The 72089-nt window shown below is 46.6% G+C and overlaps 1 long non-coding RNA gene across 1 annotated transcript; it reads left to right on the top strand.

Annotated features, from left to right (window-relative positions):
* The first annotated feature begins 41603 nt into the window (after positions 1–41603).
* On the top strand, positions 41604–70189 carry LOC120095893 (uncharacterized). The gene is made up of 4 exons (XR_005491817.2): positions 41604–41679; positions 43184–43330; positions 69261–69325; positions 69953–70189. It is a non-coding gene; the product is annotated as an uncharacterized LOC120095893 (long non-coding RNA).
* The last annotated feature ends 1900 nt before the right edge of the window (positions 70190–72089 follow it).

Raw genomic sequence — 72089 nt, 5'->3', positions numbered from 1 at the left:
GCAGAGCTGAGCTAGAAAGCTTCAAAGGTTTGCCTTGTAATAACCTACCTTCGCCAGCCATGCCTTGCAGCTCAAAGATCCTGCACCTCCCAAAACAGCACCACCATCTAGAGACCAAGTGTTCAAACATCTGAGCCTGAAGCAGAGGGCAGGGATCACATTCAAAGTACGACAGCATGAACACAGAGCACATGGGAGATCCATGGTAGGATTGTCTGTAATACTGAGCTGATGAGACACACAAGTGTCAACATAGGAATTGTGCTGACCTCGAACTCATGATCCTCCTGTCTCAGCTGAGTGCTGGGGGACATGCATGCCTGGCTTTACCTTTTTCATCTTGCTAGATCATTACCGGATTATAACTTCTTCCAGAGCAGAGCTCTATGGCTTTCTCACTGTGACCAGTCTTGGTCTCACAAGTGACCAGCTGTTGGGGATCCTCCATTTATTTACACAACTTACTGTTTCCAATGCTTCTTGTCTTTCGTGGGAGATACTGTGGAAAGAGGGAACGCCTGTTCCTTTTGGAGGTCGCAGTGTCATGCAGTCACTTAGTATCCTGCAAACTTGCAAATGGTCAAGAAATGGATTGTAAGGAGGCAAAACTTTTAAGTTCTTTTAACTCTGAGCAGAGAGTTTGAACCAATATGATAGTGAAATTCTAGTATCTGAAAAGGACTCCAATTTAAAAAAAAAAGCTAGGGAAATCTGGAGAGGGTGAGTTAATATATTTCCAGTGGGGCATCTTGTAGTCCAAACTGACCTTGAACTCATTATGTAACTGAAGATAACCTTGCACTTCTGATCCTCCTGCCCCTACTTCCTAAGTGCTGGGGCTATAAGCATGTGTCACCACAGTCTGGTTGATACCTTACGGATAGAACCCAGGCTTTTGTGAATACTAGATGAGCTCTACTTACTGAGATATATCCTTGGCCCCAGATATTTTAAGAGGAGCTTTTCTGTCCATGCCTATGTGTGCATGCATATGTGAATGTATGGACACATGTGCATCTGTGTGCACAAGTATGTGGAGGACAAAGACAACCTCAGCTGTTGATATCCTTGGGGTTTTTTGAGACAGAGCCTCTCACTTGCCTAGAACTTAGTGGCTTGGCTAACCTGGCTGGCCAGTGAGCACTCAGACATCCTCCAGCCTCTGCCTTCACCTCAGCGGGAGTATATGCATGTGCAACCTGCCTAGCTCTTTTCTTTTTTAAATACAGGCGCTGAGGATCAAACCCAGGTTCTCATGCTTGCAATGCAAGCACTTCACCAACTGACCTATCTTTGAAACTCTTAAAAAGGAGGTTGTAAATCTCCCTTTATTTATACAACTCAATGGGCTCTAAAACTTTCCAAAAAACAAAACAAAACAAAACAAAACAACAACAACAAAAAACTGCATCTAATGGCCACATCCTCAGAAACTATTGTCTCTGTTTTAGTGTTCTCTTTATAGTGGATTTATGACTTGGCGACAAGAACTCCTATGAGATGACCCTTTGACTTTGAACTTCCAGTTTCAGACCCAAGAGGTCACGGTAAATCTTGCTCTCCTCCCAGGAGCATGGCTGGGCACAGAGCACATGTGCAGAATAGAATCCTGGTGAATCCCCACAATGCATTCCTCATGATGCCCCAGCCCTACATAGGCACACTGTCACAAATAATCTATTAATCTATTAAATGATCCTAACGACAAATTATTCCAGTGCTGAGTTTTGTTAAAGCATTGAAGGAGATAAAATTAAGTGTCAGCTTTTTGTCACTGTGACAAAAAAAATATCTGAGAAAGTCAACTTAAACAAGCCTTAAGAGAGAGATGGCTTATTTGACAGACTGCTTGTTTGCAAGCATAAGAACCTGAGTTCAACCCTCAGAGTCCATGTGAAAAACTAGGAGTGGTGGTGTCCGTTTGTAACCCCAGTGCGTGGGATGCAGAGACGGGAGGGTCCCTGGCCTCACTGCCAGCCACGTAGCCTACTTAGGGAATTCTGAGCTAGTGAAAAACACTATCCCAACAACCAAGGGAGGTGGTATTTTGGGAAAGGAGAGCAAAGTCTCTGGCCTATATATGTGGTGGGATCTTCCTCTAATACATAAACATTACAAGGGACCAATCACTGGGTGAATAGGTGGGACTTCCAGGTGAATAGGCGGGATTTCCAGGTTGGAAAGAGGAAGAGAAGGAGGGAGAAAGAAACTTGGGGTTTGGATGGGCAAGAGCAAGGAGGAAGACAGAATGCAGGAAGCCAGAGACTGTTGTTCCGAGTGGCAGATCCCGGCAGATCCGGAGGATCTCTAACATAGAATAGTTTGTAAAATTAAGATGCTAGATCCTGCGTCCAGTGATCGTGTTACCTGTTGATTCTAAATTAAGATTGGGTGGTGTTTTCCTTCACGTGGGGACTCAGCTGGGTTCCAAAGAGAAAAGTACGGCAGAAGGTGGTGTGCTAGGGTGCATCCCAGCCAGCCACAGGAATTTGGAAGCCTGAGGCGTGGGTGGCGACAGCCAGCAACGGGAATTTAGTGAGACAGGAGGAAAGAGCGCTGGTTAAAAAGGCAAGAATGACGTCTCGGCCGCTCCTCTGGGCTGGAGGCAGATCTGGGCCATTTGCTAGTGCTAGCCGGCATTAGCATGGATGCTTCTTGTAATATTTCATGCAACATATATACATATGTACACAAACCTGGACACATACATGCAACTACATATATGAACACCCACATATACAAGTAAAGGCCAGAGCAGGGTGTCAGGTGACTTTATCTTTTGCTCTCCACCTTATATATAGTCCACTGCAGAGTTTCTCACTGAACCAGACTGGCCAGCCAGTGAACTGTCTAGATCTGCCTGTATCTGTCTTTCACTGATGGGGTTACTGGCCCACACAAACATGTCTGGCTTTTGATGTGGTTGCTAGAGATCAAAACTCCAGTTCTCATTTGTACAGAGTAAGCACTCTTGTCCACTGAGCGACCTTCTCATTCCCTCCCAGCTCTTTAAATAGTCAAAACATGAAACTTTGCACTTTCCATATGAAAAGGCATCTTTTGCTTCATATCCCTGTGTACATGCATATGTATACCTGAGTGTATTTTTATGCATGCACACCTATGCCTGTGTATATATGTGTGAATGCATGCACATGTGTCTCTTTATGTGCATGCCTGGGCATGTGTGCCTCTGTGTACACATATGTGCCTATGTGTGTTTATGTGCATGGCTGCCCATGTGTGCTCTTTGTGTTTGTGTATACATATATGTGTTTCTGTGTGCAACCTGTGCCTGTGCGTGCATGTACGTATGTATATGTGTGCCTCTGTGAGTGCATGCATGCACGTGTGTGCTTGTGAGTGCCTGCATGTACATGTGTGCTTGTGTGTCTGTTTATGCATACATGCATCCCTGTGTGTGTCTGTGTGCAAACATATGCCTGCGTGTGTACATGTGTGCACATATGTACCTGTATGTGTATATATGCATATGTATTTGTATGTATGTGTATATGTGTATGTGTACATATATACCTGTGTGTTTGTGTGTATATTTGTACATGTGTACCTGTATGCATGTATATGTACCTGTGTGCATGTGTGCATTTGTACTCATATGTGCCTTCAGAGGACAACTTAGGGTGTCATTCCGTAGGGCTTTGTCTTAGTTACTTCATTGGCCCTAAGCTTCATTAAGTAGGCTAGGCTCCTGGCCAGCAAGTTCCAAGGATGTGGCTGTCTCTGCTTCCCATCTCTTCACCCCTGGTACTGCAAACATCTGGCCCTGTGCTTAGCTTTATGCACTGGTGTGGGGGCTTGAATTCAGATCCTTACACTGACAAGGAGCCCCGAGTCTCCTGTTTTCTTACCTCCTGGCTCAATTTTTACCCCCAGACTCCCCTGAATACTACATACCCCTCCCATTAGCAATGGCAACAGTTGTCTTAGGCCAGACTGGGCCACTCTAGGAAGGCTGGAAGACTCTATGGTCCATGCTCCTCCCTTCCATCCTCTGCGGGAGTCCTGGGAAGGGTCTTTTTCTCACCATTCTGACCTCTAGACTCTTCTCAGGTTGCCCCTTTGAAATCCTAATTGGAAATCTCTGGCTAGCAAACAAAATTCTTCATCCTGGAACATCTATCACATGCTGCCTATGGGCCCTGATAGCGTCGGCTGTTTCGGATTAACCGTGAACACCCAGCTGTAAATTCTGATCAGGGATTTTTTTTTTTCTTTTTTTAATCATGGAGGGAGCCATGTATTTGTACACTGACACCCTGCTTCTGGAGCGTCCTTTGGAAGATTTTCACTAGGCTTGCCGCCTGTTTAGCTGTTGCTTTCCAGCCTCCAGCTGCTCCCCGTGGGAAATTGACTGGGAGACTGCAGTCCATAAATTAGGAATTGAGACCAACCTGTTTTCTTTGCTCTGCTTAAACTGACATTTTACCCAGCCCCTCCCAGCCCAAACTCACCCCACTCTCCCCCCTACTGAGGCTGGTCTTTAAATAGCATTTAAATGGGGGCAAAGCACTGAGGCGCCTCGTGATGGGGTGGGATAATTGGATGAAGTAGATGTGGAAATGTCTAGAACAGACATCCCCTGCCCATTATGCGTTCCATCAATGGGACCCAGGGGTGTTCTGCATCTCTGTAGCACCCCAAAGAAGGGGCTGCTGTTTCCTGCTTTGATATTTGCTCAGTTCACAGCTGTCATCTGTCTAGATGACATACGGGTGGAAACTGGGAAGGTCCCAGCAGCTCAGTGCCTCCGGTGGCCCCTGGCTGTCACGGTTCAAGACCCACACATGCTTCATCAAGGGGCAAGTGGCCTGCAGAAGGGCTTTCTGCCCGCATTGACAGAAAATGCAAAAGGGGCTGGAGAGGCTGCTGGGAGGATCAGGGCCATTCTCTAATGTCCCTGGAGTCACTGTCACCTAGGATGGGGCCATTCATCTTGCTGGCAGACCACAGCAAGGGACACTGTGTAGGCTGAGCCTGACACCCTGGGAAATTGACAATTTTGTGTTTGTTCATTTGCAAGCTCCATGGAAAGGAAGAAAAAAAATGCTAGGGTGGGAGAGAGGAAGCCGGATCTGCCTGGTTATTTAACCAGGTTCTGACTGTGTGCTGAATTGGGTTGCCTTCCATCTCACGAATGTCTGTAGTCACACTGTGTGAGCACACCTGTTGTGTAAGTTCCTGCCGGAGGAGCAGCCGGGCTGAAGCAGAATTCAGGTGCCCATGGGCTTTTCTTGAATGGAGAATCTCCCCTAAGTACAGCAGAAGCACGTCCTGTATCCTAACACATCCACGTGGGTAGGGAAGGGGTCGCACAGAGACCCCCAAGTGCCATCACTCCTGGAAAGCGTGAGCCAAGAAGCAAAGATAGACAAAAGAAATCAATTGTTGGCTTTGAACTTCTAAAGGTCCTTTTCGAGCACAATATTGACTCTGTGAATTTTACTTTGCAGGACTTTGGAGTCTAAGCTTCAAGGAAACGGGATACCAATATCTGTGATACCAACCACTGATGTTCGCCTCAAGTGCCGTGGTGTTATAATGTAGGCTACTAGTGAGACTCCATCTCAGGAAAACCAAACTGGGGGAGAAAAGGCTCAGTTGCAACACAAACATGAGGGCCTGAGTTCAGATCCCCAGCAACCCGCGTAAAAAGGCAGCTACACCTATAAACCTAGCACTAGAGGGTTGTAACATGGACGATCTCTGCTTGCTGGCCAGCTAGACAAACTAAATCAGTGAGCACGAGGTTGGCGAGAGCCCCAGGTGTTAGTTTAACTTCTCATTGCTGCGATAAAAATACGCAAATAAGAAGCAATTTAAGAAAAGGAAGGGTATGTTTTGGCTCCCAGTTCTAGGAAGCTATTGACCCTTTTTGGTGTTTTTCTTGTTTCTGTGGTAAAACGCCATGACCAAGGCAGTTTATAGAAGGAATTGTTGATTGGGCTTATTATTCCAGAGGGAGACTATGACGTCAGGGGAGGAGGCGTGGCGGCAGGAGGCTGGAGCAGGAAGCTGCAAACAGGAAGTAAAGAAAGGGAACTGAAAGTAGGGGAAAGGGTATAAATTCTCAAAGGCTATCTTCAGTGAGAAAATTCCACTTCCTAAAGGGTTCATAACCACCCACACAGCACTGCCAACCTGGGACCACGTGTTCACACAGCTGAGCCTACGGGGTCATTTCTCATCCAAACCGCCGCAGGGGCCATGGCGGCAGGAACCATAAGGGACTGGTCATTATGCAGCTGTAGTAAGGAAGAAGAGAGACCCTCCTCTTTGTGACCATCTTTCTCCAGCAAAGCTCCACTTTGGAACAGTTCCACAACCTCCCTCAAATAGCAACATCACCATCTGGGGTCCGAGTGTTCAAACATGTGAGCTTCTGGGAGGCATTTCACATTCAAACCACAGTACCGCAACAACAAGCAACTTAGGGGAGAAAGTGTTGGCTCACAGTTCTAGGTTGGTCTATCACTGAAGGGAATCAATCTGGAACATGAAGCAGCTGGGTCACGTTACATCTGCGGTTGAGACCAGAGGAGAATGAAGGAATTGCATGCGTGCTTGTGCTCAGTCCGTCTCTGTACTCATAGAGTTTAGAGCCCAAACAAAGGGAATGATACCACCCACAGTGGGCTGGGACTTTTTATAGCAATTAAGGCAACCCCAAGCACACCCACAGACCTTCTTGATTTAAATAATCCCTCACTAAGAGATTCCCTTCCCAGGTGATCTCAGATGATGCCACATTGGTAATTAAAACTAACCATCATACCCTGCCATAAAAAATAAGGTAGAGAGTTATACATAGGGGTTTTGCAGGTATGAGTACACACACACACACACACACACACACACACACACATCATTTGCATAACAGAAGAGCATGTACAGACACCACTCTCAGGAGGATGCACAAGTTTTATCAACAGTTTCTGGGTATCTGAGGAGGAGGCCAGAGGTCAGGAGAGTGTGGCAACTTCCTCCTACCCGATGTGACCCCCTCCTTGTGCTGTTTGAAAGTTTTACCCCATGCAAGCCCAATTAAACATTTTCTTTTGTTCCACGGGTGGCAAGGTTATTCTCGGCTCGTGAGCTGATTTTCAGTTTGTACAACTGGAGGATGGATTTGATGATTATTAAATGAAAAGGAAAAAAAAGCAATTTCTTGCAAATTGCTAGCTGCAGGGAGTGGGGGGCTTTTATGCTGGTTCAGGAGGGGGCATTCTGTGGTGAGAACAGAAGCCAACTTTCTCTTTTCAGTGGGCTGGCACAGGCTTCGCATGGGTTTCTGAAACTGCCTCCTGTTGGGCGCTGTTGGGTGCCGCAACACCGGCGATGAAGAGCAGCAGGCGTACATGTTGAGTGGGTGGATGTTCGCTTCTGAGGGCAAGCACACGTCACACCTTGCTCGGGATTGAATGATGGACACGGGCTCAGAAGTGGTAGCTTCAACCCCAGAATTTCACTCAGGAAAACGAGGAACATATTCCTTGGTAATGTTTGCGTCTCTGCCACCTCATCTCAGTGCCACTGAGACGGGGGAGTTCCGTCACCATGTCCTCCTTGGATGGAAGGGGGGAAATTAGTTTGGTTTGTCAAGGGGTCATGGGCTCTTGATGGTGGAATGAGCGCCACCCCCACCCCTCCAGGTTTTTCACTGTGTCTTTGCATTTCCATTATGGAGGTAGAGAGGTACCACTTGATTGTTGCCTTGAAGCAAAGAATTCGGTCAAGAAACGCACTGGTTATTCCTGTCAACTTGAAACAGCCTACAGTCACATGGGAAGAGACAGCCTGTATGGAAGACTTTCCTCCATCAGATTGGCTCTGCAGGTACGTATGGAGGCCATTTTACTGGTTAATGATTTGACATGAAAGGGCTCAGTCCACTGTGGGTCTTACTATCCCAAGCAGGTAGTCGTGGGTGGTATGAGAATTCAAGCTGACAAACCAGGGGAACCAGCTAGCCAGCGGCTTCCCCCCACCCTTATCCTCACCACCACCCCCACTCCCGTTCCTGTCTCTCTTCCTGCTTGAGATCTGCCTTGATTCCTTCAATGACGGATCACAATCAGGGTGTAGAAGCCAAATAAACCCTTTCATCCCTAGGTTGCTCTTGGTCGTGGTGTTTATTGCAACAGAAAGGAAAACTGAAGCAGGAGATGTAGGTAGTTTGAGATGTTGGTAGGTTGAGTTTGGTTTATTTGGCAAAAGGTAAGCAAATCAAGACTTTGGAGAACAAGGCTGGAGTCAGTTACCCAAGACGGAGAGCAGCACAGGGGGTTCTGCACGGTGGATTCCGAAGATGCTTTCACAAATGTTTTCGAAGCAGAAGCAGATGACATATTTCAAGGATAAAAGTGACCCTTTCTGGGTCCTCAGTTTATGACATTTCTTCCCATGATCCCAACAGAACTGTGTGTGTGTGTGTGTGTGTGTGTGTGTGTGTGTGTGTGTGTGTGTAGAAACCACAACACAAGTGACGTAACACCAGCATCAGGCGTCTTGAGGGTGTGAACCCATCCTCAGTGCATGTATAGAACAAAGCTCTGGTGCCTCAGCTTCTGCTGTATCTGGTACAACCTCACCACAGCTTCAAGGATGCTTAACCACAGAGGGGAATCCTGCTACCACAGACAGGAGACACTGCTACCAAAGTGGGGCTCCTCACTGAGCTCTTGCAAGCCAGTACCACTTCCTCTACATGGCCCTCAGTGGAGCTGGGAAGCAGACTAGAGCGAGGAGTCATGGATATGGATATTTATTATTGTTGTTGTTGTTATTATTATTATTATTATTATTATTATTATTATTATCATTTTACAGTGCTTGGATTCAGACCCAGGGGCTTTAGCGCACTGGGGTAAGAACTCGACCACAAGTTTCTTAGACACCATCTTCCCATGTATCTCAGGATGTGCTTGCTACGCCTGCAGGGAGGGTGGACATCTTTCCCCCACACAGCAACTTTGCACTCTGTGCCTCACACGTGCCATTCTCATCTTCTTCTATAAATTTTTGTCTCAACAGGGACTCATTGCATAGCCTAGGCTGCCTTGAGTTCTTGATCCTCCTGCCTCAGCTTCCCAAGTACTGGGATCACTAGACCTAGTTTTCAATGCGGGTTCAACGCATGTTCGGACACAGTTACTCCTCAAGGAGCACCCACGGGGCTCTCTTCAATGGGGCTCACATTCTGCTGTACTGCTTGGGGGTCCCCAAACCGCTCCTCACTGCACATCAAATCAAACCCCGGGTCCTCACACACTGAATTCATGTTCCCTGTCCCCGCAGGGTGGGCTAACTCATGGCCCCTCTCTGAACCTCTGTGTCTCCTGTCTCCCTGTCCCCTCAGCATGTCTTCGCCTTCTTGGCTCCCAGGAACCTCACCTTGGCTTTCTCATTCCCCATCACCTGTGGTTTTGCTCGTTTCAGAGGTTGCCTCACAATGGAGCCTTCTCAGCTGTACATGAATTCTGCAAATGTAGACGGCTCAAAGGTTAAAGGTGCTTGATGTGGAGGCTGACGACCTGAACTCAGTTCCTGGCATCAGCAGGGAAAGAGACAGCAGAAAGCTACCCTCTGACCAACACGTGAACAAAAAGGCACACACACACATAGACAAACACACACACAGACACACACACAGACACACACACAGACACAGACACACATACACACAGACACAGACACACAGACACACACACAGACACACACAGAGACACACACACAGACACACACACAGACACACACACAGACACACACACAGACACACATACACACAGACACACACAGACACACATACACACATACACACAGACACAGACACACCGACACACACACACAGAGACACACACACAGAGACACACAGACACATACACAGAGACACACACACACAGACACAGACACACAGACACACACACAGACACACAGACAGACACACAGACACACAGACACAGACACACAGACACACACACAGACACACACACAGACACACAGACACACACATAGACACACACACACACAGAGACACACACACAGACACACAGACACACACACACAGACACACACACACACGTATACACATGCATATACACACACTATGAAATAAATTAACACACAAATCCAGCTTGCAGCCCTCACCCTAGGGTAGCCCCTTTCTTCATGACGAATAAGCTGGTCCTTTGGCTGATCTGCTATAGGTAGGGATGTCCTCATTTTTTTTTTTAAGTTTTGTAGTTAGTCACCAGCAATGCTCAGAAAAAATGTCTAGATGCTAGTCCTGGTAAGCCTCATGTCCATTATCCAGCTGCTCTGGAGACTGCCGCAGGAGAATTGCAATTTCAACACCATCCTAGGCAACTTAGACTGCCTGAAGATAAAAAGTAAAAAGAGGGCATGAGTCCATGGCTCAAGTGCTAGAGCCCCTGCCTAGAATCCCCAGGGAGGGGCTGGCATTCTCAGGTAGAGCACCTGCCTAGAATCCCCCAGTGAGGGGCTGGGGGCGTGGCTCAGTGGTAGAGCCCCTGCCTAGAATCCCCTGGGGAAGGTCTGGGGGCGTGGTTCAGTGGTAGAGCCCCTGCCTAGAATCCCCCAGTGAGGAGCTGGGGCGTGGCTTAGTGGTAGAGCACCTACCTAGAATCCCCCAGTGAGGGGCTGGGGTGTGGCTCAAGTGCTAGAGCCCCTGCCTAGAATCCCCCAGTGAGGGGCTGGGGGTGTGGCTCAGTGGTAGAGCCCCTGTCTAGAATCCCCCAGTGAGGGGCTGGGGGCGTGGCTCAGTGGTAGAGCCCCTGCCTAGAATCCCCCAGTGAGGGGCTGGGGTGTGGCTCAGTGGTAGAGCCCCTGCCTAGAAGCTCCTTGAGAGCATGGCTTAGAAGTAATGTGTTTTGTTTGCCTATTATGTACAATACCCCGAGTTCTATCACTACTCTCCCCACCCCACACTCATACCCAGAGGAAAGAGTAGGGAGAAGAACAACAGAGGGAGGAGGAGGGGAGGAAGGATGCGGAAGAGGAGGAGAGATTTGTAGATGCATAGTGAATGGTCTGACATCACAGAAAAGCCACCTAAGGTTTCTTAGTATGTTTGCACCATGGAGGGAGGAGGCACAGACGGCTGCTGACAGCCTGCTACCCTCTTCTGCTTCCTTCTCTGAGCAGTATTAGTGAGCATGGCCTATGACTGTCACCCAATTTAAGGATTTATTTCTGAGCTCCCAGCATTGGGGTCTGTATTTAAGAGGGAATGCAAAGCTCTGTGTCACCACTTGTGACCAACAACAGCTTAAGTCTTCTGAGGCAAAGCTGCCGGAGGGGGTCATTTGCTCCACATCTGTTTCTGGTTTCTGGGACTATACCCTGTGTCCCTACCAATGACTCCGTTTTAATCCCCAGCCAGCCCTGGAGGAAGCGAACAGCTCACACTTGCCCCACCCCCAATCCCAGACTCCCACTCCCACACCCCAACAGGTCCAGATATCAGACAGTGCAGGTCACAATTCCATGTGATCCCAGATTGCACCGCACCATGTACTACCTATGCTTGGTGCCTTTCACAAACCAAGACACGCACCATCTGCCTGCTGATTGGAGGTCTGGGGTTCTGTACACATCAGTGGCGTTCACACACGGAAGGAGGTGTGATTGTTGCCGCCACCCGGAACTGCCTGTCCTTGTATCAGGGCCTCCTCGGTCCTTCTCCGCCACATCCAGCAGGCACAGATGGTGTTGACGGTGTCAGAATTCTAGACACATGGCATATGTCCTGGGAGCAGACAAGGCGCTAAATTAATTCTAAACGTCAGTTGTAAGTTTCTTGCCAAAACACTCCCTCGCTGTATAAATAGTGTCTGCACTCTGTATTTTCCCCAGCAGGCTCTGCAGTGCCCAGGTATGCTGCTCTTAGCATCATTTTATCGCACTGAACCTTCTGCAAAACAGCCCCAGCTCAGGGAAAGGCAATCGGAATATAGTGGGTGAGAGCTGAGCTAAGACTGGGTGGGGGCAAACCTTCTGATGCTGCAATGGAGAGCATCTGGACCCTCTGACAGGTGACATCCCAACACTCAGGAAGCAGAGGCAGGTGGATCGAAGTTCAAGACCCGCCTGGGCTATAGAGGGAGTTGAAAGCCAGTGTAGGCAATTTAGTGTGATAGTGTCCCTAAACAGAGAGCAAGAAAAGGGTTGAGCATGTAGCTCGGCAGAAGAGTGTGTGCTTAGAGTTCTCCAGTATCTTCATGGGGGATGGCTGAACAGTAGAGGGCTGAGTATATCTGGGGGATTCTAGGCAGGAGCTCTACCACTGAGTCACACCCCAGCCCCTCACTGGAGGATTCTAGGCAGAGGCTCTACCACTGAGCCACGCCCCCAGCCCCTCACTGGGGGATTCTAGGCAGGGGCTCTACCACTGAGCCACGCCCCCAGCCCCTCACTGGGGGATTCTAGGCAGGGGCTCTACCACTGAACCACACTCCCATCCCCTCACTGGGGGATTCTAGACAGGGGCTCTACCACTGAGCCACGCCCCCAGCCCTTCACTGGGGGATTCTAGGCAGGGGCTCTACCACTGAGCCACGCCCCCAGCCCCTCATTGGGAGATTAAGGCAGGGGCTCTACCACTGAACCACGCCCCAGCCCCTCACTGGGGGATTCTAGGCAGGGGCTCTACCACTGAGCCATGCCCCCAGCCCCTCACTGGGGGATTCTAGGCAGGGGCTCTACCACTGAGCCATGATTCTAGTCCCTCCGTGTCACCATTTATGCATGAATTTTACCACTGAGCTGCATCTCCAGCTCTCTTTTCATCCCCCACCCCACTAAGAAAGAATCTCACTAGGTTGCCCAGAACGGCCTTGGAGTAACCATTTAGTCCAGACTGACTTCTGGTCTTTCATTTCCCTGCTCAGTCCTAAGTAGCTAGAGATGCTAGTCTAGACCCAGCAGTTCACTGACCGTACCCGGAGTTGCCAGAGGGGAGGCCATCCTGTTCAGACTCATCAAGGTAGTGATAGGAACAACCTGAGGATGCTGGTGGAACTCCGTCTGATGGTGCTCTCCTTGGTCACCTCAGCTGTGCATTAGTTGGGCAAGGGACCATGAGGGGCTAAGATGGCCTCTTCACTCAACATCGCCTGCCATTTGAGGTTTCAGGAGTCTTGGACTGCTCCTTCTGCCGCACCGAGCACTCCACACAAAGTACCCATCGTGCCTATGTGGCTCCCAAGCACCCCGCCCTCTGTGAGGTGTGTTCCTGCTTTTGAACCCCACCCAGGCTGTCAGCATCGCTGTTTAAAGAACTGCATTGTGGACTGCATCCAGCTTCAGCTCTGGCAGTCTAGAGCCCCAGTCATAAACAATCTTGAGATTGGATGGGGAGGTCTTTCCCACAAGCAGGAACTTTCCCCAGGTAGGTAAGTGTCTGTTCACTCCCAGTAGAGCAGCAGTGACCGATCCAACAATGATTCCATCCAGCTTCGGCTTGGTCAAACAATGGGTTTAATGGCGGTTTCCTTACAAGGGCTTAGATAATGTAGGGGCCACTACACCACTGAGGGAACTGCCATCTCTCTGTTTCTCTCAGCAATTAACTGTTTATCATTGGGGTCAGAGGATGAGTCATGTAGATCGTTAACTGTCAACCAATCCTTGAGGAGGAGGAGGAGGGACTCATGAGGCCCTCTGGCTTCCATGATGGGAAGTTAATGGAGATTTTTCTGTGGGTAACAGCAGATAATGCAGGAGAGAAGCCCCGTCCTGCTGGGACAGGACACTATAAGAAAGGCAACTACACCTCAGAGGACATGAGGAATAAGCAATCCCAGAGCCCAATGTTGCCCTCTGACTTTCACCACATGCACAGGTACATGAACATGTGTGAACACACATGAACATTCAACTGCTTCATCTGTGATAAAGACATAGACACCAAACCCATACACAAGAGAAATTCCTTATTGTCTGAAGTTGAGTCATTGTTTTCTTTGTCTCTTCTTCCCACATTGTCCTAATTCACGTGGAGAGGCTCTTTTATAGGTTAGATGTGATTGGCTAAAGAGCGTGAAAATGTGCTCAGCCTGTGTAGCTAAACAATGAAGTTTGCAGTAACAGTGCCATATCCTGCCCTTGGATTGGCACTGCTTTTAGACCTGGAGTCTCTCAAATGCCCAGGCTCTAGGGATGTGGTCCACAAGGTGGTGTGGTTGGGCGAGTGAGACCTTCAGGAAGCTGGGGCCCAGATGAAAGACTTTAGGTCACTAAAGAAGTGCCTTTGAAAGGGACTGTGGTTCCCCAGCCACTCTTTCCTAGTAAGTAAACTTCCCACACACCCTATCACAGGCCAAAAGCAACAGAGCTAACCAATCGTGGCCAGAAACCTCCCCAGTCTTGAGAACAAACAAACCTTGTTTCTTTATAAGCTGGTCATCTGTGGTGGTGTTTGTTACAGTAGCGGAAAGCTGAGGGATAGAACTAGGAAGATATAAAGACGGATAACATGCTAACATGCTGTGCTTGAAAGGCTGGACACTGGGGAGCTCAACCACAGCTGGAGCATGTTTGTAACGCAGCATTGTAACCGGACAGTGTCTACAAAGACACAAATGTGCACGTCCTGAGTTGTGAGCCTGCTGATGCCAGTTTGCAGAAACACCTGCACATCTACACAAAGGAATAAGTAGAAGGAAACATCAATCTGGAGCAACAGCAATTGCAGAAAAGCTGGACACAGTCCAAATTGCTTCCAAGAAGGACTCAGTTAAATAAATCATGATGTAGCCACACCGTGTAAGGCTACAGAGCTGTCAAATGCAAGAACTTTTGAAGAAACTTCTAAGACAACTAATACATGCTGAAGCTAGATACTATCCTTCCTGTGTGCACAACAATCTGAATGGTAGTTTTCTGAAGGGCCGCATTGAGAAGGTCTCTGAGGTTCACTCCGCTCATGGATGCAAAAGATGTTGATTGATTGGTGATGTCTGCCACAGGTATCGTAAAGGTGGAAAGAAGGTACTGTTTTTGACTGGTGTCAAATTCACCACACAGTTGGGGGTGACCTTGAACCTTTGATCTGTTTGTCTCCATGTCCTGGAATTGCTAGTGTAGGCCAATGTTGTCTGTCTGTCTGTCCTTCTGTCTGTCTCTGTCTCTGTCTTTGTGTGTGTGCGTGTGCAGGTGTTATATGTGAACATGTGTACATGTATGCATGCCCACGTGCAAACGCGGACACCAGAGAAGGATGCCAGGTGTCCTGTCTGCCATTTCCCACCCTTTTCCCTTTTTTTCCATTTAGACAATCTCTCACTGAGCTTGGAACCATGCTGGTAGCCGGCCTTCTCCTGTCTGCCCTTCATAACACAGAGGTCTTAAGCATATGAGGTCACCCTGACTTTTTACGTGGGGGTTGAGCATTTAAACTCAGGCCTTCGTGCCCAGCAAGTGGTTTACCCTCCGAGCCATCTCCGCAAACCCCTACCTTATTATTTTGAGACAGGGTCTCGCTCTGTGTGGAGATAGACCACTGTCTTGGGCTGAGTGCTGCATCAAACCCCTAAGATTCCTTTATCTCTGCCCATGCCTCCCAGTGCTTGCCCATGCTGCCCATGCTTGTGCTGTAGACATGTGCCACCACACCTGGCTTTCATGTGCTGGGGATGTGAACCTAGGCCCTCATGCTTGCACGGCAAGCATTTGTACCCTTTAAGCCATCTTTGCCTGCCCCTGGTGATTCATTTTAACTGAAGGAGTTTGAGGATTGCTCGCAGAAGGGCATTTGAAGTTGTTTCTTTGAGAATCTATTCCTCTCCCAATGCCTTCATCTCCCATCTGAATTGAGAATGAACCCCTGGGGCCGGAGAGATGGTTCTGTAGATAAAGTATTTGCCAAACAACTGTGAGGGTCTGTGTTCAAATGCCCAGAACCCAGAGTTGGATGTGGTAGTCCACATCCATGATCCTGTGGCAAGTAGGAGGTGGAGACAGGAGACTCTTAGAAGCTCGGCCCAGCTAGCCTGGCACTCAAGAAGATGAATAACAGACAATACCAACTTAAACAAGTTGGAGGGCAAAGACCATACCCAAGGTTATCCTCTGACCTTCCCATAGGTACCCCATGGTGCACACGTCTGCATTTCCACACAGTGACCAGCCTCAAGAAAACGGAGATATTTGAAAGAGACGCTTGTATCTCTCAATCTGATAACCAGACTATTAGAACAATGGACCCTAAAGAAATGTAAATCTTTTCAGGAATCTCACGCTGGAGGAAGGAAAATCCACCAGTCAGCCAGAGAACTTGTCTCCTAGGAAGAGGTCTCACACCTTTCTCAACAACTGAAGATAAGCCGGAAACCAGAGAGTGATGGGGTAACAGTGGAAAGGACTGTGCTAGGGCCTCTCAGATGTGCACACCTTGGTCCTCTGTTTAAACTTCAGGACCCTGAGGGTGGACTTGGGGGTTTACTGATCTCTGTGTCACCCCTCCCCAATATGGCCACATCAAATAAGTCTCTTTCTCTTGCTTTCCACCATGGACAGGTGACTGGGCTTGTGATGGAGTACAGGTTGCCACTTCCCAATTTAATAACTATATGAACACACACATACACACACACACACACACACACACACACACACACAGAGAGAGAGAGAGAGAGAGAGAGGGAGAGACAGAAACAGAAAGACAGAGACAGAGAGAGTTAGAGAGACAGAGAGAGAACTATAAAAAGGAGGATGGTTAATACATAGTGAACATGATATTGCTATGACAGGGTATGGTTTTCAAGTCCCCATTTCTGTGCACACAATCTCTGTGTCACCAGAAAATGCAGAATCCAACTGCTAGCAAAGCAGAGACTCCAAGGCAAAAGGGAGCTAGGACTGATTGCCCATGAGCATTCTTCAGCCTGGGGCCAGGAGGGAGATGAATGAGTCCAAGGCTAGGCAGCTCCCCTCCCCCCCCCTCCACAGGCTAGAGCAATGGGAATCATTCAGAGACGGTCGGTGTGCCTCAGGAAATGTGTGGTGGGGGAGCTGAGCTTGTTGCCTCCCTGTCTTGGGATACCTTCCCTGACTGAGGTACTCTGGAGCCTGGGAGACATTTTCTCTCAGGTTTAATGGAGCAGCCCAAGCATCTTCAGTCTCTTAGTTGTTCCCAGATTGGGAGGAACCAGCACGGGCTAAGGACTTCTGTAATATTTGAAAGCACGGACTCTGAAGAACTGGGAGCCCATGCTTCCATTTCCCAGATAGGAACCATCTATCGAATCGAATAGTGGCTCGAGATTGTAAGTGAAGGGAGGTTTCTTCCCCTAGACGTCTGGGAATATGAATAGTAGTGATGTGGACCAGAAAGGGGTATGCAGAGGCCTGATGGCTGACACTGACCGTCAACTTGAAGAGCCTAGAGCCACCTAGGAGACAAATCTCACGGCATAGCTGTGAGGGACTGTCTCAATTAGAGTAGCCTCTGAGCCTATGAGGAATTATCTACCTTAGGTTATTGAGGTGGGAAGATGCACCCTAACTGTGGGCAGCACCATTCCCTAGGCTGGAGCTCTGACATAAATAGAAAGTAGAAAGCGATCTAAGGACCAGCATCCATCTCTCTCTCGGCTTCCTGACTGTGGATACAGTGTAAGCAGCCGCCTCACACCACTGCCGCCTTGCCCTCCCCAACCATGATGAACTTTGAACTGTGAGCCAAGACAAATCCTTCCTCAGGTAAGTTATTTTTGTTCTGTCTTTTGACACAGCAAAGGCTTAGAGATGACATCTGGTCTCGGGATCTGAAATGGGAAAGAGGAGGGATGTGTCAGAAGCAGGTGTGTGAGGAACTGGGCAGGTGCTTTCCTTTACTTCTTATCCAAGGAGAGGAAGGGTCTTGTGTCTAGCTTCCTTTCAGATGAGGAGGTGGTATTAGAGAGGAGTAGGGATTATGCTCCCCATGTCTCCCACAGGACCATGTGCAGTAACGCTTGATTTCCAGCAGGTGGCGCTGTCAGGGAGAGGTTGTGGACCCTTTGGAACATGAAGCCTAGTCAGCCAATGTAGAACTATGGAGGCGGTGCTGTGGCTTGTAGACTGGCTCTATTTAAGCCCGAGCCCTCTGCTTCCAGGTCCACAGGGATGTGAGGAGTTCCAGCAACGTGCTCCCAGCACCATGAACTCAGGCACACCTTCCCTGTCACGACGGAATGTGACAATTAACTAGACTATGGTGACATAGACACCAAACTGTTTCGTTCCTAATTTGTGTTATTTATTTGTCTATTTTGTATGCATGGCGCGGTCCACATGTGGGAGTTATGTGATATATCGCAGGACTTGGTTCTTTCCTTCTACCGTTCTATAACTCAGAATAGAATCCACATAGTCAGGCTTCATGGCGGGCACCTTTGCCTACTGAGTGTATATGGTGTCTACATGTATGTATGTATGTGTCTGTGAGTGGTTCTGCTTGTGTAGGACAGTGTGGTGACCAGAGGTCAACTTAAGTGTCATCCCCAATCACCCTCTCCCTTATTTTTTCATTCAGGGTTTCCCTTAGACCCTGGAGCTTCCTGACTGGGCAAGCCTTTGAGCTCTAGAAACCATCCTGTCTCTACCCACCAGCCTTAGAGTTACAGCCAGGCCCAGTTTTTATATGGGTGCTCAGACTTAGTCTGAGCCTCCGTGTTGGTGAGGCAAAAACTTTACCCACTAAACCTAGACATTTCTTTGACTTAAAAAGTTTCTAGTCAGAGAGGCAAAATGTAACTAAAAGCTTTTATCTCACGGGGAAGGGACATGGGCCCCTCGGCTTGCCCTGGTCTCATGGACTCAGATACCAAAGGATTGCCCCTCCTTCGCACTTTTTTGATGTTGCCAGAGATATTTCTGTTGCTATTTTCCAGGCTAAGCGAGACACTGAGGACAGAGAAGTCACCCCGACAGTGGGCTCCCCCAATTCATCTCTCTCTTCCTCCCCCAACAAAGCCCACCATTTCACAGACCTGGAACAGACACTCAATAAATGTCTATTGATTGCATCTAAATTACAATTTTCTAGCACCCTTGGGAAAGCTAACTAGAAACCAAGTTTACCCCTGTAGATCGCTGAAGTACATCGATTACCAACCCACAAATGGGTGTTGTTTGTCCGAAAACTCTGGTGTAGTGTGAGTTTTCCAAAGCTATATAAATCATTCACTCAGAGACTTACATACTGGTCCAGTTGTTGTCAATGTTAGACTGAGAGGTCAGTAACTTGGTTATTTTATGTGTTTGTGTGTGTGTGTGTGTGTGTGTGTCTGTCTGTCTGTCTGTCTATCTGCCTGTTTCTGTGTCTATATATTTGTGTGTGTCTGCATATCTGTGTGCTTGTGTGTGTGTGTGTCTGTGTCTGTATATCTCTGTGTGTATTTGTGTGTGTGTCTGTGTATCTGTCTATATATATCTGTGTATCTGTGTGTTTGCATATGTTTGTCTGTTTGTGTCAGTATATTTGTGTGTGTGTGTGTCTGTCTGTATCTGTGTATCTGTGTATTTGTATGTGTCTGTTTGCCTTGTCTGTATATTTGTGTGTGTGTGTGTGTGTGTGTGTGTGTGTATGTGCCTTTTCGTATATATGGAACTTGGTCTTGTGTATGCCATAGCACATGTGTGGAGGTCAGAGGGCAATTTGGTTTTCAGTTCTCTTCAGTCTTGCCTGAGGAAGGATCTCTTGTTTTCTGCATGTGTGCCCAGCTTCTGGAATCCTTCTGTCTCCCTGCCTTCAAGATACTCATAGGCCTGTTGGGATTACAGACCTTACAGGGTCTCGATCTCACAGTGCTTCGGGAGCTGGAACTCCAGTCCTCCACTTTCATAGCAAATGTTTTACCACTCAACTATCTGCCCAACCAGGCCTGCTTATTTTTGTTGAAGAAGCCACTCAGCTCCTCCTGGAACACCTGCTGCTTCAGGCTATGCTTGTGAATAACAAGCAAAGGACACACTGTCCCAACACCTCAGGGAGTACAGCAGAAGTTCCTCCACTTCTGCCCAGCTTCATCTGGAAGGAGGTAAACAAGGCACAGAAAACATGGCCCTGGTCTAGAAGAGCGTACAATGGTATGGCTCATCTGTCCCTATCTGGTAAGAGTCTGGGTCAGCCTGAGATGCACATTTGAGAGGAAAAAGGAGGGCAACCAGAAGGACGGAGGGTAGGGACCACTGAGTGACTGCCGTGTGTTGGTAACCACTTAGGGAGACCAGGAACAATGGAGGGAGCAGGAGATAGACCTTGGTTAAGGTGAGGGATGGGCATGCCAGTAACACCGTTTGTCTTAGGAACAACGGTGGAAACCCTAAAGGAGAGAAGGCTACCTTGGGTGTGGGGGCAAGGGCAGAAAAGAGAGAGAGTGAGTCTTGCTTTGGGGATTGTAGAGCAGAGCAGGATCCCAGGAGTATGGTACTGGACACCACAAAAGGGCAGGGGACACTCTGCTGGAGCAGGACAAGCCTAGAGCAGGGCAGTGGTTGGAAGGCAAGAGGGAGTTAGCCGGCACCCAGGAGCGGAAAGGCCAGCAGCCCAGAAGACTCTTTCAGGTTCCTCAATAGAAAAGAGTTAAGAGGATTTGGAGAAGTCAGCCTCTCCCTCCCCAATTCTCCTCTCTCCTTTTTTTATAGACTCTAACCCCAGAAACAATGACATCCCGTGGTGCTGGGGCTTAGAACCTCAACAATAATTTCATAGGTCATAACTCAGCCCATCTCAAGCCCTAAGGGCCTGTGGGTAATGCTGTCATTGTTATAGTCCGAGCCTGGGCTACAACAGCACTAACAAGCCAGGCTCAGTCAGGCTCCCACAACAGGACAACTGAACACATAAGTCACAGTGAAGATCAGAAAAGGAAATTTATTCAATGTGGTCACATGGGGGTCAAAGAGGCCTCGTGGCTTCTGTTGATCATCCCTGGGACCCTAACGTAATGTTTAAGGTTTAGGTTTAAATAGAGACAGGCAGGATGGTATAGAGATGGGTCAGTGGGTAAAGTACCTGCAAAACAGAAGTCTATATAGTCAGCAACCATGTAAATGCTGGACAGGCATGGTGGCCCATCTACGATCCCAGGACTTGGGAGAAGGAGAATACCCCAGGACAATCTGGATAGCTAGATTTGCTGAATAGGTGAGCTCCGGATTCCTGCCTTACTACATAAAGAACAATCAAAGAAGATACCCATCATTAACTGTGGCCTGATATACACACATGCATATGCACACACACACACACACACACACACACACACACACACACACACACACACATGCACCCACACATATGCATGCAATAGGTTTTATTTTATTTTTTTAATTAAAGAGCTATGAACATCTAAACAGCTCTGGCCAAGCTAAGGTCCTGCTAATCACTGAGCCATGATGGTCTCAGTTTCAGTCTTTCTTGTAAGGTGATAAGACAAGTTTGTCAGAACTGGGTGAAGTCTCTTCTCCCTCTGGCTGGCACCAGGCTTCAGCCTTTTCCACCACCCAGAGTGAGATTCCTGGGGAAGTTCCAATTCCTTGGGGTTGATGACAGTCAGGGAGCATGTGTCTCCTTGGAAGATCTTCATTCTCGCCAGGAGAGCTATGTGGGGAGTGGATGGAAGAGAAGCAGAAAGGAGTGTGTGTCTCCGTGGCCTCTCCCCCTCCCTCCTGACCCCAGCATTGTTTCTCACTTAAAGTTGCTCCACAGAAGCAATTGAAGCTCCACAGAAAACAGTCTCCCAAGAAGCAAGGCCCTGTCTCTCGCACTGATAGCATCTTCCTTCAGCAGCCAGCAACAGTCTCCCGGCCTCTAGGCAGAACACTCAAGCTGTTGTCTAATCAGTGCTCCTAGAATGGCGTCAGAGTTTGCCAGAGTGATTCTAATGCACATTCCTCCCACCTCCTAAGAGACCAGGTCAAAGGCTGGAGGTATCCCAGGCAGGATATGAGGGAAGACAAGTCCAATGTCCTGCTGCCTGAGGTCTAGGTCCCCAGGGGCAGGCAGCCTGTGCCTTGTGTCACATAGAGAAAAATTACAAGTCTCTGATGATTCTGTTGTTCATCTGGACAGGCAGCCCACCATGGGGGCTGGTACTTTTATTTATTTTTTTATTTACGTTTCAAATGATACCCCCTTTCCTGGTTTTCCATCCATAAACCCCCTATCCCATTCCCATCCCCCTTCTTGTATGGGGGTGTTCCCCCACCCATCCACCCACCCCTTCCCACCTCCCCACCCTGACATTCTGGTACACTGGAGTATCCAGTCTTGGCAGGACCAAGGACTTCTCCTCCAATTGGTGCCCAACAAGGCTATCCTCTGTACATATGCAGCTGGAGCCATGGGTCTCTTTGGATGGTGGTTTAGTTCCTGGGAGCTCTGGTTGGTTGGTATTGTTGTTCTTATGGGGTTGCAAGCCCCTTAAGCTCCTTCAATCCTTTCTCTAACTCCTCCAATGGGGACCCTGTTCTCAGTTCAATGGTTAGCTGCTAGTATTTGCCTCTATATTTATCATGCTCTGGCAGAGCCTCTCAGGAGACAGCTATATCAGGCTCCTGTCAGCATGCATTTCTTGTCTGGGTTAGGTGGCTGTATGTATATGGGCTGGATCCTCATGGATTCAGAGCCTCGTGGGGAAGGCTCTGAATGACCATTTCGTTAGTCTCTGCTCCAAACTTTGTCTCCATATCTCCTCCTATGGATATTTTTGTTTCCCCCTTTTAAGAAGGACTGAAGCATCCTCACTTTGGTGGTCCTTCTTCTTGAGCTCCATGTGGTCTGTGGATTGTATCTTGGGTATTCTGAGCTTTTAGGCTAATATCCACTTATCAGTGAGTGCATACCATGTGTGCTTTTTTGTAATTGGGTTACCTCACTTAGAATGATATTTTCTAGTTCCATCCATTTGCCTATGAATTTCATGAAGTTATTGTTTTTAATAGCTGAGTAGTACTCCATTGTGTAGATGCACCACACTTTCTGTATCCATTCCTCTGTTGAAGGGCATCTGGGTTCTTTCCAGCTTCTGGCTATTATAAATAAGGCTGCTATGAACATAGTGGAGCATGTGTCTTTTTTATATGTTGGAACATCTTTTGGGCATATGCCCAAGAGAGGTATAGCTGGGTCCTCAGGTAGTTCAATGTCCAATTTTCTGAGGAACCTCCAGACTGATTTCCAGAGTAGTTTTACCAGCTTGCAATCCTATGAACAATGGAGGAGTGTTCCTCTTTCTCCACATCCTCGCCAGCATCTGCTGTCACCTGAGCTTTTGATCTTAGCCATTCAGATGGGTGTGAGGTGGAATCTCAGGGTCATTTTGATTTGCATTTCCCTTATGACTAAAGATGTTGAACATTTCTTTAGGTGTTTCTCAGCCATTCGGCATTCCTCAGCTGTGAATTCTTTGCTTAGCTCTGAACCCCATTGGTTAATTGGGTTATTTGATTCTCTGAAGTCTACCTTCTTGAATTCTTGGTATATATTGGATATTAGTCCTCTATCAGACATAGGATTGGTAAAGATCTTTTCCCAATCTGTTGGTTGCTGTTTTGTCCTAATGACGGTGTCCTTTGCCTTACAGAAATTGCTTTGCAGTTTTAAGAGGTCCCATTTGTCAATTCTTGATCTCAGAGCATAAGCCACTGGTGTTTTGTTCAGGAAGTTTTCGCCAGTGCCCATGTGTTCGAGGCTCTTCCTCACTTTTTCTTCTGTTAGTTTGAGTGTATCTGGTTTGATGTGGAGGTCCTTGATCCACTTGGACTTGAGCTTTGTACAGGGTGATAAGATGGATCGATCTGCATTCTTCTACATGCTGACCTCCAGTTGAACCAGCACCATTTGCTGAAAATGCTATCTTTTTTAGCATGATCACCTGACCTGCTTCCAGGCCACCAGAGAGAGAGTGCCATCCTTGAAACAGTAAGTAACACAGAGGTCTCTCTCTCTCTCTCTCTCTCTCTCTCTCTCTCTCTCTCTGTCTCTCTCTCCCTCCCTCCTTCCCTCCCTCCCTCTCTCTTCCCCCCCAACTTTTGGTACTTCCAGGTACCCATCACCTGCCTAGACCAGGTAAATCAAGGAAATTGGCTTCATGGGGCAGGAAGAGAATCTAGAGAAGGCAGCATGAAGTTGAGTATTGCAAAGGAATCAGAGGGCTGCGTAGCTCAGCAGTTGAGTGTTTGCCTAGAATTCTTCTGGTGTGTATGTTGGGTATATGGCTAGCTAGCAGAAGCCCTGCCTAGAATCCCCCAGTGAGGGGCTGGGGTGTGGCTCAGTGGTAGAGCCCCTGCCTAGAATCCCCCAGGGAGGGGATGGGGGCGTGGCTCAGTGGTAGAGCCTCTGCCTAGAATCCCCCAGGGAGGGGCTGGGGGTGTGGCTCAGTGGTAGAGCCCCTGCCTAGAATCTCCCAGTGAGGGGCTGGGGGTGTGGCTCAGTGGTAGAGCCCCTGCCTAGAATCCCCCAGTGAGGGGCTGGGGTGTGGCTCAGTGGTAGAGCCCCTGCCTAGAATCTCCCAGTGAGGGGCTGGGGGTGTGGCTCAGTGGTACAGCCCCTGCCTAGAATCCCCCAGTGAGGGGCTGGGGTGTGGCTCAGTGGTAGAGCCCCTGCCTAGAATCTCCCAGGGAGGGGATGGGGGCGTGGCTCAGTGGTAGAGCCTATGCCTAGAATCCCCCAGGGAGGGGCTGGGGGTGTGGCTCAGTGGTAGAGCCCCTGCCTAGAATCCCCCAGTGAGGGGCTGGGGTGTGGCTCAGTGGTAGAGCCCCTGCCTAGAATCTCCCAGTGAGGGGCTGGGGGTGTGGCTCAGTGGTAGAGCCCCTGCCTAGAATCCCCCAGTGAGGGGCTGGGGTGTGGCTCAGTGGTAGAGCCCCTGCCTAGAATCTCCCAGGGAGGGGATGGGGGCGTGGCTCAGTGGTAGAGCCTCTGCCTAGAATCCCCCAGGGAGGGGCTGGGGGTGTGGCTCAGTGGTAGAGCCCCTGCCTAGAATCTCCCAGGGAGGGGATGGGGGTACACTCAGTAGAATACTTCCTCTGTATTGGTTGCCAGTGCCACACACATGCATACACAAAGAACCAACAAAATGAGAACAGTGTGATAAAGCCTAAGTCCCCTCCTCCAAGCAAACCCTGTACCCAAGATTATTGAGAGGTCCAGGGAAGGATAGAATTGACATAGAAATGGACCTCAGCTCAGCAAGTGGCTCTACTGCCCTAGCTGGCACCTGAGCAGCGAGCAGAACCCTGCAGGGGCATTCTGGTCACCCGTATCAGGCCCCTGCCTTGGGTTATCCTGGGGAAAGAGTGAAGGAATAGTTAAATCCAACATGGGCCTCAATGCTGTCTCTGGGGAAACATGCATTCCTGGTTGTTTCTCTCTGCCTTCGTTTTGCAACCAGATCGAGACCATAGTAGCTTTGGGAGCTCGGTGTACAGAACAGATGTGGCATGCTACAGAAGGCACAGTCAGAGACCACAGTCTTTATGGGGACACACAATGGCTGGGGTGGAGGGGTTGAGAGCATGCAGGGTTCGGGTCATAAAGTCTAAGTCGTGAAGCTTCATTCTGCTCGTCTATGGGGCCATAAGGGTGTTCAATTTTCCTTTTAGCAAGCTGAGTCAGGCTGCAATGAGGACCTGGGGCCAAATTCCCTTCATCTTCTGCGCTTGGAGTCTTCCATTCTGACACTGGGGCAGCCTGTGGCTATTTCTGCGTCTTCCACGGGGGCTCTGATGTCCACCTTCGGCCCTGGATGCTGGCCAGGCCATTTCTAGAAGCATGACCCTGGCTTGGGAAATTGTGTGGAAGCCTCTTTGCCCTCTGGCTCTTCAAAGCACTAAATAAACTCTCCCTCCACCCCCACCCCCACTGCTGGCTCTGGGGCTTAACACTGGTCTGAATTGGAAGTGTCACTGGACTTCAACTTCTCTTTGCACAGTCTTTATGAGAGCACTGTCCAAGAAAATATCTGCTTATGTTTCCTCCACTTAAAAATGATGCTATTGAGAGAGAGAGAGAGAGAGAGAGAGAGAGAGAGAGAGAGAGAGAGAGAGAGAGGATGCCAGAAGTTGACAAAGGGTGTCTTACTCAATTCTGCTCTCCACTACAGTTTTTGAGGCAGGGTCTCTCACTGAGCCTGGAGATCACTAACCCTACCAGAGTGGTGGGCCAGTAAGACTCAGATATCAGTCTTCACCCCATTTCCTCCAAAGGCTGGAGTTACACGTTTACACCTCCAAGTCTGGCTTTTCACCTGGGTGCTGGAGATCTGAACTCTGGTGCTCATGCTTAGGTGGCAGGAATGTGACCGATGGCACCAAGAGAGCTCTCACCCTGCCCCATCAGCCTTTGCTTCAGAAGGGCCTTCTCGCTAGACAGGCTTCCCAGATGACAGCCCTTTTACTATTGGAAAATGTCAAGCCTCTTCCTTCTCCCTGTAGTATCAAAATCCTACTGTCATTCAAAAAAAATTGTTCCCAAATAAGTAATAAACTGTAACTGTTTCTGCTTCTGTCCTGGTTACTTAAACATTTTTTTGGTCAGTTTTCAGAAGTTTAATTATTATGTGAACCTTTAAACTTGCTACAGTTAAAAGTTATTTTGTAACATTTAGCATCCACCAGCTTCTTGGATTTGGATTTAGGTCTCTGTCCAAATGTGGGACAATTTCTGCCTTCATTTCTGAGTACCTTTCCGTTCTACACTGTTGTCCCTTGGGACACAGAACGTTTGGGTGTTTGTTCCTTTCTTAACTGTCTCACAGGCCTCCAAGATGATTTCTTTCTGACTGTCTTTGGCTATCCAGTATAAATGTCATGACTGTGTTCACTGAACTGGTCCTCAATCATGTCCATATGGTCCTTATACTGAGACTCTTCTCCTTAGTAATTTTGTGTCTTTTGGTTCTCTCATTTTCTCTGTTTTGCTCCTCCTTCTCCTCCTCCTCCTTATTCTTATTATTATACTAAATTTCTATTATACCTTTTATTATTTTCAAGAAAATTTGTAATTGCTTATTGAAGCATGTTTATGATGATTGGTATGTATGTGTGTGTGCAATTGCACATATGCATATGTGTACACATATATGTGCATTATGTACATGTGTATGTTATGTAAGTATATGTGTGCACACATGTATGTGCATGCATATTGTGTGTGCATATACACACATGCATGTGTGCATGTATGTGTGTTATGTGAGTATGTGTGTGTTATGTAAGTATATGAATGTACATGTATATATGTTCATTCTGTACATGCAAATAATCACATGTATACATGAGTGTGTATTGTGTGTGTTATGTGAGTATATGTGTGTGCATGTGTGTATGTGTGCATGCACATATACACATGTATACATGTATATGCATATATACACACATGTGTATGCTATATAAGAATGTATATGCACATGTGTATGCATGTGTGTTGTGTGTGTGCATGTGCACATTGGCGTATGTGTGTATGTGTATAAATGTGTATTGCTATGTGACAGTGTATGTGACAACCTTAGGGGTCATTCCTTAGCCACTTTACACCGTTTTGTTTGAGACCATGTCTCTTGTTGGCCCAGAACTGCACTACATAGGCCAATGGCTTCTAGGGACCTGTCTGTATCTGTTGTAAGAATCATTCTTTTCTTATCAAAAGTCTTTAGCCTGGCAAACCTGTCAAAAGACTCTTGTATATGTGCCTGGCTGTCTAACACTCCTGAGATTTGACTCTGTCTCACTCTTTCCCTTCTTGCTCATGCTGAATTAGCCAATCTGTCAGATTATGAGGTTGAGCTTCTACTCATGGAATAGGACACAGTTAACCAGCTGCGTTAAAATAAAAACCCAGTGAAATTTCCACTCCTGTATGCTTGCCAGCCTCTTTAGGTCTTGGCAAAAGAAACAATCTCATCTCAAAAAAGAAATTGCTTTGCCTCAGGGTTACTTTTTGCTTTCTTTGCTGCACACTGAGATGTTCCTTTCCAACCCCACTCCCCTCCCATTCACTGGGACTGCAGACATGCGTCTGTGTGCCTGGCCATCTACATGGATTCACTGGGACTGCAGACATGTGTCTGTGTACCTGGCCATCTACATGGGTTCTAAGGATCCAGACTTAATTCCTCACGCTTGCAAGGTCAGCATTGTTACTGACTGGTCCCTCTTTGCAGCCGAGAGAGAGAGAGAGAGAGAGAGAGAGAGAGAGAGAGAGAGAGAGAGAGAGAGAGAGAGGGCTTGGGTGGAGTGAGGCTACTCCATCTTGTCCAGAGCAGGACTTCCTGTCTTTACTTCTTATCTTCAGATAGGTGCAATAGCAGTTTACACCACAGAAGTGATTTACAAATAAGCTGAGATCTTTATATGAAAGTATACTGGAAAATGTTGTGCTCATAGAATGATGATGATGATGATGGTGATGATGGTGATGATGATGATGATGATGGTGATGATGGTGATGATGGTGGTGGTGGTGGTGGTGGTGGTGGTGGTGGTGGTGATGATGATGATGATGATACAATAGCAACAACAACAATGGTTGTCACTTCCAAGACTGACATCTAGCAAGATTAGCTTGGGAAGGAAGAGATAAAAGTGGCCTCCACATTCATCAATCAATTTAATATTTGTGAAAACTAACGACATAGGGGTCAGGTCTCTGTTTCCTGTTTCTCCATTTCTTTTGAGTCTGTGGTGACTTTTCTCTTGACCAGCAGTAACCCTGGAGGAAAGCTAGAGGAAAACAGAGATTAGGTTCATGGCAAGGAGAGAGCAATAAAGTATCTTTAAAGAGCTCAATAAACCAGGATAATTGAATGTAGTAAGGGCCATAGTGAGGCAGGGAACTGGGCAGCATCTACTGTCCCAATTCTAGGTGAGCAATCATGAATGAAAACAATGTTGACCTGGGAGACAGAAGATGAGCTGAAGGGGACCCTAGAGCTGATGGGGGAGCCTCCCAGAATGGAGTCTCCATGTATCTCAGCAGCGGCCATAGGACAGAGGTTAATATTGGAGTCTGGGCAAGGGTGGTTGTCCAGGGTGAACTGCTTACTGTGCAAGCAGGAAGTCCTGAGTTCAGATCCCCAGCACCAATGTAAAAAAAACAAACATGACAGAGCTCAGCTGTAACCTCAGCACTGGTAGCTGTGTGACAGATGGATCCTGGGGTGCCACGGCCAGCCAGACTAGTCTGACTAATGTGTTCTGGGTTCAGTGAGAGACCCTGTTTCAAAATAGAATGTGGAGAACGTTTGAGGAAAGTACTCAGTGTTGTCCTCTAGCTTCTACATGTTCACACACAGATGAGCACACATGTGCACTCCCACATATACATTCACAAACATATATGCACACATTACATACATGTACACCATGCACTCACATGTACACATGCACATACATATATACATGCATATATATATACACACATGCAGTCATGCATGCACGTATGCACACATGTGTACATATACCAATACATGTATGCACATGCATCCACACATCCACACACAAAGATGCCATGGTGTTGTATGCCATTCTTTCCTCTCCAGGCAGGGAAAGAGTTCTGGAGTGGGTCATGGGCAAGTCCCTTGATCCTCTTGAGCCTCAGTTTCTCCTTTTGTAAGAAACTGGTAAACATTGCAGCAACTTCCAGCAGGTTGTTGGAAGGCTGGCTGTAAATGAGGGTGTGGGTCATTCTGCTGACTCAGAGTCAACACTATAGATGGTAGACCTCAGTCCAGATCAGTATGAACTGTGCTCTAGCTGAGGGCCTTCCTGCTTCAAGAGCTTGTGTGCCCTCCATAGAAGAAGTCAAAGTGCCCTGACCCCCGCCTGACCCCCTGCCCTCTTCATGTCAGCCTCCTGGCTCCTCTTCTCCCTTCCCCAGTGAGCTCACTAACTAGAGCAGGTCTCTGCACTCCAGGCTTTGGGGTTGAATCTGCAGTAAGGGCATTAAGCTAGCATGCTGGTGTGGGGACAGAGAGGAGCTCAGGAGTGGGTCCTGTGTCCCACCACCCTCTCCCCACTCTCTGTCCGGGAAAGCTAGATTTCGGAGAAGCTCGCCACGCCCCACAGAACTAGCTCAGAAGCTAGGAGCAATCTCTGCACTGTTCACGGATGTGCCACACCTGCCCACACCAGTCGCGCTACAGCAGGGTGTGGGAGCCAGCTCCTACCAGGTTAGGTGAGCCAATGAGGCCTTAGGTTCCATCCTCAGTGCTGCAAACGAAACAGAGCAAACAAAACACAAAGTTCACTTACAAACATGAATGCTGGCCCAGATTGAGCCTCCCACCCCGAGCTGTAATTTGCTGACATATCAGAGGGACCAGAGGAAGGTCCAGTGTAAAACAGATCAGGAGCAGAATGTTCATGGGTGATCCTTGCCTGGCCTCTCTTCCTAGTGCTTTTCCCTTTTTAAGTGGAGTGCTTGCATGTGTGTGTACATATGTGTGAACATGTAAATATGTAAATATACATAAGTGCGTGCGTGCGTGCGTGCGTGCGCATGCGTGTGTGTGTGTGTGTGTGTGTGTGGTTACTCATTTGTATATGCATGAAGTTTGTGTTTACGGGCATGTGTTTGCAGGTTGGAGATCAATGTTGGGTGTCTTCCTCAAAATGTAAAATTATATTAACAGGGTCTGTCACTGAACCCGGAGCTCCTTGATTCTGCTAGACTGGTTGGCCAGTGTGCTCCAGGGATCTCTACCCCATCCTGGCGTTTTAGACACAGCACTGCAACTGGCTTGTATGTAGCTACTGAGGATCTAAACTCAGGCCCTCCTGTTTAGATGTCAAGTACTTGGCCTCAGAGAGCCACAGGTAGCCAGTTTTGAAAGAGAGCCACAGTCTGAACTTGGGGTGCATATATGTGTGCACATGTGAGAAGAGTAGCTACTTGCGTAGGAGCATATCTTACTTGTGTGTTGGCTCAAATTAATAAGGTACAATCCACAATCCTGTGTACACAATTGGAGTTCTCTACACGTTAGAGCTGGTCCGACAGGCTCCTGGCTTACAACTTCTGCTCTCTGGAAACCCCCCCAACAATACTGCATTTATTAAGTAATAATTCATCTGTTTCCTTATATTTTATTTATCAAAGACCTCTGTAACTGTCAAGCAGAAGTTCTTATCAGCAGGAACTGACCAGCGGACAAGTGTTACCTTCCAGCCAGATGATAAATCTCGGCCGACCAGGAAACCGTGACATTTTAATTAGCTGGAACATTCTTATCAGCAAGTCTGTCCAGGACATGCCATTTCACAGTGTTTGTGAACCCCTAATTGGGAATCCCTGACTCCGTTCTTGCAGGGCCACCTCAGTCACACAGGCCCTTCCTCGTTATTTTACCTTGGCCCTTGTATTATTCAACAGACAGCAGTGCCATCAGAGCTGAACTCCTCAAATGCTGAATCTAGGGAAAGAATAGAGGATTCTTCATGCAGCAGCACCGGCCAAAAGTACAGGTGTGCACAGGTCTGTGCACGTGTGTGCTTGTGTGTGTGTGGGGGCATGTGTGCAGGTGGGCATGCATTCATTTGTGATGGGTGTGGAGGCTACAGATCGATGTGGAAAATTTTCCTCTATCACTCTCCACCCTAGTTTTTGAGGCAGTCTCTCTCACTGGACACGAAGCTGACTGTTTCAGCTAGCTGGTCAGTGAGCCTCAAAGGTCCTCTCATGTTCACCTCTCCATTGTTGGGCATATATATATATATATTTATATATATATACATACATACATATATATATATTTATTTCACAGTTTTCCAGGAAGTGTCTAAACCTTTGTCACTGTGTGATACCATGTGGTGTCCACAAAGCTCCCTAATGAGAGCTGCACTACATACATACAGGCACACACATGCACAAACACATACACACACATATACATATAGATACACATACACATATACATATACACATACATACACATACATACATACATATACATGCACACACATATATATGCATACATACATATACATGCACACATACATATACACATATAGATACACATACACACATACATATACACACATACGCACATATATACATACATTTACATACACGCATACATGCATACACATATACACACATATACAGATATAATGCTAGATAAAGCATGGAATAGATGGAAAATTGTCTCCTATTCAGGGTCATGTTGAAACTTCCTGTAGCGAGGACTGTAACCACACAAAGTATTCTGCATGTGATATGTCACTACAGACAAAGACGATGCTTCAGAAAGCCAGGACTAAACAAAGTAAGCAACTAGGGCTTTTTTTTTTTTTTTTTACAACTGCCTTCTGAACAGTTTTATCAGATTCAAAATTGAAGGGGTTTCTTGATCCCTGCTTGAATGGAAAACTAATGAGCTACTTTTGTGTGACGGTGACCAAATGCTTAGAGACAACTTAAAGGAAGAAAGATTCGTTTTGTTCACAGCTTCCAGGGGTGTCTAAACCTTTGACATCGTGACACGATGATGCTGTTGTTCACAAGGCTCCCTGGTGAGAGCTGCAAAATTGGATTCTCATCTATTTTTTTCAAATATATTTTTGCATATAAGCGTTTTGTGTGTGTGTCATATGAACATGTATGTGTGCGCAGATGCATGTACTTGTACCTACATATGCAGAAGCCAGTATTTTTCTCTCATTCTCCACCATATTCTTTTGAAACAAGGTATCTTGTTGGTCCCAGGGCTAAGCCATTGGCTAGTCACATCAATCCCGTCTCTGCTCCCTAAGTGCTGTGCTTTCAGATGCATGTGTAGCTGTGCCCAGCTTTTTATATGGGTCCTGGGGACTCGAACTCAGATCCTCATGTTTATGCAGTAAGTGCTCTTACCCACTGAGCCATCTCCCCAGCTTATCATGCTAATGTTTATGACTTTGAGATGTGGGCTAAAGATTGGACACATCTTGTTGGATAGCCCAGGCCATGATTACTTGGCCCTACAACATCATGGCAACTGGGGTGTGTGGTAACTCATGGCAGAGAGAAAGGGGAGAGAGAGACAGGCAGGCAGGCAGGCAGACAGACAGACAGACAGAGACACAGAGACACAGAGACAGAGACATAGACAAAGGGACAGAGAGATACAGACAGAGGGGGAACTTCCAAGGATCCACTCCAGTAGCTTATTTCCCTAGACTCTAATCTCATCAAACTTCTAGAACCCTCCAAGATGGTATTAGCATCAAGGTGCAAACACTATGGAAGCCTATGGAAGGTATTTCAAATTTACAATCAAATTCTAGCAAGGAGTAAGCGTTCTGGAAATCATCCTCATGGATTCCATTTGAAGAGAAGTTGACCACTGCTGTACTGGGGTTTCTTATCATGTTGGCCTTGGATTAGACTACGGAGGTAAGAGCTGGACTCTGGGCAGCCAATCAGATTCCCTGTACGAGGGACTGATATAATAGCTCAGTGTTTGCCTTGGAAGCATGAGGACTGGAATTGATCCCCAGAACCCACTTTAGAAAGTTAGGTGTAATCCCGGTGCTAAGGAGACAGAGACAGAAGCACCCCAAATTTGTCTCCTAAGAAGAGATTTCTCACATTTCTGCAAGCCTGCTTCTTCTTGCCCCTTTCCTTCTCCTTTGGAGTTAGCCCCACCCCCACCCCCACCCCACCCCACCCCCTACCCCCACCCCACCCCCACCCCCACCCCCACCCCCATCCCAAGGGCTGGCAAACCTCCATCTTCCTCTGGACCTCTTTCTTAGCAAACAACCTCATTCCTGTAATTATCTATGTGTCTCTACAATGTACTGTAAAGTGACACAAAAACCTAGGCATTCCAGTCCCTTCCCTCCAGACTCAAATGCATGCCCAGGACAGGGGTGGGGAGGGTGGGGGGGGGTGGGGGGGTGAGACAGGAAAATGGAGGAGCCACATGGGGAGAGGGGAGACAGATCAAGAGTCATCATTCATCTCTCTCATAGACCACGTTAGACACACCTTCTCTATGAAACCCCCTTTCTTGAGTCTAGTTGAAAGTTGAGGCTCTGGGTCTTAGGAACTGAGAAATCCCAGGAACCTTCTCCAAACCCAAGAACCATAGATAGCTCTTGGGAGACCCCGTGGAAGGTATTCCTTTTTCTTTTCTTTGCAAGAATAATCAATCACAGATTTTGCAAGCAAAAACTTAATTTTGAGGGACCATCGGCAGTGGGGGAGGCTGGGTCTTGAATGGGGTGGTGGTGCAAGTCCTATCTTGGCGGGATGAGGGTATTCTGAAAACTCGCTGTGCCCCCCCTCCCCCACCCTCAGACCACTGAAATGATGGACCCAAACACCTGGAATTTCTTCTTTTCTTTAAGAATCTCAACCAGGGAGAAAAAAGGCCTGGGAGCCATCCAGAGGAGAAATTTGTCTCCTAGGAAGAGATTTCTCACACTTCTGACAAGTCCTCAGACCACCTAGCAGGAGAGACTGGCGCTAAACAATGGTGCGGGTGGGGGTGGGGCAAAGCAGTCTCTGCTTTGATATTTAAGCCTAAGCTTCTTGTCAGAACTTGGGGGATAGATGATATTACTCCGCTTCTCTTCACAATTTTTCCGCATCGAACAAAACTCCCTCTGCTTTCCGCTGTTGTTTTGTGTATTTGTTTGGTGGTGGCTGAGGTTAGGTTGTTAGCGGGGGCTGGGGCCCAGGCTCTGTGGCTGCGACCTCCTGTAACATCACGGAAACTACTTGGTACGAATGGGAAACTCTCCGAGTGCCTCAAGGTTAGGCAAAAAGTCTTTTCTTTTATGGGACAAATAAACAAACCTAGAGAGAGCTCGGGAGGAGAGGCTGACGGACAGGCGCAGAGCAGTGCAGGAGGAGACATTGTTGCCTGAGGCCAGGCTGTCGGGGTGAGGAGATCTGTAAGGAGCCGCTGTCCTGGCTCCCTCCATAAGGAATTAATGAATGTTGGTTTCCTCTTCATCCTTGGAGACAAGCAGGACTTCGTTGCTTCTGAAGTAAACAATAGGAATTTGGAAGATCTCTATGACCTTGTCCCTATACTGGAGGTTCTCAACCTGTGGGTCGTGACCCCTTGGGGGAGCTGAACAACCCTTTCACAGGGGTCACTTAAAACCATTGGAAAACACAGGTGTTTACATTACGTTTCTTAACAGTAGCAAAATTACAGTTACAAAGTATCAACCAAAATAATTTTCCAGTTAGGGAACATGAACTGACTTGAAAGGGGTGAGCATTAGGAAGGTCGACAAACAGTGCTCTCGACAGACAAGGCTACCCTGGCATACAGCCTCTGCTCTTCCTTAACCTGCCATATTCCTAACCCCCAGGCGGTGCCTCCCCTATGGCAGACTATGGCCTGACCAGCAAGATACTGTTGAAATCCTAAAAGTGCCACCATTAGGGGATCCACCTGTAACAGGGAAATGGGGAACAGAGTTTCCTGGATAAGAGAATTCACACATATTTCCGTTTTACAGTAACATAGTGTTTATTGAGCTCTGGATTATTCTTCATATCACCTCTACCACAAATTCCCCAGGTGTGACTCTGTCCCGAGCACTGTTCGGATCAATGTCACACAGGTAATTTCATCAATCTGAGTCATGCAACAGAAGCCCACAGAACTGAGTGGCTTGTTCCATTTTGCAGATGAAAATCTGACACCCAGAGAAGCTGATATACTAACCCAGGTCGCAGAGCTAGCATCTCAGCCCTGAGAGCCTTGGCTCGGCCTGGATCTGAGCCGCTACACTCTCTACTCTCAGCAGCAGGGTGGTCCATCTTGTCACCCACAGCTGATGGCCCTTCTCTGTGTGACAGGTGAAGTAGGTGGAGAGGCTACTTCGGAAAGTAAGCCACTGGAGCTGGGCTTGCACAGACGTCCACATGGTCTATTTTCAGTTGATGTGTCAGCTAGGGCTGCATGGGTGGCTCACTAAATAAAATGTTTCGAATACAAACATGATGATCTGAGTTTGATTCCCCAGGACCTATTCAAAAAGCCACACATATCGGCATATGCCCATGATCCCAGTGCTGGGGCAGACAGACACAGGAGGATCCCGGGCTCACTCGGGTCTGTCAACCTAACCTAATTGGTGAACCCTAGGTCTCAGTGAGAGACAGCCAAAATTAGGTGGATGGCTCCTGAGGAATGACACCTAAGGATGGCCGCTGGCTTCACACGTGTGCACTCACCTGCACACACATCTGCACTCGCGCACACCTATGTGTGTTCACACATAAGTGCATGCTGCCGCGCATGTTCGCACAGAGCAATTTACTTTGAAGAAGGCAAATGGGTATGTGTGTTTCCAAGAATATTACTGTGACCCCTGGGTCACCCCTAAGCTAACAACAATCTCGACATCAGCGTCAGGAGCACAGGTCCCTTTAAGAAACTCTAGAAGTAAATGAACTTGAGATTTCATTAAGATAGCTGTTGTGTAAGAGATAGGGGCAGTCTGGCTGAACAGGTTTCCAGATCCAGGATAGTGTTTAGAGGTATTTGTATTAAAATAAGGTTAAACCAAGTGTGGTGACACACACTGGCTATCCCTGCAGTTGGAGGTGAGGCAGGAAGACCAAGAATTTAAGGGCAACCTTGGCTACATAGTGAGTTGGAGGCTAGCCTATATTAAAAAGAAAGCACAGCCCCCCAAAAAACAACAAAAAAAAAACCAAAGAAAATTAGCAAACAAATGAACAACAACTTTACAACCGATAACCAATCAATCAATGTCCATCAGATTTCCCCTCTCTGCAAGCCAGTCACCTTCCTTGAAGGCCCTGGGATTTGGGGTAATTTTATAGTTCACTCCCAAGTGGATCAGGGCCACTGTGAAAACTTACCAGCAATGGAGCCCTGCTGCGTGCAGGCTCTGGGAGCATGCCTTAAACTGACATCACTTGCAATTCTTTTCCCCATCTTTTCTTTTTCCTTCCCTCCTTTCCTTTCTTCTTCCTGGCTCTTGCTGAGTGGCCCTGTCAGCCTCGACCAGAGGCGTGTACCTTCGTTCTCTGTCATTCCTAATTCTGATAGCTGAGGTGTGTTACAGTTGAACTCTGAGCACTGGTGTGCTCTCCAATTAGGTTAACCCCGCCTTCCCCCACCATGGACTTTGCTATGTGGTAGCTTCCAGTGTAGGCTCTGGCTTCCTCCCCCAAAACTGGGTCTGGAGGTATCTGCACTCACTAGTAGGGCACTTGTGAGGGCGAATGAATGAGCTCATGCATATAAATAAGGTTGCTGACCAGGTGGCACAGAGCAGCGATCTCAGCATTCAGGGGCCTAACACTAAAGGATGACAAGTTTGAGGCCAGCCTGGGCCACATTGAAAGACCATGTGAGGGGTTGGGGGTGTGACTCAGTGGTAGAGCCCTGCCTAGAATCCCCCAGTGAGGGGCTGGGGGCGTGGCTCAGTGGTAGAGCCCCTGCCTAGAATCCCCCAGTGAGGGGCTGGGGTGTGGCTCAGTGGTAGAGTCCCTGCCTAGAATCCCCCAGGGAGGGGCTGGGGGCGTGGCTCAGTGGTAGAGCCCCTGCCTAGAATCCCCCAGTGAGGAGCTGGGGGCGTGGCTCAGTGGTAGAGCCCCGCCTAGAATCCCCCAGTGAGGGGCTGGGGGCGTGGCTCAGTGGTAGAGCCCCTGCCTAGAATCCCCCAGTGAGGGGCTGGGGTGTGGCTCAGTGGTAGAGCCCCTGCCTAGAATCCCCCAGTGAGGGGCTGGGGTGTGGCTCAGTGATAGAGCATATGGGTTACATGAAGCTGTTTGTGAAAGAAGGAAGGAAAGAAAAGAAGGAGGGAAGGAGAGAAGGAAGGAGAACTAATACTCACAAGGTAAGTTAAGTCAACAGGAGAATAGCTCAGAACCCAGCCTTATCAAGCCCAGCTGGGCCACTTTGAGCAAATGTTAACCTCTCTGAGCCTCAGGTTTCTAAATCAAAGGGGAAACAAGATCAGGCTGCAAAGTGCCTGGCATGTAACAAAACCCTTGGTGATGTTGAGGTATTATTTTTATTATTGCAGTCCTCCCAGTGGTGTTCGTGGAGGGAGCAGGCTAGTTCTGAGGCACTTCACCCCTGCACATGCTGACTGCAGATCCACCCGATACCTCAGAATGAAGGTCAAATGAAGACCTGGCCCACCCCAGGAAGTCAGCCTCGCCTGTGACCTTGCCTTTGCCCTGGGCTTCCTGCCTGCCCCAAGAACACCCTTGACTGCTCTCTGGTGCATCCCAATTCTGCCATAGCCTGGGGAGTCAGCCAAGTTCTCTGCCATGGCATTGGCCTCCTTTCCTCTTTTGTTGGAGCAAGAAAGAAGGAAAGAAATATGAGCCACATCTCTCCCCACCCCTACCTCCATCTCCTCATTCTCTTCCTCAGTTTCTTAGGAGTGAAATCACCCAAGATATAAATAACACGTTCTAAATAAAGCCATGTTCGGCTGCAGCATAAGACATATCTGTGTACGCATGTGACTGTCAGCCTCCAGTGGAAGTCATGTTTGTGTAATTAATTTTCCTAGCATCCCAGGAAAGAGACAGGCAGTCCTTGCCCTGCTGCTCCCCAAACACTGAGAGAATGCTGTGCTTCTCTCTCGCCAAGTGACTGGTGCGCAGAGACGGCTTTTGTTCCCACCTAGTTCCTGTGCTTGGGACCTTTATTTCTCAATTACTGCAAAGGGAAGGAAAGGTAAATAAAAATAGAGGAACAGACATCAAAGGCATTCTGAGTGCAGGTGGTGTGCGGTGCTAATTTAGCAGCAGGAATGCAGGGGCTTTGTAGAGGGCCTGAGGGTTTTTGTTCTCCAACTTAGGAAAGTGGGATAAGCTGGGATTTTATGGAAAATCTGCTGTTAGTGAGAGTTCTCACTGTATCATGGAGGTCGAAGCCCTTGCAGGTTAAAATGTCTGAGCAAAAGGGGGAAGGGCAGTGTGGATGAAAGGGAGGGCAGGGCGGCTTGCAACTTAGATGGACGGATGTCCAAATAAAGAGTTGGAGAGGAGTGTGGAGGGACCTAAGTGAATAATGTGCTTGCCTTGCGGGAGGACATAAGTTCAATCCCCAGAGTGCCTGCATGCATGTACACATAATGGGTCTGGCATGTGGCTCTGGTTTGTAATCTCACCACTGGAGAAAAGGGTTTGTGTGGGTTTCTGAGATTGCTGGCTAGCCAGCCTAGCCTAACGGATCAAGTTCCATGTCGCTGAGAGACCCTGCCAAAAAAGCAGAGTAGATGGCACCTGAGGAATGACAACTGAGGCTCTCTGGCCTCTGCATGCACACACACACACACACACACACTGGGCATATATACACGCTAGGCATACAACATACATAAACATGTACATACACACATGCAAACATACATGCACACAAACACATACATATACTCTCTCACACACACATTGGGCATATACATGAACACACACATACACACTGGGTATACAAACACACACAGTGTACATGCACACCATATACATGTACATATATACATCTACACATGCATATATACATGTACATACATACAAGCACATGCACACACATGCACATACTCTCATATACATGTGTACATGCACATGCTTATACATGCAAACACATACACATATCCTCTCACACACATACATTGAGCAAACACATGAATGTACACACACGCTGGATATAGAAATATATATATATAAACACACACTGGGCATATACACACATACACATGTAAAACACATACATGCCATATGCACACATACACACATGCACACACACACCGGCATACAAACACAGAGAAAAGAAAAGAACTTGGAGGCTTCTAGTGGAGTGCCTGAGGGGTCTTTTCTCAGTCTTCTAAAATCATTCAAGGCTGGTCAAAGTAGGAAGGCCATCAGTGTGGGAACATTCATCACATCATCCTACTACATGCCAAGGCTGGTGCAACAGGCATGTTGAATAACATGTTTCTACCAAAGAAACCGGATGTTGTGGTGCACACCTGTAATCCCAGCACTCAGGAGACCAGGGCAGCCTCGGGGACATAGAGAGATGCTGTCTCCAAAAATAGACAGATGTAAATCCCTGTCCTGGGGATTAAAAAAAAAAAGGCAAAAACTTCAGTGCATGGTAAAGTAATCGTTCTCTTCACTGTGTGTTCTTATAGACATTATATAATAGGATCTTAATCCAATCTGACCTGATACATAAGAAGCCAGTTCAACTGACACTATAGTTGAGATAGATTCTAATTTCACTTAATTCTATTATCTTCTTTTGTATTTTCCTATTCAGTGTGTTTCCTTCCCCTCCTTTTCTTATTTCTGTGGGTTCCTAATGCTTTCTTTGCTGTCTCTTCTTTCTTCTACTGCTTTGGAAATGGTAATCATGTTCTTCCCCTCCCACTCATTAAGCTGAAGGTGCATGGTGTCTCTGTGCCTCAGGCAAGAAAAGAGACGGCCAATTCTGTCCCTCCTTTCTCATTTTCTGTGTTCTTTTCCTCTGTAGACTTTGAGGCTGTCTTTGTAAGAGTTGGTTTCTAAGTCGATGGTGAAGATTTGCCAGGCTGGGGCGATGATCAGAGAGGGTAAAGTACTTACTGTTCATGAAGACCCGAGTTCAGCTTCCAGCAGTCACAGACACACAGAGAACACCACGTCAGCAGCTCCAGTGCTGGAGAAAGGAGAGAGTTGGATCCCGGGGACTTGCTGGCTAGCCAGCCCAATGAAATAGGGGAGCTCCCGGCTCAGCGACGCATCCTGTCTTAAAAGATGTAAGTAGGCGAGTGAAGGAAGACCCTCGAGGTGGCCTCCACACATGCAAGCATAGACAAGTGCTCCCTCACCCCCACACAAGACAGCAAGCCATGTTTAATGATGTCATCTCTTAGCGTGTTTCTGCTCCTTCAGCAGCATGCACGAGTTTTACTGCCGTAGCGCATTCTTCAGAGGTTCTCTCAGGAGAGGGTCATCTGGACATAAACTCTCCTCATTTTTATTTATTTTGAATTTTCGAGACAGAGTTTCTCTGTGTAGGCCTAACAATCCTGGAACTCACTCTGTAGACTAGGCTAGCCTTGAACTAAGGGATATGTCCACCTTGACTTCTTAAAAAAAATGTTGAAATAGCCTCATCTGGCTCTCATGGTTGGTCGAGTGCTAGCTCATTCGGGTGTGGAGTGATTTCCCCACAATTGTTTTTCTTCAGCAGCTTTATGGTTCCTGCCCAGGCCTGATGTCATGTTTGTCTCTCAATGTCATTGTTCAATATTACATCAGTGTCTTCTCTTTCCGGGGTCAGAGACTTTCCCAAAATTATTTTCAATATTTTCCAGTTTCACTAGTGTCTTAGTTAGTGTTTCACTGCTGTGAGCAGATACCGTGACCAAGGCAACTCTTATAAGGACAAGATTTAATTGGGGCTGGCTTACAGGTTCTGAGGTTCAGTCCATCATCATCAAGGAAAGAGCATGGTGTGGGAGGAGCTGAGAGTCACTAGGAAAGGACCAAGACCATCTCTCACATGGCTAAGAGGAAGGCCTCAAAGCCCACTCCACAGTGACACACTTCCTCCAACAAGGCCACGCCCACTCCCACGAGGCCACGCCCACTCCCGCGAGGCCACTCCCACTCCAACAAGGCCACACCTCCTAACGGTGCCACTCCCTGGGCCAAGCATATTCAAACCACCAGAGGTAACATCATCTATGCATGGGTTGATTTGTATTTAAACTACTGGGCACAAAATGTAGTTTTTGTAACTAAGGATTCAATCTAGCCATAAAATAATCTTGAAACATTTCTTGCTTGTTAGCAAGACAGCTCAACATCCTAAAAAGCAGTATTTAGTATGGCTCACAAAGTAGCAACTTCAAGCCAGCAAGATGTCTCAGTGGGTAAAGGCACTCGCCGGCCAAACCCAATGATCTGGATTCAATCTCCAGGTAGGGGAGAACTGACTCCTTCAAGTTGTCCTATGACTTCCAGCTCTGAGTCATGACATTGACGTATGCATATCCACAAGAAATAAATAAGGTTTAAAAAAAGTTTCAAAATACTTCTTTTCTGTCATTAGGCAAGTTGACGTGAATGTTCAGAAGAAAAGACAAACATGCCAATAGAGGGAAACCATGTGAAGGGGCAATAGCAGCTAAGATACTAAAGCATATGGCGCTGCCGCTGTAGTAAGAGAGTGGCATTAGAAGCAAGGCAAGTAGGAGATCTAGTCACAAGGACATCAAAAAGTCATGTGATCAATGTGACTTCCCAAATCACTGGGGGAAAGGGAAATGTAAAATAAATAGATAGATAGATAGATAGATAGATAGATAGATGGATAGATAGATGGATAGATGGATAGATGGACAGACAGACAGACATAGAATTGACTTCTACTCTGTGGGGCCTGGGGAATCAAGGTCAATTCATCAGGCTTAGTGGCAAGTGCCTTTATTTGTTGAACCATCTGAATGGCCAAGATAAACTTCTTAATTAACTATTCTCTAGTATTTGTTTAAAAAAAAAACTGGATCCAGTGGGTTTTGTTTTTCACACCATCAACTAAAATAGTTTCTAAGTAAATTCAAAACACACAAGTTAGCAATGACAGTGAAGAGCGGTTCTGTAGTGAAACTTGGCTCTAACTTGATTGGTTTGCGAAACACTCCGGAGACTAGTGAATCAGACTTGCAGGTGTGTCTGCGAAGGTGTCCAGAGAGATAATGAGGGGTAAAGTCACTATGGGTACGGAGAATTTCATCCTAACTGAGGGCTTCTGTAGAAGAACAGGGAAGGAGAAAGCCAGTTAGAACAGGCATTTCTCCATCTTTCTAGCCTGCATAGTGAGCCTCTCTGCTCCACCCTGATGGTTAGTCTTTATGGTCCACTTGGTGACACACACCCACAGGCTTATGCATGAGAGATACTGGAGAGGATTACCTGCAAGGGAACACCCACCTGAATGTGGGAGGCTCCATTCCATGGGTGATGGGGGCTGGATAAAATACAAGGAGGGAAACAAAGTCATTGGAATGAAGGTATAGCCCTTTCTTTGCTTATGACCCACCACCAGGTAAACATCTTCCTGCCACAACAGGGTGGCCTGAACCCTTTAAAACTGTGATCCAAAACAAAATATGCCCTCAAATTTTTTTCTGTCAATTGTTTTTGTTACCAAACACATACCTTTCATCTTTAAAGAAGGAGGAGGAGGAGAAGGAGGAGGAGGATGAGAAGAAAAAGGAGGAGGAAGAAGGAGAGGAGGAGCAGGAAGAAAAGAAGGAGCAGGAGGAGAAGGAGGAGGAACAGGAAGAGGAAGACTTGAATACGTTGAGGGAGAGATACCATGTAAGTCTTGCTGGTCAGGGTGCAAAATGGAGATGCTCTACATAAGGAATCCCAGAGGTAGCCAGCCAGTGATAAAAGATGTTGCCTTTGGCTCAATCTATTCTACTGTGAAGAATTTGTTTTGTAGCTCTATGAAGTATGGAACAATATATGAGTAAGCTATATACTCACACCCATCGTTCTAATAGCAAAATACAGTAGAATAAATCGCAGTAGCACCATGCAAGTAATTGAGATTCAGCTGTATCAACAGTGAGGGAGACTCCCCCACCCAAGTACTAACCAAGCCCAACCTGCTTCACTTTCGAGAGCAGATTGTGTGGCCATAGATGGCGAGAAGAAATACGAGAACTAAGCTAGAATAGTCTCCAGGATATAAGGGTAAGAAAACAAAGCTGTAAAAGGAAACTGTAATGCGCTAATGTGTGTTTCTGAAGAAGAGCGAGAAGGAGAAATTAATTAGAGCATTCGTGAGACTGACAGGAACGGAATGGAGGTGTCTCCAAACGGAACTTGCTAATGAGTTAGTATCTGCCACATTTGTAGCTGTTTCTTGTTTGGATTCCTTCTGGTCCATCCTCCCTTCCTTCCTTTTCTTCCCATCCCCTCTTTTTCTCCCCCCCTTCCCCTCCCCCCTTTCCCTTTTCCTTCTTCTTTATTCCTCTTTCCTGGTCTGCCTTCTCTTTCTTTCCTCCTTTCCTTCCTTTCTCTTTCCTAGTTTCATTTTTGTTCCTGTGATCAAAAAGCTACTGCCCAGTTTCAAGCTATAGTCCATCATTCCCAGGAAGTAAAGGCAGGAACTCAAGTAGTTAGGCACATCCTTCTTTCCTCCTTACTTCCTTCCTCTAATTCTTCCTTCCTTTGTTCCTTCCACCCTCCTTCCTTCCTTCCCCACTCACTTGCTCACTTGTTCACATGCTTCCTGGCTCTCAGCTAACTTTCCCATTTCGTACACAGTTCAGGACCTCCTGCCTAGGGAATGGTGCCACCCACAATGGACTGGGTTCTCCTACATCTGTTAATAGTCAAGATAAACTCCCACAGGCATGTCCACACAGCAATACGATTTATATAATTCCTCATTAATTCTCTTCCCAGGTGATTATAGGTTATATCAGTCTCCTCTTTCTTTTTCTCACCCCTCTAATCTCCTCTGACCCTCCTCTCCCTGTGTCTCTTCTCTCTTATCTCCTTCCCTCATCTCCTGTCTTCTTCCCCAACTTCCACTCCCTTTTTTCCCCTTCTGTTCCTTTTCTTTTGGTTTTTCCATGACTCAGCTTTCTCTGCTTATAACTGTATATTCTATTGTTACCTCTTTCTCCCCAGTTAGGATGCCAGTCATACTTTCTTTTAACAACGACTTATAACTTACAATATATTTGCCTACAACCCCCTTCAACCCTCACCATGGGTAGTGTAGTTTCCTTGTTGCAGGGAATTCTCAATCTCTTTCTCAGATCCTGGCAGTGTTACCATTGTAAATTCCATTTACTTCTAAGTTATCCTCATACAACCAATTCTTCTTATTTTGAACAAATTGTTATCTGTTACATTGATTAAGGATTAAAAACTAACAAACTTTCATTGCCTTTATTTCTTCTCTAACTCCATGGGGACTTTATGTAGATCTGAATTCTTTGCCTGGTACCCTGGTCCTTCTACCTGAAGAATTTTTAGCATTTCTTGCAGGGAAGTCTCGTGGTAAAAAATCCCACCAGTTTTCCCTGAGATAGAATTTCTTTTCCACTTTTAAAGGACAATTGTGTGTGGATGCCAGTGTGGGTGCCAGTGTGTGTGTGTGTGTATGGAAGCCAGATGTCAGCCTGTGTCATTGCTTAGGAACTGTTCACCTTACTTTTGGAGGCAGGGTCCCACTGGTCTGAGACCCACAGATTTGGCTATGTTGGCTGACCAGAGAGTACCATAGGTGCTCCTGTGTCCACCTCCGCAGGGCTAGGACGGCAAGCGTGCACCACCATGCCCGGCTTTTTTGACGTGGGTCTTAGGGCTTTAACTTAAGTCTTCATTCTGACGCAGTAAGCATTTTCCAGCAAACAAGCTCTCCTTGTGTGTTTACTTGTCTCGCTCCACTCTCTTCCTCCTCCCATAGTTTCCGGAGAGATGTCAGACGACCCTCTCATCCATATTCCTCACCAGGCAAGCTGCTTTCTCTTTCCAAGGGTTTTGTTTGTTTGTTTGTTTGTTTGTTTTTTGTCTTTAATTTTCTGAAGTTTGGCCATAATGTGCCTGGATACTGCTTTGGGCTATTGGTTCTCCTTAATTGGGTTGTTTATTTTTCTCGATTGCCTCTAAGGTTCTTAAGAGTGGAGTCCATCACTAATCATTAATTTTGGAAGATTTTCCTAAACTAGTAGCACTTGAAGTATTTCTTCTGCTTCATTTTCTGTATCTCCTTTTTCTGGTGTCTCCATTACAGGAGAATGTAACTGCTATTGTCCCACCCTTTTAAGGTCTTCTCCTTTTCTTCTTCCTCCTCTTTTTCCTCCTTTTCTTCCTCCTCTCCTCCTCCTCCTCTTCATTTCATGACTCTCTCCACAGACACATCCATCTCTTGTGTCAACATCTCTAACACAATGCTTTGGACTCTAACATGTCTTTTCAGTCCTTTCCTTCTCTGCTTACATTGCCCATCTGCCCGACATGCTGCCCTTTCATCCCCTGACCAGACAGACCCCTTTGTGCATTAGTCCAGTGATTTCCCATTTCCAGTGTGATGATCTCAACATCTGGATGTGTCTCATGCTCCCTCTGATGCTTGCTTTATCTCTCTGGATTGTTTTCTCCATTGCCTCTTAGCATGTCTGTAATTCTCAGCTGAGAGCCAGAGGTAATGTATCAGGTAGTGAGAACAGAGGCAAACAGGCTTTTTAGTGAGATTTTATGTTTATCCTTCAGGGCGTCAAGCTGTGTTTAATGTGTACCAGAGCTGTAGGTGTCAGACCCGTCCATTTCCTCTCATGCCCCGTTTTTTTTCTCTGTTTTTTCTTCCTTCATTGTCTTTGGGTTTCCGTGGAAACTTCTTTTTTGAAGAGTCCACGTCTTGTGGAGCTCTCAGCTGTAATGCACTGCTATTACCCTGGAGTCGTGTTGATGTGGTGGTAAGGTACAGGGGAGGGAAGCAGCCCTCAATCTTGTGATTAAGTCTTTTTTTAAAAAGCAGGCCCAAATCCCTGTGCAATGGCTTTCAGAAGATCCATTCAGGTGAGCTCTCTCCTCTCTCCTTGTGTAAAAGAAGGGTGATGGGATGGGGTCCAGGTATCTCATTTCTCTTGCCCTCAATCAGGGCAGGTTTTGAAAGTTTCCCCTGACTTCAGGACTTGGTGACTGAGAACAAAGTTGTCTGGGTACGTTTCCAATGACTTTTGTGGGGTGGGCCGAGGGGATAGCTGTCATTATAGCGCTTGCAGCATAAATATAAGGTCTTGAGTTTGATCCTAAGAACCCACATAAAAAGCCAGGCATGGTTGTCATATCGATAGGCAGGTGGAGAGAGGTAGCTCTCTCTGCAGAGCCCCTGAGTCAGCCAGCCTCGTTCAATCAGCTTGTTCCAGGGAAAAAGGAGAGGCACTGTCTCAAAAAACAAGGTGGTTGACTCTTGATAAATGATACTTGAGGTCAACCTATAGACTTCACACCATGTAGACACACCCACATTTGTGCCCACACTCATGTGCACCCATGACAGAGCACACATACATGCTTGCATGCACATACATATGCACACATGTTTTCCTTAGTCTTTACTAGGAGAGTCAGGTGAGCCTCCTAAAAAAGGGTGGGAGCTCCTAAGTCTGGGTCCCCAGACTCTACAGTTAGTTTATATCTAGCTTCTGCTGATTACTGGCTCCAGTGGCTTCCATTCTTCTAAGAATGAGTGTTCATAATCGTTCGTCCATGTTCTGTTTAAAAGCAGTGTATTGCCCTGTGTGTCAGTTGATTTTAATTGTCAACTTGATTCAACCTGAGTCACCAAGGAAGAGAGTTTTAGTGAGAGATTGTCTAGATTGGGTTGGCCTGTATGTATGCATGTACAAGAAGAATTTTCTTGATTGCTTTAACTGATGAAGGATGGCCCAGCCTGAAAATAGAAATGCCATCGCTGGGTTTCATGCTCTGGACTTTCTAAGAGTGGAGAAGGCTAGCTGGATGGCAGCATGAAAACATTCATTCTCTCTGCTCCTGACTGGGGGTATGATATGAATGAATGCATTCATTCTCTCTGCTCTCGGCTGAAGTGTGATATGGCTTAGCTGTTTCAAGCTCCCACCCCTGTGACCATTTGCAACCTAGAACTGTGAGCTAAAATAAATCCTTTCTTTCTGAAGCTGCTTTGTGTTAGCATGTTTAATCAGAGCAATGAAAATGGACGTAGGACGCCTTGCCATCTCAATTCTGTGATGTGGCTAAGCAGAGGTGTTTCTGGGCTTGGTTATTGTGACAATGGGAAAGAAAATGCCTACGTTCCTAGTATGTTGGATCCTAAGCTGCAGGTCTGCTCCTGATTTTAATTACTAGTTTCATTCTGCTTGTTCATGGTTATTCGACCCTTTCTTTTCTTTCTTAAAAATGAATTCATTGTCAATGTGTGTGTGCGTATGCAGACATCTATGTGCTGCAATACATATGTGGGGGTCAAAGGATGGCCTGACTGGTTGGACCTCCCCTTCCACATTGTTTGAGGCAAGACCTCTTGTTGTCAGCCACTGCATATGCCTGGCCAGCTGGCCTGTTGAGAACCACACTAGGCTTATAATTTTTGCTTTGTCCATAATTTAGAAAACTCAAAAAAGAGTTAAGCATGGTGGTCTACATCTGTGATCCCAATACTTGGGGGGCTGAGGCAGGAGGATTGCAAGTTTGAGGTCAGCCTGAGCCATATAACAAAACTTTATCTCAACAAACAAAAACTCGTCAATGTCTCTGGTCTGACAATCCAGGGTATCGTTTGCAGTCACATGATTCCCGTGTTGCCGACTTCCTTTAATTCCTCATGCTTGTGCAGCAGCTGCTCTTCCCTGAGCCTTTGCTCTGACCTGTTAACCTTTTTGAATGATGAATAGTAAGAGGACTGCAGGAGACCTTATGCTAAAACAGTGGTTCATGAACACACACACACACACATATGCATACTCACGCTCACACACACATACATAGATACACACACTCACACTCACACTCATATACACATATACACACATATTCACACTCATACACACGTACACACTCACACATATACACACATAAACACACTCACACACATAAACACACACATATACATATAATACACACTCACACACATATGTACACAGACACACACTCACACACATATAAACACACATACACATATACATACACACACATAAACACACACATACATAAACACATACACACAGATACATACACATACCACACACATGTACATACACATGCACTCACACACATACACACACGCATACATATATACACATATACACATACATACTCACACACACATACACAAACATGTACACACATACACTCACACACATACACACACCACACACACGTACACATACATGCACTCACACACATGTACACATGTACACACATGTACACATGTGCACACACATGCGTGTGCACACACACACACACACACACCCTGAGAGATTGGCCTGGTGCCCCATATCATCATCCCAACTACTCAGAAGGCAAGGACAGGAGGAGCATTTGAGCACAGGATTGGACTCAAGCCAGGGCAAAATGGCAAGACTCTGACTCTGGAAAAAAACAAACTTTTTAAAGTTTTGATTTTGTTTCTTGGTGAAACAAAATATTTTCCCAAAAAGTAAAATTATGGGTTGGTGTGGTTCCTGATGTGAAATGTACTGTCCTATGACACAGTTCTCCCCGTATGTCAGATCTCACTTCTTTTCCCTTGCTTGTGAGAGAGACTGCTCCTCCCTGCTTTCTACCTTTTTAAAATTTATTCATTGTTACTGTGTGTGTGATGGGCCGGGCCAGGCAGGGTGCATGCGTTTCCACACATGTGGAGGTCGGAGGACGTTGTGAAGTTGGATCTCTCCTTCCTCCTCTATGTAGGGTCTATGAATCAAACTCACATTAGCAGGCTTGCCTGGCAAGTCCTTTACCCACTGACCCATCCCACCAACTCGTATCTTCCTTTTTAAACCGGAGTTTTCACAAATGAATACAGCATACTCTTATTTTGCATTATCTTGTTTGTGGCTTTCTAAACTTTGTCTTCATCTTTAAGACTTTAAAGGTGGCTGTTGTTTATCCATTTATGTGTGCATATGCCACACCAGTGCCTATGGAGGCCGAGAGGGGCTGTCGGATCCCTTGGAACTGGAGTGCAGGCGTTTGAGAGCTGCCCAGTGTGTACGCTGGGAACTGAACCCACGTCCTCTACAGGAGGGGGAGCATTTTACTGGGCCATCCCTTTGGCCTCTAGTTTTGTTTTTGAGATAGATTCTCTAGCATGTACCCCAGTCTGCCCTGGAGCTCTCGGTCCTCCTGGCTTCTTAGATCTACCATGTACACCAGGTTAGCCCGGAACCCTAATCCTCCCAACTTCTCAGAGTTTCACTTGTGTGCTGCTACACCTAGCTTTTTTTTCACTCAGTCCTTTAAACTGTTTATTTGTTTCTCCTGCCAGTGTGGAAACTCCAGCCCCTGCTCCTTTTAACATTCTTTCAACCCAACTCATCCTCTCTCCTGGACTCAGATGCCAGGACCCTTAGATCTCTTGTTACAATGCCACATTCTTCATTCTCTGCTCTTTTTGTTTGCTTTCCTGCCATTATTTTACCACCCCCCCCCATGTATTTTGTTCCCCCACATATTTTGTCCCCCACCCCGTATTCATTCCCACATGTATTCTGTTCCTCCATGTATTTTGTTCATATTGGATAATTTCTACTCATTTTGCTTTTGTTGTTTGGGCATTTTTTTATTTTGTTTTGAGACAAGATCTCCCTCTATACCCAAGGCTGACCTGAAACTCAAGGTTATCAGAGGATAACCTTGAACTTGCAATGATGCCCCTGTCTCAGCCAAGCTGGACTTATCCTCTCCTCTTTAATCTTTAAGTCTAACTGAAATCTGTTCTGTCCTCTGTAGCCTGCTGTGAAGTCCATCCATGGAGGCTGTAATTATTTCAGTTGATAGAGTTTTCAATTCTAAAATGTTTGTGATTCTCTTCTTTTCAGTGTTCTATTCCCATGTCGGTTCTGTATTGTCAAGCGTAGTCATCTTTCCCCACAAAACATTTTATAGCAGGTGCTTTAATGCCTTTGTGGATTATTCACCCACAGCTTAGATTGGATAATCAGAAACTTTACATTGCAGCATCATAATCCAGATGTGGGTGAGCATGAGCAGCACCAAAGGCACGAAGAATCTCAGGGCTGACAATCCTCCTTTGATGCACAGTAAAACATGTTTGAGAAACAACCAGGAGAGCAGGTAACTGCTTACAAACCTGCCGGAGTTCCATCCCAGATACTCTAGGAAGGTTAGGCTCCTGCAAGTTGTCCTCCAGCCTCCATGTAAGCATCATGGAGATACACAAGCACGCATGCACACACACACACACACACACACACACACACACACACGAGAGGATATGATATTTACTCTCTTAAAGGCACTTTTCCTTTTTGCAAGCATAAATCCTGCTCTGTAATCCCTGGAGCCAAGCAGAGTTCCTGCTATCTGTTTGTCCTGATTGCTGTTTGCACAGAGTCCAGGTGATCAACCAAAATACATCAGGATGAAAATAGCAATTTTGCCCAGCCCCAACCCACTTCCTTTTTTTTTTGTCGCCCCTCCCAACCCCCACCACTTCAATTTGGCCATAATTGTACCGTTCCCATAACAACAGCCACATAACTGGATCTTTGTGGAGGGCTTATGACAGGGCTGTCCACAAAAGCCGCTGGCAATGCTGTATAGACCCTGTATGTCGTCGGCTCACAAAAGGTACAGCTATCAGCAGGGACGATACTTGGCAGTCTCAAATCAAACCTGCCGTTGATTACCGCTGCTGCGTTGAGGGGAAACTGCAGCCCGCCCCACGTATTTTTCCCTTGTTCCCTCCATGCACTCAATCCTGGGACTGTCATTCCCTTGTGGACTGCCTGGGACATTAAAAAAAAATGCATACACAGAGAGAAACTCATGACAAAAACTCTTTCACTGTGTAGGCTGCCCAGAACTGCAGCCAAGTTCACTGAACAGCAACCTTGATGAGGTCTCAGGGCTGTGCTTTGGATTACGAGGGAGAAACATTAACACCAAGAATCAAAACACCTTCACAGGTGTGCCTGTGCATACGTGTATATGCAGGGACATATGCACATCTATGGATATGCACATACTGGGTACATATATGAAATTTCATATCCACAGATCTCGTGGAAATGTGACAGATGAATGTAATATACATATATATTTGTTTCTTACTCGCTGAACCACTGCGTGGTTTTGGGAAGCAAATCTGCGCATCAGGGAACCCTGATGGATGGATGGGAAGCTGTCGTTTTCACAGCCAGCATGTGGTGCCAAGGTAAGGTAGATGCTTCCTTACCAACTGCTCTTTTGATCTCTTAGCAATAAGTAAGACAGCCGACGTGGATACACCGGAGCAGAATACCAGGTTCATTGTGAATTCAGGACTGGGAGTTGATACACTAACATCTCCAGTACCTTTGCTGGTGTGTTGCCAAGTCACAGATTGACCAAGGTCAAAATCCTGGCCAGGGAGGGGGAAGACAACAGAGGCAAGGAGCTGTGTGTCTGATCATCTCATGCAGACGCTTGGGGACTGTCGGTGGCTGCAGTGCTGTTGCTGGAGCTTCAAAGGTAACAATGTCAAAGGGGATGTCCAGTGTAGAGCTCAGCTCCCATACTGTAGGCCACTTTGCATGTCTCCGTGGGCCACTGAGAAACCAGGTACCTTGCAGAAATCTGGGCTCTGATACCTGCTGGTCTCGGTTTGAGTCATCAAGAGATGAGTTTCAAATGCACCCCTTTGAATGAGTGCTTTCAACAGTAAAAACGAAGTTTTCACCTTGACCAGGGATAAGGATATCACATGTTCAGAAATGACTCGAGTCTTCCAAGCAACGTCTTATGTTCACGGATGGCTGGATCAGTGGCATGCATGTTGCACGACCCTCTACTGATTGGAGAATCAGCGTGTGAACGGCAGCAGTCAGGAGCAGTAGCAGCAGCAACAGCACTGAATTACTAGACAGACTTGGATCCCGGGACTCTCTGAAAGTGTACAGGCAACTCTGTGCACAGAAGTACTGATCTGGGTGCATGCTCTCCCCTTGCTTCCTTGGCAGAAATGGATCTCCTTGTCAGCTCCTGTACAAAATGCTGAGGGACAGCTGCTTGAAAGCATGTGTGTGCCTGTGTTTGTGCATGTGGGCACAGTCAGATATATATATATGTGCTGGTGTGCAAATGTGCACACGTATATGTGTACACACATATGTTTGCATGTGCATGCAAATGCAAATGTGTGTCCATGCGAGTCTGTGCACGTGTGTTCTCACATATGTTGTGAGAGGCCTTTCCTGAAGGCATGCAACATGCCCATCCCAGAAAAGGAACCCTTTACAGACAAAGTAACAATTGTCCAACTCAGTGAGCCAATGAGATTTTATTACGGTTACTAACTACTCACAGGAGCAAGAAGGACTCAAAAGCAGCTGTGTCACCAAAGGCTCACCTTGACATGGGTGACAACTCACAGCTTACAAAGGCTTCAACCTCGGAGCTTTTCCTGCCATGATGAACTGTACCGAAACCAAAATCAACCCTTTCTCCCTTAAGTCGCCTTTGTCTGGGTAATTTATCACAGCAACCGAAAAGAAACTAAGACACCAGCTGAGCCCTGGTGCTCCCTTCCTCTGCTTCTTGTCTGCCAAGATCTGAGCAAGCAACTTTACATTCCTGGAGCTATGCAGTCACCTGATCTGCCAAGATGTGAGCCAGCAGCTTCACTCTCCTGTAGCCCAACAGATCCTCCTGCTCCTCTCTGGGGCTCTGCTGGCTACACTGTCCTCTTAGCAGTTGTTCACTCTGTTCAAGGTGGGAGGCACCTTGAAGAATCATGTAAGTTTCAGCTTCCCACACATATGAGGTTTGTTGACCTCCTGAGATTCTGAGCCTCCCTCCCCACTCCCTGGGGGAATTTTTTGAATGAAACTGCTACATAGCAACACACAAGGGTGTGTTTTACATTATTTTACATATATGTTTGTATTCATGGGTACATGTGCCAGTGTGTGCACATATTGATACACAGTGTGCATGTAAAGTGCACATTCTCAAACATGTGTGTATATCAGTGCGTGCATTCATTTCATAAGTGTGTCTGTATTATTTGTGTGTATTTGTGTGTTCACTACAAATGTGTGTTTTCTGTGTATGTGCTTATGTTTCTGTGTGTGCAAATACTCATACATATGTACTGTATGTATATGTAGATGTGTGAGTCCATGTATGCACATATACACATGCATGTTTCTTATTCTCCTGACTTCCTGGGAAGCTCTGTTGAGAACAGTAAAGCAGCTGCAGTCCAATGTATGGAAGATGGACCCAAAATTCCAAAACTGCCCAGCAAGCTGCTTCATCGCTTGCAACCTCTACATGTCCATCTGTTCAGTGGGTATAATGGCACTTAGACTCATTCATCAGTGTGATGATAAAATGACGAACATGAGCCAGCTTAGTGGGTAAGGCGGCTCAGTGAGTAAAAGTCTGAAAACTTTAGGTCTTGACTCTGAGCCCCAGATCCCAAGGTGGGAGGAGAGAACTGACTCCCAAAAGTTGTCCTCCTACCTCTACACCTGTACAGTAGCACGCACAGAACCCACACAGACGTTCAGTCGTCCTGGACAGCGTCACCGTCATCATCGGCATCGTTGATCAATACTGTACTCAATGCTCCCACTCACTAGATATGGTGAGTGGATTCAACATGCCACCACGTCGTCACCATTATCCTTTAGATGTTGTCGAGTCACAACAAAATGCTGAAAGTGCTGTGTTGGTTGTTTTTCAGCCACATGGCTCGTAAGAGGCAACTTAAGGGAGGATGGAGCTCACTTGGCTCACAGTTTGAGGGGATACAGTGTGAGGAAGAAGCTTGCAGGAGTGTGAGGCTGCTTGCTTACATCTCGACAGACAGGAATCAAGGAAAGAGGGCACCAGGGCTCAGCTGGTGTCTTAGTTCCTTTTCTGTTGCTGTGAGAAATGACCCAGACAAAGGCAACTTAAGGGAGGAGGGATTAATTTTGGCTTACAGTTCAAGGTTCAGTTCATCATGGCAGTAAAGAGGCACGGTGGGAGCAGCAGGAGTCTGGTTGGTCCCATTGGATCCACAATCTGAAAACAGGGAGCAGTGAGTGTATGTGGGTTCTCATCTTTCCTTCTTCATTGTGTACAGGTTAGGATCCCTTGCCCAGGGAATAGTCCCATCCACAATTAAGATGGATCTTCTCACATCAACTATTGTGGCCAACATCATCCTCCATAGACACACCCAGAGGCTCATCTTCTAGGTAATTTTAGATTCCGTCAACTTGACAGCATTGACTATCGCAGCAGGTTTCCGTCCACCTTTAAAAGAGACCAGGTCTCCCTATAAAACACAGGTTAGTTTGGAGCCTACTATGTAGCTCACACCGGTCTAAAAGTTGTGCTGCGCCTCTCGTCTCTGCATTCAAGGGCTGAGGATATAGCGATGTGTCACCAACCACACCCTCTTTCCTTTATTTTATAGTCAGTCCAGCATCTCAGCCATGGGATAAAGCTGTCCACAATCAGCAGGCAACTTCCCTCTTCAACTTAACTCTCTCTGGAAAAGCCCTCACAGATACACACAAAAGTTCACTTCCTTAATGCCCTGGGTACTCCTTTTACTTTTCTTGTGTGTGGATGATGTGCCTGTGTGTTTTTGTGTATGTACACATATTTACTGATGCATGTGCCATTGTGTGTATCCTGTGGCACACATGTATGTTTTTGTGTATGTGCACATATTTACTTACATGTGTGCTGATGTGAGTATCCTATGGCACACATGTATGTTTTTGTGTATGTGCACATATTTACTTACATGTGTGCCATTGTGTGTATCCTATGGCACACATGTATGTTTTTGTGTATGTGCACATATTTACTTATGTGTGTATTGTTGTGTGTATCCTGTGGCACACATGTGGAGATCAGAGAAAGCCCCAGGTGTCTATCCTCGGTTTCCACCTTGGTTAAGACAGCTCCTCTTGTTTTCTACGTATGCCAGGCTAGCTGGCCCACAGCTTCCAGGGATTCTCCTGTCTCCACCTCCCACCTCACTGTGACTCAGGGGTTATAGGCATATTACTGTGTCCATCTTTTCGAGTGTTCTTGGAACATGAACTCGGGTTCTCACAGGGCCATGCTCTTGGTCTACCCCTAAGCCTTTCTTAATCTAATAAAATTGGCAGTCAAAGTTAACTACTACAAGTTCAGTGGGTGTTGGTATATGAGTTCATCTATATGACCACCACCTTCGCAAACGTATAGGATATTCCCAGACCTCCAGAAGCTTCCTCTATGTCCTTGTAAAAAGATGTGGTCTTTTCTCTTGAGGAAATTTAAAATATCTCTAGGCCAAGAAATCTAAAATATGGGTAATTGTGAGTGTGCAAACTTGAGCGATTGCCAGCACCACAGAGTGCATCCCATGGGTGTTGCAGCATGAGCAATTGGGCTGTAGGAAGAGAGATAGTGAAAACTTCAGGATGGAGAAGTCTCAATTACTCCTAAGGAGACCGAGAATTAAGCTGGTGGTAAGAAGACTGAGGAGGGGACTGTGAGAGGGCTCAGCAAGAGAAGGTAACTGCCACCAAGTCTGATAACCTGAGTTCAAATCCCTGGGACCGACGTGGTAGGAGGAGAACTCGAACTCAAGCAAGTTGTCCTCTAATCTGCACATGTGGGCCATCTCAAACATACACACACACATGTTCATGTGCACAACACACATGTTCATGTGCACACATGTGTATGTACAAAGAACTAGAATGCTTCCCCCTCTCTCTTTCACACACACACACACACACACACACACACACACACACACGCCCACACATGTACACACACATGCACACATAAAAAAATACTTAGGATGCTGAAGAGCTTAGGCAAGATTATATCTCAGACTCTGGATCCCTAACCTTGTTCTTTATCTGTTTGTTAGTGGAGACAAGCTGCTACAAAGGTTTGGAAAATGGGTCATACTTTTTTGGAATATTATTCAGAAGTCCTTAGTAGTTTTATTGTGAGCGTGGGAAGACTTCCAGGAGGAGGTGACATTGGATCTTACTCTTTTTGTTTATATTTTAAGACAGAGCTGTACATGCCTCAAGCTTTCCTCCAACTGTGCATGCCTTTATGTAGCTGAGGATGACCTTGAACTCCTGATTCACTGACTTCTACCTCTTCCGGGCTGGGATTACAGGTGTGTACCTCCACATTCTTGTTTAAATGGAGCTGGGGACAGAACTTCATGTTAGGCCAGCACTCCTAATAGAACCACATCTCCAGCCCACTAGACTCTTGATGGGTGAAGAGTGAGAACTACTCATCTTACATGGTAGATGCTATGTCAAGATGCTTGACAGCAGTATCTTTAGATGCCCATAGACATATATGGTATTGTGGTTGTTTGCACAGGAATGGCTCTCATAGACTCATGTTTGAATGAAAATGCCCTGCGTAGGCCCATAGGGAGTGGCACTATTAAGAGGTGTGGCCTTGTTAGAGTAGATGTGGCTTTGTTAGAAGGGTGGGGAAGAGGGGCTGGAGAGATGGCTCAGTGGTTAAGAGCACTGACTGCTGCTCTTCCAGAGGTCTTGAGTTCAATTCCCAGCAACCACATGGTGGCTCACAACCATCAGTAATGGGATCTGACACCCTCTTCTGGTGTGCATGAAGACAGCTACAGTATACACATAAAATAAATAAACCTTTTTTTAAAAAAAAGAAAGAAGGGTGGGGAAGGCTTGGAGGTCTCAAATGTTCAAGCTGGGCATAGTGTGGCAGCCTTCTGCTGTCTGCAGATCGTGATATAAAACTCTCAGGTCCTTCTCTAGCACCATGTCAGCCTTCATATAAGCATATTTCCTGCCATGATGATAGTGGACTAAACCTCTGAAGCTGTTAACCAGCCCCAATTAAATGTTTGACTTTGTAAGAGTTGCCATGGTCATGGTGCCTCTTCACAGCAATAAAACACTTACTAAGACAGGGGTGAAACGAATTTGAGCATTTGAAAGTCTTGGCTGGCTGCTACATGAGACTTGAGCATTATGGGCTAAGGACTGTGTGTGCTGCCAGGATTGCATGGAAAAGATCGTGGTCACACTTTAGTCGATGGCCACACTTCCAACACTCCTGTTCCGATCAACACCATTCCAAGACAGGGACCATTTCTGTTCAGGGGGGGCGTCTGTCTGAAGGCACAGAAGACAGAAGAGAAACACCTCTTCTCTCCATCTTCCCGGTTTGGTTGCTAGGATGCAAACCGAGAAAACGATCGCCAATGTTGAGGAAATAAACAGTCCAATGAGCACTTGAGGGTCTTCCACGAGAGCACAGAGCTCCAGACCCTGGAGGAACACTACAGAGTCCCCGCCTTCACAGGCAACATGCATTTTCAGAGTTCTTGCTGGAAGAGGCCACCTTGCCAAATACCCATTTGCTCTCTGGCTCAGTTATTCAAGTATTTATTGAGCACCAGCTGGTTTTCAGCCACCGAGATGAGCTTTGGAACTGGAGTGTGCTGGCAAACCAGAGGGAAGATGGGTGACTTACTCAAGGGGAGGAGCAGATGTGAAGTCTAAATCTCCTACAATGTTTCTGCATTTCTGTTTGTTTGGGGCTGGGGATTGGGATTTTTGTTTTTGTTTTGAGACAGTCTTGCTGATGTGTAAACTCGGGCTCACGATCCTCTTCTTTCTACCTCCCAGGCACTGGGGTTGTAGGCTTCTAAGTTTTCTTATGAACCAAATAGAGGCTGGGAAGATAGTTGTGTGGGGAAAGCATTTACCACACAAGCATGAGGACCCGTGTTTGGGCCCCTAAAATGCACTTAAAGCTGGGCGTGGTGGTGCTTGTCTGCAGCTCCAGGACTCCTGCAATGAAACGGGAAGTGGAGGGAGAGATCTCTGGAAACTCTTGGGTCAACTAACCTGGCACAAAGTGCAGCAGATCACAAGAGGCTCTGTTCTGATCGTGGTAGAATGCAAGACCAGCCGCTGATGTCCTCTGACATCCAATGTGAATCTCTCTCTCTTCCTCTCCCCTCTCCTCTCTCCCCTCCCCTCCCCTCCCCTCCTCTCTCCCCTCCCTTCCCCTTCTCCCCTTTCCTCTCCTCTCCCCTCCCCTCTCCCCTTTCCCTTTTCCCCTCTCCCCTCTCTCCCCTCTCTTTCTCCCCTCTCCCCTCTCTCCTCTCTCCCCTCTCTCCTTTCTCCCCTCTCCCCTCCCCTCCCCTCCTCTCCTCTCTCTTCTCTTCCCTCCCCTCCTCCCCCCTCTCCTCTCCCCCTTTACTCCCTGCACATACACACAAATAGATTTTTAAAGGAACCAAGTGGCATGTATCTTAGTAGCCACTCAGCTCCATCATTGCTATATTCCACACAGACAATCTGTATCAGTCACTCTTTAAACACTACCGACAAGAGGCTACTTAAAGGAGCAAGGGTTTATCTCAGCTCTGCTTTTAGGGAAGTGTATAGTCGTCATGGTAGAGGAGATACTGTGCGAGGAGTGTAATCCAAGGTGCTTAATCACAGTGCATCTGCTGTGGAAGCGGGTGAGTGCAAGTGGCCATCCAGCCCAGAGCTACACAGTACAACTCTATGTTTACAAACAAACAGACAGACAAACAAAACAAACGGACAAAACAATAGCACCACCAAAATAAATAAACAAAAGAGAAGAAAGGAAATGAACAAACAAAAAAGTAAGTTTGGGACAGTGGTGGTACATGTCTTTAATCCCATCACTTGGGAGGCAGAGGCAGATGGGTCTCTGAGTTTGAGGCCAGCCTGGTCTACAGAGTGAGTTCCAGACAACCAGTGCTACACAGAGAAGCTGTGTCTCAAAATGCAAAACAAAGCAAAACAAATAAACAAACAAAAAAGCACATTTGATGCCGGCACAATGGAGAACACATCAGGGCTGGAGGCTGCCTCAGGGGTTAAGAGCACTTGCTGCTCTTTTAGAGAGCTTGAGTAGGGTTCCCAGCACCCAGCTCCCAACTGCCTGATTCCAGCTTCAGGGGCGTCTGGCTCCCTCTCCTGGCCTCCTCAGGGAATTGCACCTATGCAGCGCGCGCGCACGCACACGCACACGCACACGCACACACACACACACACACACACACACACACACACACACACGGTAAAACTCAAAGGGAAACATAATAGTATAGAATTGAAATAAGGTGAAATTAAAAAAGTAAAATGAACCCCCGTGTTGTTGTTCTATGAAGATCGGTGAAGTTGGTAAACATCTATCAAAGAGTTATCCCAGTAAAACTCAAAGCAGAGGAGGTTAGGTTTGCAATACCAGGACTGAAAGGGGACATGACACTTTGAACCCACAGACATCAAGAGGTTACTAAGAGAATATGAAAAACAATTGAAGCGAGTGTCCACCTGCAATTGTAGTGGAGGCTGAGGCAGGAGGATCACAAGTTTGAGACCAGCCTAATATAGCAAGTACCCTGTCTCAGTAAACCAAGAACCTCCAGCAGCTTGGACTAGAGAGTGAGACCCTGTCTCAAAAAACAAAAACAATCAATATTTTTAAAAAAATCCAGCCATCAACAGTGAAAACAAAAACCGATGTATATGTATGTACATGTATGTATATGTATGTGTGTATGTGTATGTCTGTGTGTATGTCTGTGTATATGTATGTGTATGTATGTGTAGATGTATGTGTGTATATATGTGCATATCTGTGTGTATGTGTGTATGTATGTGTGTATATATGTGCATGTCTGTGTGTATGTATATGTATATATGTGTAGATGTATGTGTGTATATATGTGCATGTCTGTGTGTATGTGTGTATGTATGTGTATGTATGTGTAGATGTATGTGTGTATATATGTGCATGTCTATGTGCATGTCTGTGTGTATGTGTGTGTATATGTGTGTGTATGTGTACATATGTGTGTATGTGTATGCCTCTGTGTGTATGTCTATATGTGTCTGTGTATATGTATATCTCTGTGTGTGTATATGTGTGTGTATATGTATGTGTGTATGTATGTGTGTGTATCTGTGTATGTCTGTGTATGTGTGCATATGTGTGTATGTGTATATATGTGTGTTTGCATATGCATATGTGTATGTATATTCAAAAGTTTCTGTGCAGGGGACCGATTCTAAAATACAAATGAAAAACTGCACAAAACACCAAAGCTCACATACGATGAAAGAGTAGCCTGAATAGTTCCACATCAAGGGGAAAAAAAGAAAGGGAGAAAGCTCCCGGCTCAGACAGTGCACTGATGACTTCTGCCATTTATTTAAAGAATGAATAACACCATTCTAAGCAGTCTCTTTCAGGCTACAGAAGGGGAAGGAACATTTCCCGAATCGTCTTATGAGCCTGTCATTATACTGATAGCAAAACCAGAAAAAGACAACATCAGAAAAGAAACACCCCAAATAGCACAGGTACAGACGTCCTCAGCAAAACACTAACACATTGACTCTAGCGATATGCAAATACAGCAGCAAAAGAAATTGTGGATCATCACAGGAATGTAAGGCTGAGCGAGGTAGATATTGTGATATTTGAAAGTCAATGGAACCAATCGCACTAACTCCTTATTTTAGAGGCAGGTGGTTCTCTGAGAGTTCGAGGCCAACCTGGTCTACATAGAGAGTTCAAGGCCAACCAGGGTTGTGTGGTGAGATCTTGTCTCAAAAACAAAACAGAACAGAACAAAGCAGAGCAAAACCCCCACTTACGTTAAAAGCAACGTCATTTGGCGTTTTATTTATCTAAAACAACGTGTGCTATTTGTTTATATGCGACAGGGTCTTACTTTATAGCTCTGGGTGGCCTAGAACTCACAGAGGATTGTTCTACTGTGTGTCGATTAAAACCAATCCGTGGAGAAAGGCTACTGAGCTCATGGAGTAAGACAGTGAAGACATACGGCTTCCCACGCGGGCAAAATTGAATGGCCGTTTCTGACCATTCCCCAAGGTGAGCGTTAGGGATTTAAAAACTAATTACAAGAAGGGGAATTCTAAAACATATTGATGCTTAATCTTCATTGCCAACCTGGCTGGGTTTAGACTGATCGTAGAATCACCATCTGGGTAAAGCTTTGAGAATGTTCCCAGAGACGTTTAATTAACTGAGTCAGAAAAACCACCTTTAGTGTAGGTTTCCCCATCCCACCAGCTGGACTCCTAGACTGAATACAAAGGAGAAAGCAACCCAGCCCCAGAATTCCTCTCTCTGCTTCCTGACTGCAGGCGTGATGTGACCAGCAGCCTACGCTCCTGCCTCCACCTTCCTTAAGTTGCTTTGGTCAGATGTTTTGGGCTACAGTGAGGAAAGTGATGGAAATTAAAGACATAGAACAACAGATAGGAGATATTTATGTCATCCAACTGGTAGGAAAGGATTTCTGGAGATCAGACAACTGAATCCCACAACAGAATTATAAATGTGACCCTCCTGTACTACTAGGCTGTAGGAACAAGATCAAATAGGCCTAGGACTGTGTGGAGGTATTTGAAATACATACAACAGCAAAAAGATTCTTGAATATGGTATACAAAGACCTGGCACCCTGAGCATGCAAAGACATTCTAGAAACAAAGAGAAAAACGCAAATAAATAACCCAATAAAAAAAGTGAGTAAGGAACCCAACACAGGAAAAATATATTGTCAGCTAATACTTGGAAGGAATGATTGACTGTAGCTGTGATCTGGATAATAAAAATTATAACAGGATTAAATATTTTCACCAATGAGGTTAATAAAACAACCATGTAAAACAATGAATAGTATCTGTCTGGGAAGGCGTAGAGAAACCCCAAGGAGCTGTTGTCATACATTGCTGGAGGATTGCAAATTGGTGCATCTGCTTTGGAGAAAACTTTAGCAGTATGCAATAAAACGGAAAATGAGAAGAGTGATTTCTTATCCAGGTATATGCACCAGAGGAACCCCAGTGCCTGTGCTATGAGCAACTTAACAGTTTGCTGGAGGAGGATCTGGACGAAAAGGAAGTCTTCAGTGCTAGACAAGAGAAAAAGGAAATGTGGCATCTACATATGATGGGAAGTCAGCTTAAAGTTAGACTGAGCTAGGTTCATGGTGCACAGCTATAATCTCAGCAGTCAGGAGGTGGAGACAGGGGCTAGCCTGAGCTATATAACAAAACCCTGCTTCTTGCATTCAAATGTTTATTTTTAATCGTGTGCACATGTGTGCAGGTGCCCATGGAAGCCAGCAGAGGGCGTCAGATTTCTTGATTCTGGAGTCACAGGCACTTGTGAGCCACTCCATGTGGATGCTTGACCTGAACTCAGGTCCTCTGCATTAGCAGCAAGCATTCTTAGCTGTTGGGCTGTCTGTCTTTCTAGCCCTGAGCCTGCTTTAAAAAAAAATGTACACCCTTGTGTTGTCAGAATGAATCAATCTAACAAAACAAACGTTTTAGAAAATATGCTGCCATTTGCAAAATTTTTAAAATGCACATAACACCATACATTATTTATGATCACACATACATGTAGTAAAATATAAAACCAAGAATTTAATGAATTTTATCAAATTTATGATGGGAGTTAGCTGCCTCTGGGGAAGGCTGAGGAATGAGGGAAGCAGTGTTGAGCCTAAAGCTGACATTTTCACTTCTAATGCTTTGTTTCTTTGTAAAAAAATTTTTTGAAGAAAGAAGAAAAAATAAAGTTATGGGTAAGAATGGACTATTGCTTTGTTTCATCAACACGTTTGACCAGAGCTTCGCGCGTAGTTGATGAATGTTGTTTCAAAGATTTATTTTGTTTTCAAGTGTGTGTGTGCATATGTGTGCACATGTGTGTGTGCACATGTGTGTATCTGTGCACATGCGTGTGTGTGCATGTGTGTATCTGTGGACATGCGTGTGTGTGCACGTGTGTGTGTGTGTGTGTGTATGCGCACATGTGTGCACACTCTCACATGTGAGAGCAGGGGCCCTGGGACCCAGAAGATGTATTGGGTTCTCTGAAGCTGGGGTTATACATGGTTGTGAGTTGCCTGACATGGGTGCTGGGAGGGAGATGAATGTCAGTCCTCGGGAAGAGTTGCACTCCTTTACCAAGAGCAAGACCAAAACTTCTATGCCTTGTTTTCCACAGGTAAGGGGCACCGCAACTTTAGATAAACAGTTCTATGGTTAAGAGAGGTGAGGTTGCTAGTTCTTCACAAAGTAGGGAGGCTAAACAGAGACTCTTACTTGATTGCAGCTGAAAATGTATTCACTTTATTATTTTATATTTACTTTTTATGTGTATGTGTGTGTGTGATATATTGTGTATGTTCATTTGGGTGTGTATGTACAGGTACGTAGGCATGTGTGCACATACATGTTGAAGTCAGGGGCCAATGTTGGGTGTCTTCCTCAATCACTATTTTTTCTGAGGCAGAGTCATTGGCCCCTGGCTAACTGATTCTTAATGATTTTTGAATACGTTTATTTGCTAGCCTTTCTGTCCACAGTTTAGCAGTGTGCTTCAGGTCCGGACCCCAACAGTCTTCGCAGAACCAGCTCTCCAGTAATTGCATGAAGCTCCTCTTCCTCATCCTCATCATCTTTCTTCTCATTCTATGTATGTATGTGTGGTGCATGTGTGCATGTGTGTTCATTTGTGAGAGCATACGTGTGTGCATGGTGAATGTGTGCATGTGGAGACCTGAAGTCGGTGCTGGGCGTCTTTCTTCATTGTTTTCCATTTCATTTACTAAAGCAGGGTCTCTAGCTGAACCCAAAGCTCGTCGGTTGATTAGGCTGGTCTGGCTACCCAGCTTTTCCTGGGGATAGCCTATCTCTGCCTCCTGAGTGCTGTGATGCCTCAGCTGGTGAGCCTGTATAGCTTTCTCATGGGTTCCAAGGATCCAGACTTTGATCCCTATCATTGTACGGTAAGCATTTACGTCCACTGAGGCATTTCCTAGCCTGACTACAGATTCTTTAGCAGACCCTTCCCTTGCATCTGGGCTAGCCTGTGGCTACTTTAGCAAATGACTTATAGGAAAATGATATGCATAGTCGTTGAAAATGGCTCACAAGCACTGTCCCCAGGCCTTTGAGCTACCATGATAATGGTCCGATGTCATCAGACCACCACGCATGAAATGGTCACATGCGTATCCCACACGATGGTGGAGGTGGTGTGGTGCTCACAGGAGAAGCAGCAGGGCTGGTGATAATGGATGGTGGTGGGGCAGGGAGATGATAGGAGAAGTGATGGTAGAAATGATGGCGGACAACGGTGATGATGACTGTGGGGTTGATGTAATGGTGGAGGCAACATGATGGTGCTCCCATGCTTACTACCCCCCGTTTCCCGTCCTCACAATGAAGCTCCAACAACACAGCACAGAAGCTGCATTGGACCTTGCAGCACACCCTGCCTGTGAGCCAATCTGTACACTGCACGGCTCAGTCAAAGCCACATGGAGGCAGAAGAATTCAACTGAGCCCAACCCAAAATGCGAGCCCACAACACCAATGAGACCCAACAGATGGCTGTCGCTGAAGGCTGCTGAGGGTGGGGTGGCTTGTTAGGTGGCAATTACTGGGACACCTGCTTTTCCAGATGTGGAAACAGAACTAGAGTAATGGCCCCTGTCTTCTCTCGGTGGCCTCCTTCTTACCTGCTTCCACTGTGCACATAAACAAGGGTGAGCATTGGGATGCCAAACAGAACCAGCCCCAGTGAGGGTCTTGATGGATGAGGCTCTTTCCTCTCACAGCAGCTTATCCCTGACCCCACGAGAGTCAGGGGCATCCCTGTAATTGATGTTGCTAATGACAGTGTGGCCCCCGAGGGGCACCATGGTGCCTTATGTAGTGTCTGGGGGTATTCAAATCACTCAGTTCGAACTGCTTTCCTCCAGGAAGAGATTAAATCCCCAGTAACAGAAGATGCGTGAGAAGGAGAGATAGATGAAAGGCTACCACCAGGGCATCCTCCTAGAGCCTCAGAGCAGTGACTGCTTAGACTAGGAAAGCACATTCATCTTTAGGGGTGCAAGAAATGGGGGCTATAAGGGCTAGAAAGATGGCTCAGCGTGTAAAAACACAGGCTGTTCTTCCAGAGGACCTGGGTTCAGTTCCCAGCACCTGTACGGCAGCTCACAATTGTCTATAACTCCAGTTCAAGGAGATCCAAGGACTCTCTTCCAGCCTTCAAAGGTACCAGACACACACGTGTACACAGGCAAAATATCCATACACTCAAAATATTTTTAATAGGGATATTAAATCGACCTCTGTGTCTGTTGATTTTTAAAAAGCATTTGAACCAATTGTGTCATCATTTTTGTTTTAAGATTTACTTATCTATGTGTATGTGATGTGTGCATACACGTGTAGAGGAGAGCGCCCCTATGCATGTGCATGGAGGCTACAAAAGGATGTCTGATGCCCTGTGCTTTATCTTCCCCGCCCACAATTCCTTTTGAGGCAGGAGCTTCCTGAACCTGGGGCTTGTCTTTGTTTGGCTATGCCAGCAAGCCTCAGAGATCTTCGTATCTCCATCCTCCACCCTATGGAGCTGGGGTTATAAGTGAAGTGCTTATAAGGATCGGGTATGGCAAATGGGTGCTGGGATTTGGTCCTCATAAGTGTACACCAGGTTCTCTTAACCATTGAGTCACCTCCCCAGCCTACTACTACTACTACTACTGTATGTGTGCATGGGTGTATATGTGTGTGTGTGTGTGTGTGTGTGAGAGAGAGAGAGAGAGAGAGAGAGAGAGAGAGAGAGAGAGAGAGAGAGAGAGAGAGAATATCTCACTCCTAGGCCCAGGCTGGCCCGTAGTTGCTTTGTAGCACAGGCTAACCTCAAACTTTGGATCCTTTAGCCTCAGCCCTGCCAAATGCTAGGATTATAGTTGTAAACCAGCTTTTCTTTCTTTCTTTCTTTCTTTCTTTCTTCCCTCCTTCCTTCCTTCCTTTCTTTCTTCTGTCGGTTTGTCTGTCTGTCTGACAGGATTGTATTTTGTAGCTGAGGTTAGTTCTCAGTTCCCTCTGTAGTCCCGACACTCTTCCTCACAATCTCTTTCCCGGCTCCGCCTCCTGAGTGCTGGGATTACAGGTGTCTACCATTTCACTGAACCAGTCGTTATTCTTGCTATTTTTTAAATCATTAAATGCCCCCTTTTCTGTATCAAAAGCTAACGAAATGATGCCCTCCTTGAAATGTATGTGCAATCTTCACACGGTTTCCACTCTGTGTCTGATCCAACTTACCTACATCGAAGCAAGAGTTTGCCTAGCACGCATGAAGCCCTAGGTATGACCCTGGCACTGTGTGTTCCAGGCATAGTGTGGGCATCTCTAAGTCTAGTATTCAGGAAGTGAGGCAGAAGCATCACACATCAGGGCCTCTTTGGAATAGCTGAAGGTGCCCAGCAGGGATATGAAGCTAGTGTGTTTGAAGAGACGAGAAATCATCAGATGGGCTAAGGAACTTGGTGTGGCATGGTGTCCTTTCCCAGTCGTTTAACTGCTAAGCCATCTCTCCAGACCTCTCCAATACATGCATGGGGGTATGTATGCATGGCCTGTGCATGGAGGCTGGAAGAAGGTGTTGGAGCCTCTGGAACCACAGTTACAGGTTGTGACCACCTGACACGGTGCTGGGAACCTGTCCAGTCCTCTGCAAGAAGAGCAAGTCCTCTTCCCCGCCAATCATTTAAAATAAAAAGAAAGAAGGAATCTGGCTTTCAAGGGGGTAGGCTGCCTCATCTAGGGGAAGATAGGGTACCCTCTCCACTCAGAGTCAGTGCCCCACTCCCGTAAGGTGAATGTACGAAGCACAATTTATCTCCGGGTAGATGGAGAGAAAGCAATCATTTAGAGGATTCTGCAGCTGCTTGGGGAGGGAGGCTCCGAGACAGTTTTGATCCATCGACGAGGGCTGCTTAATCTGCTCCCTGAGGTACAGTTTCCCTAAATCTATTAGACTTTTACAGTCTTCCAGGATCTGCAGTCTGGAACTGCTTCATCACCCGGTATTCACTTGACAACGTAATGGACTGATATCTTTTATTTTCACAGGGAGCACTAGCTCTGACCTTGAAACTCTCACCCAGTCTTTCTCATGCTCAGCCCGTCCCAGTGAAGAGGGGTTCCCCTTAAGAGCTGCCTAAGCCAGATTTAAGTCTGTAAAAGCTTGGGGGTTCAACTGCACTAGAAGAGGTTGGGAGACAGGGGTTGTGAGCAGCTGTGTCTAGAACTGCCCACGTGGCCCCTAAGGACCGAGGAAATTGAGACATGAATTATATAAGAAGCATGGTTTGTAAAGCTCTTTAAATTTTTAAATTACATGTATTTATTTACTTATTTATTTATTTATTTAAGTACACCTGCATGTGCATGTGTGTGTGCATGTGTGTGTGTGCATGTGTGTGTGCATGTGTGTGTGCCTGTGTGTATGTGTGTGTATGTATGTGTGCCTGTGTGTGTATGTGTGTGTGCATGTGTGTGTGCCTGTGTGTATATGTGTGTGTGTGCATTTGTGTGTGTACATGTGTGTGTGCCTGTGTGTGCCTGTGGGTGCATGTGTGTGTATGTGTGTGTGCCTGTGTGTGTATGTGTGTGTGCATGTGTGTGTGTGTGCATTTGTGTGTGTGTATGTGTGTGTGTGCACCCATGGGAGTGTGTTTTGTGCCCTCACATGCCATGGTGCACATGTGATGAGCAGAAGAAAGCTTGGAGGAATTGGTTCTTTGCTTCTACTCCACCATTTGGAACTCAGGTCCTCAGACTGGGTTACACGCTGCCTTTACCCACTGATCCATCTCTCCAGTTCCAGAGTCCTCAGATGTGGAGGGGCCCCGTGCATTGTGCACTGTGCTTATTCCCCATGGGAGAGAGGCTGTCATTATAGATGATGAAGCTGATGCTCACAGAATATAAACAACTCACCCAAGGTCACTCAGCTAGGACATGGCACAAGTTGGGTTTAAGAGTCTGAGTCTCACCTGTGTCTGTCTGTCTGTCTATCTCTGTATGTGCATATCCATGTATATGCACAATATACAAATACGTGTGAATGAAGGTCAGAGGCAAACTTCAGTATCTTCCTCAGTCTCTACCCACCTTGCTTTTGAAGACAGGGTCTTCAACTTTACTTAGATCTTGCATACTTGGCTAGACTGGCAGGACAGTGACCCTTAGCGACTCGATGTTTCCACGCTGGTTGTAGGTGAGTGCCACCACACTTAGCCTATATGCAGATGCTAGGGATTTGAACTCAGGGCCTCACGTTTGCATGGCACCCCACCCCCCACCCCCAACCACCCTTGCTTTATAGATGATAAGCCCAAGGTTTGGAGAAGTTAGATAACTTAGCTAAGGTCACACAACTAGAATTTGGCAGAGCCTGGGCTCAGAGTCAGCCTTTAACCATGCTATATTGGCTTTCTTCAAATGTGCTCAACATACAATGTGCAGTAGTAAGAAATATATAATAAAATAAAAATATAATAAATGTCAATGCTTCTCCTGAGAATAGGAAGTCAGTCTGGGTGTTCTTGTCTTGTCCGCCATCTTCTCCATGACGCTGGTTGTCTCCTCTTCTCTTGTAGGAGACTCTGGCTGAGTGCTTGCTTTCTGGGGCCATTTCTAGAACCCTGGATCCACCCTGGTGGGGGTAAGTGGGCGAAGGCAATGTGGCAGGCTTTCTTTCCTCCCTGGACTACACCATGGGCCTCTAGAAGAGGCTGAAATGCTCCCTCCAGACAAGCTGATGTAGAAGGTGGTCCTTCTAGCACCCACTGTCTTCATCAGAACGGCCTGAGAGCCCATTACTATTAAGCTTGCTGACCGTTGACATCCCTGCATAGAGAAGGATGTGAGACCTCCCCTGAGAGTCCAGCTGCTCCTTGAAGCCATTTGTACGCCATTCTGCCCTGATCAAAAGTGGTTTTGTAGCCTTGGGAGATGCTAGAACAGAGACACTGGGAGGCTAACTGTGGGGGGCAGGGGCATCCATCTATGTGGCTGTGGAAAGCCATCATCCTTGCTTAGTGGGAACCTTCTAGTGTGGGTATTCTAAGGTCACTCAAATTCCTGCTGGGAACCTCTCTGTAAATAAGCTCAACAAATTTATTGGTCCCCAGGGAAACTTTGCTGGCATTGTTCTTCGGTTTGCCATTGGGAACTTATAAGAAGGGTGTAGAAACCACAGGGTAAGGATTCTCACAGTACCGCTTCAAGTAGCTGTTTCCATTTAGGAGCCAGCCTTGAGCGTCTCTAATCTGTTTGGTCTGTTTCCTAGGATACATCTGGAGGGGCACCTTGACGGGGTTGAACTGGTAGCCCCAGAGACCGAACACCAAGGTGAAAAGTCACTGAAGCCAGCAGGTGACAGACTCCGACTGAGTGGAAAGAGATGGAGGAGCCCGAAGTGGGCTCTCCAGCTTCGCCTCCTCTACAAGCCATAAAGACTTTTAATTATTGAAGAATGATTCTCGAGTCTGGCCAATGTATCAGCCTCTGGCAAGAATAAAGAGTCCACCGGCCATGAATCCTGCCTGATTACTAATAAGAATGACATTAGGTGACATTAGGTGACACCATTGCTGAGCAATGCCCTCAGCTGGGCTCCAGCCAAAGCAGACCTTCACAGGGCACTCCACAGAGCACACCATGTCCTAGCAGCCCATGCTTTCAAGGTGGCGCTTTCTAAGGACAGATGCTCAGCGTTACAGCAGGATGACATATGCTAAAGATGGCATCTAGACTGTTCCCAGCCCTCCTGACTTTAGTTAGGGTTTCATTGCTGTGAAGAGACACCATGACCACAGCAACTCTTAAAAGGACAGCATTTAGTTGGGGCTGGCTTACAGGTTCAGAAGCTCGATCCATTATCATCACGACAGGAAGCATGGCAGCAGGCAGGTAAACATAGTGCTGGAAGAGATGAGAGTTCTACATCTTGGTCTGAAGGCATCCGGGAGGAGACTCTCTCCTGTAGGCAGCTAGGAGGCTCTCTTCCACCCTGGGCAGAGGTTGAGCACTAGGAGCCCTCAAAGCTCACCGATACAATGACATATTTCCTCCAACAAGGCCACACCTATTCCAACAGGGCTATACTTCCTTTTCTTTTTTAAAAAAAAAGACTTATTTATTTATTTATTATATATAAATACACTGTAGCTGTCTTCAGACACACCAGAAGACGGCATCAGATCTCATTACAGATGGTTGTGAGCCACCATGTGGTTGCTGGGATTTGAACTCAGGACCTCTGGCAGAGCAGTCAGTGCTCTTAACCGCTGAGCCATCTCTCCAGCCCAGGGCTATACTTCCTAATAGTGCCACTTCCCATGGGCCAAGCATGTTCAAACCACCACACTGGCTTTCCAGGACAATTCTCACTCCTTCTACCCCACCACTTGCTCCTTGTCAGCCATCTGACAAGGTATATCTGACCCTGGTATTCTACATGGGTGACTCCAAGCGAGGATGCCCGAGTTCAGTCCCCAGCAGAACAGCCTGTCAAAATGTGGTCTGTCCATATAATCAAACACTGGTCATGCACAGGATGAAATCGTTCCCCTGGAGGCTACAACACAATGGAACCTCAACACGTCATAGAGGAAGCCAGACACAAAAGGCCGCAGACTGTGTGACTGATCGGACAGTTGTCAACTTGACAGGATGGACAGTCACGGAAGAGGCACACTTCTGAGCATTATGTGAAGGGGTTATTTAGATCAGGTTAATGGTGGTAGGAAAGTCCACCCTAGCCGTGAGTAGCACTGTGCTTGGGGTAAGAGGGAGAAAGTGAGGTGAGCAAGGCATTCACCTCCCTCCACTTCCTGACAGCGGACACCGGGTGAGAGCTGCCACACCTCCGGTGCTGCGGACGGTATCTCTTTCAACTACAAGGTGGAATAAACCCTTTTCCTTTCATTCGCATCTTTTTAAAAACATATCTGTTTAATGTATATGTAATGCATATGCTCCGGTGCAAGTTTGCTTATGTGCACCACATACTCACAAGTGTCCTTGAAAGGCAGAAGAGAACATAGGATCCCCTGAAGTTGGAGTTACAGGTTGTTCTGGGCTGGCAATTGAATCTGGGTTTCTGCAAAAGTAGTGAGCTCTCTCTTGTCGTTGTAAAATTATAAAAAATAAAAAACTGTCTTTTACCCCCTCCGGAGCCAGCTCCTCAGTGTGGCCCAAGATATCTGTTAGATATCTTGCCAGAAGCACACATTCCAATTTCGTGGCAGCCCAGACCAGCCTCCGCATACGCCCTTACCCTTAAATCTGCCCATGAAAGAACACACAACACAATAACCTTTGACCCAATTGATAAGATATAATTGCCCACCTAAACATACAAAGCCCGGTACACACCCATCCCTCAAGAACATTGATAACAACCTGTAAATACAAAGAATAGA

The sequence above is a fragment of the Rattus norvegicus genome, chromosome 12 (assembly GCF_036323735.1).
Source record: "Rattus norvegicus strain BN/NHsdMcwi chromosome 12, GRCr8, whole genome shotgun sequence".
NCBI classification, from domain to species: Eukaryota; Metazoa; Chordata; class Mammalia; order Rodentia; family Muridae; genus Rattus; species Rattus norvegicus.
This window is presented reverse-complemented; position numbering and strand designations above follow the sequence as displayed.